Here is a 53,058-nt window from a genome sequence, read left to right as displayed (position 1 = left end):
AATTCTCTCTGAATAGTAAACTGATAGTTATGGCTTAGACCCAAGCCTCCCCCTTGACCCACTGAAAGTTGTTTTTTTCCCTCAATTCTTATTCAAAATAACTGTCTTAATCTTGGAAACAGACTGAGATTGGTATCAGTGCTAATCTGTAAGTGTAAGCCCTGTCCTAATGTTTTTGCATGAATGCAAGATATTGAATGTCTTCTAGGGTGCTTTGCACGTGGTGGTGGAAGGTTATTTTAGACAGAAAAGTCTAGACAGTTCTAGGATCTATTGCACATCTCTACACCTGCCAAAATTTGGGAGTTCTGTTCAAGTTACACTGCAGTTCCTCAGAAGGGTTTTTGTGATATGAATAACACTAGACTAGTCTGTCTCCCTCCCTAAGAAAATGACTGCTACTATTGTTGTAAAACTTGAGTAACATTCTGCAATTGGTATTTCTATTTCCATCTTCCTTCATTCTCTTAACAGTTATGTAAGTAGGGAGGATGACATCTTTTGTGCATGATTTTGTTGTATATGCAAGGAATAATACAAAGATTTCTCACATGCGATCGAGACAAATGCTTCTTAAACAGGATTTGAGCATCAAATGAATAGATTAGACTTTGGAAGCACTCTTCAGTGGGTAAAGGAGGTAAATATGGGTAGCTTTTCCAATGTCAGAGTCTTAATTGTATTTTTTTTTTTTGAAGTACAGAAAACTGTTTTCTTGCCTGAACCTGCTAATGCACTGTTGAACATGACCTGACATGTAAGAAATAATCTTTTCGAGTAATGTAGACTGCTTTTTATAGTATTTAATTAATTTAAGTTTCTAAAAAATATCCAGACTTAATGGGCAGTATCAAGTCTACAAGAGGCTCTAAATTTCACAGAGAAAATACATGGAAAGAACTGAGATGTTTGGAAGAAGGAAAAAAAGAGCAGTTCGTTTAGATTACCGGTGGCATTTGAATGCTCACTTGTGAAACTTTACTTAAATATTATTTAGTTTATTTTATTTAACTGATTTGAGTCCTTTTTTCCTCCCTTCTGCTTTCCCTCTTGGAGAAATAGGATTTTTTTTTTTTTGTTTGTTTGCATATGATGTTTAAACATTTCATTCATACGATGGAAAATTAAACACTGGGCTATAAATGTGGTTGCAGTCTGAATTAAAATGTTTAAGACTTTTCCATATGTTTCTTAGTAAAAACAATAACAACATGAATGTTAGTAAGCTCATCTTAAACCATTAGTGAATGCTTGCCATGAGTGTGGGGGTCTGTCTTCGCTTCCTGCTTTGCATAGTTTTGGTCGCTTAATCTTGAATACGTTTCTGGCTGAGCGGCTGTGCCTCTGTGTTAACTGTTTTGAATTAACATTTGTGTGATTTTGGTAAGATTTTAATTTACAAAATATAGACTTATCATATGATCATAGAAGCATTGTTTTTAAGGACTCCTACTAAAAAATATTTTAGAGGTAGCTGTTCAAGTTGTAATAGACCTTCAAGAATAGAGAAGCATGAATTAAAAACAAACAAACAAAACCACAGGCAAGCTGAAAGCTATAGCTGCATTTCTTGCCGGGGGGGAGGAGGGATGGGGATGACGAGATATATATGTATACAATCTATATATATATGTATACAATCTATATATATATGTATACAATCTATATATATATAATCTATATATATCTATATAATCTCTATATATAGATTATAATCTGTATCTATATATAATCTATTTAGATAGATATATAGATATATTTGTGAGTCTCATGTTTTAGGACAGAACGAGGATCTAGAAAATTGAGTCAACACACAGAAAGGCCAGCAGGCAAAAGCAATACTGTATCCAAAAAACTTAAAAAAAATAAAAACTTTGTTGCATGCTGAATAAAGTATTTTGTTTTAGATGTTTGTGCAATTTGTAATTGAAACTCTGGGCTTACAATGGCAAATGTTGGGAAACGGTGGTCTACAAGACAGCATTAAAAATTGGGAATGCCAAATACGTGCACTGTATGTCAACCTTGGTCGAGAATTGGTTTTAAAAAAATAAATTGCTAAACAATGAAGACTAGATCTTTTTTTAGTATTTTCCCTGGGAAAAAGAGTTTGTATAGCCTAAGGGACAGTTTGGTGCCTGTGGGAAAGAGAACACTGGGCTCAATTTTCAAAATTTATGTGGCCTTGCCAAGACAGATGGGAAGAAACAAGAGTGCACCCCAAACAACTGTAGCCCTGGGAAACTCTGCTCATCTTGCATGCGGGCTTTCCCATTCATAATTACGCTTAAAAATCAAGCTGTGCACGGTAGTAGCTCTGCACGTGGAGGAGTCAAGCTTGTTCAGCCAGACATTGTACTGCAATAATTAAGCTTGCCTGAGTCATGTAAAGGGGTGACTGTGAAGTGCCAGGGTGTCTGTCTTTATTAATTCCTGAGTGAGCATTACAAAAGCAAGGGATGTGTGTTAAGTAAGTCTGTGCCTTTGAGAGTCCATCGTCTACCAGTCTGCTGTGAGGAGACATTGCAAGGCAGCAGTGACTGCTCATGCTGCTGTTATGAAATGAATGTTTCATGTGACTCCTAGAGCCCCTCTTGTGATTTGTCTGAAATGTTTTCTTGGCAGTAGCATGTGCTGGGAGTGCTTGTTTTCCAGGCTGCTACTGTGGCTCCATGAGTGGAACTGGGTGCTGGTCTTCTGTGTAGTTCAGGATGCTGTTCGTGTTTCTCATCTGCAGCATTCAACATCCTGTCCATCTCAATGGCTTCCTTTTGAGCCAGTGTAGTGCATAAACATCCTTTATACAGCTAAAGGTTCATTTTTTTTTAAACTGAGTGGTCAAACAATGTAGCTATTGTGGATGCTACAAAGTAGATGTCAGATTTGTAATCTGAATTTTTTCTCATGTCAGCTATTTTCCGTGAACATGATGTATTTCTACAAAACAGATCTAATTGGATCTGTTCCTTTTGCTCTAGCTAATATGTTGAATTGGAACAGGGCATCAATAGCACTGCATCATCTTTAAAATAACACATCCATCCAAGTGTTTTCCCCAGACTGTTGCTGCACACAGGATCTTTAAGAAGTGAAGAAATGAACAGAATACACAAGAAAACAGGATTAACATGTGACGTTTAGTTAAATAAAACAAAATGAAAACCAGAAATCCTCTCTGTAATCGCTAGGGAAAAAATACTGTAGAGAACAGTGTCACAGAATCACAATGTAAAGTGAGGATTTTGGATATATTTCTGGGACAAAATACTCTAAGCTGTTTTAAAAATACTTAATAGATACAGAAGTGAATTAGATGTCTTGTTGGTGTATGCTGTTAATCCTTAGCAAGAGGAAGGAATGGCTGATTCAGGAAGCTTCAGGGTCTCATAAATCAAGGGGATAATGAGACTTGAGCCAAACATCATTTTGATTGCTTTGCCTTTGATTGTTCCATTTTCCTCTCATCATTCATTCAGCCCTTTTATATATAAGTGAATGGGGAGCTGTGGTTTTTTGTGCTTTTGTGTGTTTACTTGTTTAACTAGGCTTTGGGGAAGATCTTTTTTTCTTGCCTTGCCTTGTTGTATTATCTTTTTTTTTTTTTTGGTCAGTTATTATTCTTTGTTGTTGCTTTGATTGCCCTTCAGGGTTTTAAGTTACCCTGATAGCTGAGTCTATGCATGTTCCCTGCTTTGCCTATGTGGACACCAAAGGGACATTCTTACCTGCTGAGCTTGATCCACAAGGAGCAGGTGGTTTGTTCACTGACTTAAGTGACCTAAAGATCCACAAAACCTGTGTGCTCTGTTTCTGTGTCCCTACAACTCCCAATCTTCAACTGTGTTACTACAAGGTTGTTGGTTTGTGTGGGTTTTTTTTTTGATTGATTTTTTCTTTTTTTTTTTTAAATTTGGCTCCATGTATTATATGAATTTGCCTTTTGTGCCTTTTTCAGAGTTTCTGGTTGTGGTTTGTTTTTTTGTTTTGTTTTGTTTGGTTGGTTTTTTTAATTGGAGGGAAGAGGAAGAGAAGACAGAAATTTGTAATCACTTCCCCTTTTCTCTCTCTCTCTCTTGTGCTTTGATAGGCCTGGATGATTGCCTGCAGCAGTATGTCCATAAATTTGAACGAGAGAAGATAAATGGTGAACAGCTGTTACAGATTTCTCACCAGGACCTTGAAGATTTGGGTATCTCACGGATTGGACACCAAGAACTGGTTCTAGAGGCTGTGGATCTCCTGTGTGCACTGGTTAGTTAAGCGGTGAACAGACGTGCAGAGCATTTCTGAAAGTGCTCTTTTGGGTGAATAACTAAGACAAGTTTGATAAAACCAGAACACCTGTGTCTCTTGCTTTCTGTTACACATCATGGTAAAAGAAAAAAATAAGAATTTGTTTAATTCTTGCAAGCTTTTTGTTCATAGCTCTTTAACTTTTTCCTAATAAGAGGCAATGCTAATTCATTTGGTTGCATTTCTAAAGAAAGAAGTTTTCTGAATGGCATGGTTGGATCTTGTGGCTCCTGCTAGTGAACAGTGTGATTAAAATTGCTACTGAGTAGAATGAATTTGTCATAGAAGACAGAAGACATACCATTGAAATTACAGCTGCTAATGGTTCCTCACATCAGTTGATATGGGGTTAGGGCAATTCTGTAGTCTACATAGAAAGTAAAGAAAATATTCTTGAAATGAGGGATGTTTTGCTAACTGAAGTTACAGCCACATTCAGCTCTCATTGGATTCAGAACTTAAGCTGTTCCTCTGTTTTACTCCTGATATATAACTGCATCGGTACTTTTAAAACAAAATCACTCTGAAAAGAATATAAATATTTCAGATTGTTTTGCTAGTGCAGGATTTATTTAAAAGCTGTAGTTTGGACACAGTCTTGAAGATGTGTTTGATGTAACGCAGTGAATGAGCACCTATATATATGCATGGTTACATCAAGGAGAAGGGGCTTGATGATTCCTTGGCCGGCAGTGGCCCGCCTTCCCTTCCTTAGGCAAGGCTTGCAGCACTGAGCATACTCTTCTTAAAATGGAAAGTCTTTATTGCCTGCATGTTACGTGCTTTATTTGCTTCAGAGAGGTGCTACAGGGAACATTTGTGCTCCATAACCAGGAACAAATTGGATAGTTTGTACTGAAAGAAGTGTATTTAATGAAATCATTTCATACAATCTGAAATGTTTCCCAAAGAGTTGTCCTTATGTTTGAAAAACACTTTATTTCCTCTTCAGTATTTGATCTATCAAAAATTTTTAACATTTAACTTGAAAATCTAGCAGAAGAATTGAATTAGCCTGAAATGCAGTTCATGTTGTGGGAAGGGATGATGTGTCGGGTGAGTGAAGAGGTCTGGTGAGTTAGTAAACATACTGTGTACTGTATACAGCCCTGACTGAAGTAATGGATGTGGCAGCCCCCAAAGGCACTTTTTTCTTCTTACTTTTTAAAATATTAGAATAAAATGAACAAAGCTGGACAACTGCCAGAACCTAAAGCTGTGTTTTATCTCCTACAATTTCCTTCTAATTTCCTTTGTAGACAAAAGTTTTGACCTCAGACTCATTTCTGGAAATCCTTTTTGAAATGCAGCTCAAATTAATGCATTAGACAGAGCTCACATGTTGCAGCTGAAATGTCCTTGTTCCCTTTTAAGAGGTGGTGGGAGAATTCCTGTGTTTTAGGTATGCCCTTTGTCACCTTTTTGGTGCCCCTTCGCTTGAGTTTTTGGGATTGTTGTGTAAGATCACTGTTGATTTTGTTCCCAAGTGGATGATGGTGTGTTTTAAGGCCTGGTGACAACCAATTTTTTGTTTTGGTGTCTCTTTGTGTAAGAGAACAAAGGTTTCCCTATTCCACCTGCATTAGTTCTTTGAAAGTGGGTCTGTGTATTGATATAATTTTGTGGATTTTTTTGTGTGTCTGTGTGCATATATGGTGACATTTCCCTAACTTTTAGGGCCTCGAATTAAAAAGCGAAGGAACTATTTTGTGGATTTTTTTTCCCCTTCTTCCCCCCACCCTTCCCCACTTTGCTTTTACCTCACACTGTGGAAATGTGGCATTGGCTGGACCAGCCTGAGGTCAGGCTTTGAAATTTGTCATTCCTGGGGGAGGAGGGAAGGGCTGAGAGAAGGTTTTGGTGGTTCCTCAGTTTTGGAGTCCTCAAGAAGAATTTCCCTTTTTTTGTCTAGTTTTGCCTTGCAAGTTTTCCAGCTGAGCAGCAGATCGGTGCTTTGGTTCCCTCGCACCAGAAGAACACAAGTGGCTCTAAAGACAGTGAAGCAGCTGTCTTTGGAGCATCTTTCTCTTGCAGTAACTATTTTCAAGCATTGACCATACAGATATTTTTTCCAGCCCTAGTAGATCAGTCATACAGTGTGAAGGTAGGCTTTTCCTTGAGAAAGGACACCAAATATGCTTCCCCTCCACCTCAATTTTGTAGGGGTAGAGCCCTCTTTGGCAGCTACACTGCCAAGCTGAAAATATAGGCAACAAAGCTGCAATTGAAGAGGCAGCAAGAGAAAGCGTGGACAGGGATAAAAGTGAAGATTTCTTGTGAGCGCACATTTCTCTTGCCCTCGAGCTGATCTAACAGGCTTTGCTGAACAGGTGTTGAAGACTTATTTAAGGAATTTAGAGGACATATCAAAGAAACTGAATTCCCCAAAAAGGGGAAAAAAACCACATTAACTTGTGTTCCTTCATCTTTTTGTCAATGACAATAGTTGTTTTGGGGCGAGAAAAGGAATGGGAGGAAGACATTTCTTAGTTGACTGAAGTATTTGGGGGAGGGGGGAACAAACATATAAATATGCTTTTTAAACTCATACAAAACCACAAAGCAGGGGCCAGGATCCAGAAAGTAAGCTTTCTCAGCCAAATAATTGGGACAAAAAGCATCTAGAGTGCTGGTGAAAACTGAGTGTTTGCTCATCATTCCCTGGTGAGTAGACTTGCTTGTTTGGGCTTAATAAATATATTACATAAAAAATTACCAATATTAGCAGGAAACTGTATGCAAATATTTTCACTTTTACTGTGTTCTTTGGATTAAGGTTCTGAATCTTCACCTACACTGTATGATGGGAGCGTTTGGAAGCAAAAAAGCAGCTGATTTTTCTTGAGGTTAGAAGGAAGAGATACTAGTTTTAAGCAATCTAAAAAACAAAAACAAAAACACCCCCCAAAAACCCCCAACCAAAATCAAACCAACCACAGAACAAAAAGAACAGAGTTTTTGCATGGTGCCTTTGATAATTTCACTGATAGTAATGTTCTGCCAGCGTATTTGCAGTGCAACAAAATAAAACATCATAACATAAAATAGAACATGCGATTTATCCTTTGCAGCTAATCTTTGTCAAAAGGACCACATCTGTGCACCACCTCATAAGATTTCAGTTTTCTAGAGGTGTCAACTTAAATTTAGTGCTGTTTATTAGGAAATTTGGAACTCCAAAGGATTCTTTAGGATGCATTTTTGTTAAAAGGGAGAGAGCGAGAATGGGTGACTGTGACAGTGCCGTGTGTTAACTCTGGTGTTTATATAGGCATGCGGTGAGTTGGGTCAGCTTTTGAGCAGGGGTTCAATCTGTTTTTATTTTTTTCCCCAGAACTAGTTTTCATTTGGATCAGCCAACAGGTCCAGTTTATCACCCCGCAGCATGTGAACATGGCTGTGAAGGGGAAGGCAGGGCTGCCCCTGCACAGTGGCAAAGCTCTGGATCAGCCCTAATCAGCTCTGACACAACTGCTGTGCTCTTTTGACTTCAGTTCACCACACTTTTCTTTTATATTGGCTGCCTGACCTTGAGCAATTATTTGGTCGGTGTACTTTTTCTCATTAAATGTAATTGAGTTTGTAAAGAGTGTGCTCTTGTGTGCATGTGCTCTCTCGTGTGCCTGCTGTCTCCTGCTCCAGCCCTGCATGTGGTTCCCAAGGTTAATGAGTGACAACCTGGGAATGTTTGACACAGGGTGCTCTTGACCGCTGGCTTCAGCCTGTGTTTTGATGAAAGCAACTTTGATGTTTTAAATTGGGAGTGATAGGAAAATGTTAAAAAAAAAAAAAAAGAGGAAAATGTTCTGTGGTTCATGAGCAACATCTAAAACTTTTTGGTTGCTTAAATAATAATCTATTAAACATTGTAGCCTCAGTCATGTAGAAATATTTCAAAAAAAAGCCTGATAAGCTTTGCACTTCAACTGTGTATCACTGTGAAGGCTGTTTGGTGTGCTGCCATGCTATCAACATTCCTATCTATCCTGAATTGGGGCTACAGCTCCATGACAAGTTAAATTAATCCAAGTCAGCTGCTGCCTCCACCCCCTCCTGTCCTCTGATTAGTGATCTTTTGTGCTTGCACTCACCTGGCCCTGAGGTGAGCTACTTCAGGGAGCTAAACCAGCTAAGAGTACACTACAGTAAAAAAGGGAGTAGACTTTTTAAAAATGGTTTAGTTCCCTAAATCAGTCCTCCCAACAAACTTGGATGCTGCAAGTGAAGGAACAGAAAAATAGCAGAAGTAAGTGTTTATGTGTGAGGTGATCATGTAGTGTCAGCTTGGATAGAAGCATTGCTACGTCTGGTGAAGAGGCATAATGTTTTCTGTGTATTACAGCAAATAGGTCAGAGTTGGAGAATTTAGTTGCCTGTATTGATGAGCTGCATGCTCCCTGTTGTGCTAGGTAGGCCAAGTGCAAGGTCCTGCACCTGGGTTGGGGCAATCCTTGGTGTCAGTGCAGGCTGAGGGATGAAGGCATTGTCAGCAGCACTGCTGAGAAGGATTTCAGGTTACTGGTGGATGAAAAGCTGGACATGGAGCCAGCAATGTGCACTTGCAGCCCAGAAGGCCAACTGTATCCTGGGCCGCATCAAAAGAAGTGCAGCCAGCAGGTCAAGGGAGGTGTTGCTGAAGTCCACCTCAAAACTGAGAACTACTTGACAGAATTATTTAAAAACTGTCTGAACTGGAAAAGTCCTACCAGATTGACCTGCTGTATAAGTAAGGTGAAAGAGGTCTGATAAGGAATATGTGAATATTTTAGGGCCAAACCCAAAATCTGACCTGGTATATCAATATGTGTCCTCTTGAGTGCTGGGGTTGTTTCTAATCAGACACCCACAAGTGGTGAGCACAATTTCTGCACCTGAATGACAGAAGGACCTGGAGATACTTAAATATATTACTCTAGCAAGTTCTGACCAGGGTGATATTACTGCACAGAAAAAAGTATTTTGTATTTTCTGTCCCTGTATGGAAGGAGTTGGGGTCAGCATCCTCCAATTCCTCTGTTAAAAAGGGAGATTTCTGGCACGTGGCTACTTCAGATTCTTGTGATCACAGGACCTTATCCCACAGCCAGACCTGTTGCTGAAAAAGTGTTCCTCTGAAAATACACTAATGTGTAATGTCCTGTGAGGAGGAGAAAACTGCCAGAAATACATCTGAATGATGCTCTTGTTTTTTGGTAGGGTTTTTTTTTTGTTTGTTTGTTTTGTTAAAATTAAAAGGTGATAAGTTCACACGTGATGTGCAGGTACATTAACATTGTTTAGTAATCTAAACTTTTCCTTCTCTGTGATCCTGGAAAATTTAAGGATATCCTTTGCTCTTGCAACAGTGGCATTTTTTTAACTGGGCATATCCTCTTGACCCCTACTCCTGGCTTCACTTTAAGGGTACTTCCTTGCCAAGAGCCCTCAGGGGGATGAGGAAGGCACTTGTATAACTTGTCCCACTGGGATCTTATCCATAGGAAGTGGTAGGTATTTTAAAGGTAGCTGAGTAGCTGAAACTTCTCCTTACACTGGTGAGTTTTTTTGAGGGGGCAAAGGTTCTGTTACAAAAGATGAAACTTAATATAAGATATTCCAGCCTGTGTTATGGACACTTGACTGTGGAGGGAATGGAGCCATGAGCCAGCAATGTGCCCTGGCAGTAAAGAAGTCAGCAGCATCCTGGACTGTCTTAATGGGAGCATGGCCAGGAGAGGGAAGGAAGTGATTATCACCCTTTACTCATTAGTTTACATGTGCTCCCTCACCCCCAAGTACAGGAAGGACATGGACAAACCCAAGCAAGCTCAGCAGAGGGCCATCAGGTTGGTCAGGGCTGGAGTACTCACCTGTGAGGAGAGGCTGAGATACTGGGACTTCTTCAGCCTGGGGAAGAAAGCACTCTGGGGAGACCTAATAGCAGCCACCAGCACCTACTGTGGGTGGACGTGGCCTGAATGAAGAGAGCTGGCTTGGGGTGCTTATGCTGGTACATGGTGGGAGGATGAGAGATTTTGCAACAGGAGGTTCAGGCTGGACTTAAGGAAACACTTTCTCACCCTGAGGACAGTCAAGGGTGGATTATGTCACCCAGAGAAGCTGTTCAGTGTCTGTCCTTGGAGATTTTCAAGACCTGACTAGATAAAGCCCTGAGTGAGCTGGTCTGAGCTGAACCTACTGTGAGTAGGAAGTTGGACTGAGACCTCCTGAGTTTCCCTCCAGCCTGGGTGATCTTAAGTGGAGGTGTTGGGAACCCCTGGAAACTTGTAATTGCATGGAATTAAGATTTGCTTTAATTTTTTTGAGAAGGGAAGGAGAAAGAATAGATAGTATAGCTGACAAAACTGTGGAAATTAGAGATTGGTTGAAAGAATCTGCAGCAGCAAAATAATAGAGAGAGGCAGGGTTTATGATGTTTTTGGGTGGTTTAGTTTTCTGTGGGGTTCTTTTGTTTAATTTTCAGTCTAAAAGAACTAAGTGTTGCCTGGGTCTTAACCTTTGGAAGATGCTCACACAGGTTTTGCAAGGTGGGAGAGCTCAAAACCAAAGCTACTCAGCAACACATTGCTACATAACTCTCACATCTGCACACTGGCAGTAAAAAGAAGAAAATCCTGACTACAAAACTGAGTTGCCTTCAGAACAGATATATCATTTCTGATGTGTTTGGAATGAGATGATCAATGTGTTGCTTAAAACACTTGGATTTTAATCTTACAGAATGTGGTTTGGTGGTATAAAGTTGAAGTTACAGGCAGGACTTACAGATACTTTAGTTTTGAAAATTTTTTACAGAGATACTGGTGAATGAAAAATATGATGTCTAAGAATGGTTTTAATTAAGTCTAGTGTTAACGCAGTCCTCAAACTTGCAAATAATTGCAAGTGATCAAGGAGTACAGTTACTGAAAACTTGTGATCCAAATATTTATTCCAACTTTTGACTGTGAAATTGCATTTGCTTCCTGTAGATGTTTTTATCTCTTGCCAGATTAAATTTATCTTTAGTTGTGAATGAAATGTTACTTCACTGTTTATGTACCACAGTATAGAAAACATTTTAAGAAATTTCCTTAACAAAAAGAAAAATAACCCAATCCTGTTACTTCAACTACACTTTAAAGGTAAATGACAACTGATAGGACTCTGGGACTTCATTCTGATTGAAAAGTGTCCTCAAATCTCATTAATGTCAGAAACTGAGGGGGTTTGGCACCCACAAAAATATTCTTTAGTGGCTGTAGTGTAGAAAAAATCTTAGAAGGCATTTTTGCCAAAAAACCAAACCAAAACAGGAAAAATTGGGCAAATCCTCAGACCTTTCATCCCAGATGAGTTTGTAACTTGTGGTATAATAAATAGGACGACTCAATAGGGAGATTTATCAAACTTAATACTATTACTTGCAGAACTATGGCCTTGAAACAGACAACATGAAGAACCTGGTTCTCAAGCTGCGAGCATCATCCAACAATCTGCAAAATTACATCAGCAGCCGCAGGAAGAGTTCAAATTATGATGGAAATACCTCTCGCAAGCCCCCCAATGAATTCCTTACTTCTGTGGTAGAGCTTATTGGTGCTGCTAAAGCTTTACTTGCATGGTTGGACAGGTAAGAATAAAATCTTTATACTTTACTGCTGCAATGAATTGTTTCTTCTTGCAGGGCAATTTCTAGATGCTTGGGTGTAAGGATCTTCTTGATGTTGCTTACCCCTTTTTTTGGTATTGCCAGAAGGCCTGTAGTGGACAAATTTAATTTAGGATATCTACTCTTGTGCTTCCACTCTTGCCAAAATCAGTGAAACTGTTAGCATTGCATCCAAACTTGTATTTATAAAAGTAGGAGTCTTCCTGTTCAGGCCAGTTTCTCATACATGCAACTTCCCCCTCTCACCTTCTCACCTTCTAAATTACTTGTCATTGGCATGTTTTGCTGAAATTGTGGCTTTAGCTCTATGATGTGAAAACCAAGCAGTGGGAGAGCCTGTCCCTCTGCGTCTGCCTTTATTTATTACTTTTTTTTTGGCCTGGCAAGAGCCAGGGTTGTTTTGTGACAGCTGCAGCGGAAGCAAGCAGGCAACAGAGCCGGTCTGGTGCTGGTTGGGATGCTGGTCAGGGTAACAGATGAATGTAAATTCTCAAACCCCTTGCCAGCTTTCCTGAGGAGGAAGGTTAGGAGGAGAGCTGCATGGGGACCGGCAGCAAGGAGAGCTTTTATCCTTCAATACCTCTGCTCTCCAGTGATGAGATGGTTCTGTGTCCAGGCTTGTGCCTCTCACCTGGTCCTCCTCTCTCACCCTGTTGCTGGCAGCTTGCCCTAAATTTCTTCTGCAACTTGTCATCAGCAAGATGACTGGATTGTCCATTTCCAAATTGGAGATAGATCTAAACCTCCCTTCTAGCCTTTTCAGCTGTCTGGATGGTTTGAAGTGAGACTCTACAGGTTTTAAAGGCCATCCTACCTGTAACGATTATTTTCTAAGATTGAGCCTCACTGCACCTCTGTGTGTAAAATGTGAAAATCCATTTTTCTTCTTTTAGAGACTTTTTTTTTCTCTCCAGGCTGAGTTTAGTAATCAGAGTTGGAAGGTAGAAATCTACTCACTGGCAAACCCAAGGGTGTGATTTTTACAATGCAGTCAGTGTGATATGACTTGAGCATACAGCTGGGAGAACTGTAGTTTAGAAAATTGACCATTTCTTCTGGTTTTGCTCTCTGAACTTGCTCACCACAGGACTAGACATTCATCAGTTTTGGTGCAAGGGTGGAGCAGGACTATGCAGTCAGGAATAATTATGTTGTAGAACTGTGTCCTCACGCTTGTATGGATGTCAGAGTTACAGCTCTTGCTCTCACGTGCTGTTCCTCACTGATAAGGCAGGATGGGAGAAGACTGGTCCCTTTGATCTAAGGGGAATTTTCTTCTCTCTGAACTTGCTCACCACAGGACTAGACAAGGGGATTTTTCTCTTGTTGCAGGACTCCGTTTACAGGTATTGCTGACTTTTCATCAATGAAGAACAGAATCATTCAACTCTGCTTGGATCTCACTACTACTGTTCAGAAGGTCAGCTGATTTTTCCCCTTTGTTTTCCTAAGGGGAAGGAATGGGGATGTTTGGGGAAGTAACGTGCTTGCTGTGTGCAGAGTGCTAATGGGAAGGCAGATCTGGAAATAAGAGCTTACTTCGAACTTTGAAGGTTTATGAAGGTCAGTTTCAGTTGTCCATTTTTCTGAGTTGTTTGGGATTTCCCCCACACACACTTAATTTCCAATTTTGCTATTGCTTAAGTGACTGTGGTTTAAAGGCTACTCATATTTTCTTGAGCTTTAATGGAAAGAGGGTTAGTTTTTGAAATAGTTGGTCTGCACTTGAAGATTTTAAAGTTCCAAACAACATATTGAAAATCAGTTATCAGTGCTAACTCTAAACAAAAATATTACTCCATTGGTTATTATACCCACACTTGCACACTCCTTAGGTCTTGTCCCATATAGAGTGTTTGAGCCATCAGATGAGAAATGCTGCATGTAACAGAAGGAGCTGCCACCTTTATGATATAAATCCTGCTAGCCAGGCTTCTTCTGCTCAGGGTGTGTGTGAACACAGTGTTTTGTTTCAAAACTTTCCATTATCAGTTGTGTGATGAGCACTCATAACAGCTAAAAGAGCACATAAAAACTGTGACAGTCTTGGCAAGTAATGTAATTTTGCTCTCTCAATAACAGTGGCTGTCTTCAAAACTGTTCTAATAGTGTGCCACTGCTTTGGCTGTGAAACTTGATGTGTAGGCTTCAGCTCCTGCCAAACCTGCTTGTAGCCACTAATCTGTGGCCATATGTTGTTTGAACTCTGAAGAGCCATGTCCTGTGACATGGGTGATTCTCCTCTCCCTGTTTTGTAGGGGATGATGTCAAAGGACAGAAAGATCCTGTGAATTGTCAAACTATTATGGTACTCAATTATATCAGCTGGATTGTTGTGAAAGGATAGTGTCTGGGTATTAGAAGTTCAAAGACGCACAAGTTTGGCTTGCTGCTGAATGCCCTTCTTGTTTGGGAGCTACATGTGCAATTGCAGAAAGTCAGTGATTTACAGCTACAGATCTGCAGATTGGGAAGTAGAACAGTAACTGTTTCTAGCAGCAGATGGTGTTCACCCAAGAGTGCTACAGGAACTGAGATATGAGATTGCTGAACTGTATTAATAAAACTACTAAAAAGGGTGTCTAATCTGTCAGTTAAATCAGCCTTTGAAGGCAGGGGAATGGAAACTGGCAAACCAACCCTAGCCTTTTAAAAAGTTTTAGAGTACTTCTCTGACAATTTGATGTGAGCTATAATAAAGAATGGGATTGGTGTATAAGGGAAAAAGCATTAATGGGGGAAGAATCAACACTATTTTGTCCTGGGACACTGCAAATATGTTAGAATGATCTGATGGAGTCCACTGACATGTAGAAAAGAGAAATACAGTTGAAAAATCTTTAGGTGAGTTTTTAGACTTCAAAGGTATTTCTTATTAGGGAATAGAATGTAGGAATAAGTGGTCACTTCTCATAATGGAGAAGAGACTGATGTGGCTCTTGTGGAACCAATGCTGCTCTGTATAACCATAAATTATGTGTAAAAGTGGATAGATAATAAGGCAGGACTGGAATGCAGTAAGATTCCAATTCACTTTAGTGACAGCTGTTTAGATATAAGGAACAGAGTTTGCTCCATTGTTTTTTAATGTTTTTTGGCAAACTTTAGGGTTAGAATAATAATCCACATAAATATAAAATGAAGAGCAGCAGAAGTACTTTGTGATACTGAGCAACTGGGCTGCACGATGGTAGGTGACATTCACTATTGATTCATGCAGATGTTTTTGTCAGAGAAATGATGCTGATGCATGATGATGGAATCTAAATTTGGTAGTAGCATTCAGGACAGATCTTGAAGCTTTTCGTGACGGGCTGAAAAAAGTGTGAGCCGAGTCCTCAGTGGTCATCACAACAGTGAACAAGAGGTTAAGACTTACTATTAAAATGTAAAAGAGAACATAGCTGAGATATTTTATATATCCCTGGTGTATCCATATCTGGAGGACTGTATGCTTTTTTGGACTTCTATCTTTAAAAACACAGAATAGAGCTCGGAAGGAACAGAAGTACTGCTGAGAATGATCAGAAATATAGAACAGCTTCAATTCACAGCTCCTGGATAGATCTCTTAGGCATTGTGTGATAGTTTTGCAGATTGAGATGTCAGCAGCAAGTATCTTTGAATTTAAGCTTGTTTAAATGCTTGGGGTTTGGGAGCATTCTCCTTATAGATATTGTAAATCTTGTTGCATTACTTACTTGCTGTTATAACTTTTTAATCTGAGAGTCCAAAACCATTCTCTAGTTCAGCTGTTCTTGCAGAAAACAATGATGATTTCTGTAGCCTGTTACATTAACTTATTTTGGTTGAAACACTTTTGTACCTGGGCTGTGTAAATAATGCTTTGTGTGCAGTCCTCTGGCCCTCAGGAATGTCATCGACGGCATATTAAAAAAAAAAAAAAATCACTTTTCATTCTATTTTTAACAATATGTTTTAGATCCATTTTGATGCCTGAGACAGAAGAGCACCTGAGTCGGGGTTTATCAGTGTGAGGCAAGCTTGTGTGCCTGACCTTCTGACAGTCTAGTTTTATTGTGCAGGGTTCTGCTTTTCTGGAATAGTCTGCTGCTGTAATTGAATCCCATGTTCTTTTAGTTTCCAGGGTTTATTATTGCTTTGTACCAGGGCCAGAAAATAGTTGTTTAACAGTACATTTGAGCCCTTCTGGGTGAAACTAATCTGATTAATCCCTGCAGCAAGAATAATTATTTCAGTTAGAGGTTAAAGTGGCAGTTTTGCAGAATTTTCAGAGATGATGTGTTTACATGTTTATTGATTAATGTAGGGCTTTTGTTCTTGTTTTGTTTTTAGGACTGCACTGTGGCTGACATGGAAGATAAAGTTCAGACTGTAGTAAGTACATGTTTCTGTTGAAGCTCAGCTTGCCTGCGTTCACATTTGTTTCAGTGACTTCTATGCCAGCTGTACTGACTACAGCTTTCCAATCCCACACATACAAGCTTATCATGCAAATAAACAGTGTTATGGACCATTTTGTGAATATTCTTTACTGTAGAGGAAATCAATGAAATTTGAACAGAGGAGCAGTGTATGTAATAGCACAGACTCAAGTATTCCTTGGTTTCATTGCACAATGATTTTTTCAAGAGAACTTAGATCTCTAATTTTGCAGGGAGGGGTACTGTAGAATGATCATAGACTAAATAAACCATTTATGCCTGTGATGTGTATTTAGTGCCTTAATAAGCAGATGCTGCCTTATTAAACTTCTTCGTGTAGAAGAACTGCCCTGCCACAGAACTGAAGTTCTGTCTCTAATTGTACTTGAGCTTGAAAGATCTGAGTTTTCAGTGTTGTCTGAAGCAGCCTTGTGACCAAATGAGGAGCGTAATGGAATGCTTTTTATATTTTTAAACAGTTAATCATCGCTTCCTGCTTTTGACATGAACCAGGCTGTGCTCTTTGATAAGGCCTTCCGCTAGCTCATAGATGCTTAGGAATTTAGTAGCACAATAACTAAAAATAATTTTGTCTGTAAATAATAAGACCACGTAAAAGGGAGTGTTTTTTCTTCTTTCTTTTTCCATTTGCGCACACCCACTATGGAAGTAGGTATTGTTGTTTGGAGTTCCCTTGTTTGAGCAGTTCCTCACATTCACACTTAAGCATTGTTTTGATTTATTTTATTGCTGCTCTATAAATCTGATGTAAAATGAAACAAAAAACCTTGGAACTATTGTTTCCAGGGCCCATTGTAATCCAAACCAAAGTCTTCCTACAAGAAAACTCCCCCCACTCCCTGTAATTGCATGTGTCTACTTTGACTGAAGGATTCAAACCTGTTGTGAAAGGTGACTTACACAATTTGGGAACCAACAAGGTATAACTGACTACTGTACTGTGTACTAATCCTCCCTCCCCTCTTTTTTAAGCTTTTGTAACCTACTTTGAATTTCAGCATTGCTTCAGTTAATGTCAAGACTGCGAACACGCTGTGGGGCATTAGTGAAATTTGTGAGTGTACAGGGATGGCACAGATTTTTTTACATTTTTTTTTCTTCTGATTACTTACTTCTACTAGGTAAAAGTTATACAAGACAAAGCCATTCTGCCTCTGACTTTACTGACACACACACAAGGTCAGAATTCGCCTTTAGTTATAATGTTGGCTTAGGATCAGTTATGCTTTGGTCAAAAGGAAATATGAACCTTGCCTGCGTAAGCATTCCAGAAGAGGTCAGCTCAGAGACACAGCGGAGAGAAGTAATGCTGAAACGCTTACATGCTGGATGTCCTCCTACCTTATACTGTAAAGTTTTGTGCAGATAAGTCAGTGGCTAGCACCACTGGTCAGCACCACTGGTCAATTTTATTCTAATAGCAGAAATAAAGAACAATATGAGAAACTGTTAATTGTTCCTACAGGGAATCATCAAAATGTTTCAGTATTTTAATGGATTGTGTTTTAGTTAAAGCAAACAAACTCCAAACCATTTTTTTTTTTCTGTGTTTTGTGTGTTTATTTTTTTTAAACAGAGGATGTGTTGACATCTATTAGAGATGATGAGGTAGCACTAATGGAAACAGATTGTACTAGGTTTCAGTAAGAAGATAAACATGCTGTAGAACAGATCTGTACAAATGAATCTTCTATCTCGGCAATTCTTAGCTATGCTTTATTAGTGGACCAAGTTTTAGAACTAATTGCCTTTCCATTTTTAAAAACCAAAAGAGGAAGAAGCCAGGAGAGAAATTTTGTAACTGATTTTCATATGTTCTCATTGTAGGCCAAGACTTTAAATGGCATTTGTGATAGAGCTATCCGGTCAACTACAGATCCATTGATGAGCCAGTGTGCGTGTCTGGAGGAGGTTCATTTAACCAACATTAAACCTGGGGAAGGCCTGGTAAGAGCTGATTCTGGAGTGTCCTGATGTCCCCAGTGTTTAATAAGTAGTCTTGTGAGCCCCTGCATGCGTGTGTATAGTAAGATATTTCAAAAACATTAATATCCTGTGGAGAACAGAAAGAGGCATGGAGAGAAACTCTGAAGGTTCACTGGAGTGATGGGTATGCATGTTAATAGGTTTGATCCCAAATATAGTTTTTGCTGGTAAAGTGTTGCAGGTTTGTGTCTTAGAGCAGGATGTTTGGGAATATACAGATGCCTATGAAAACAGTGATTTTATTTTTGTAAGTTACCTTAACCAGCTGTTTTTCTGTGGGGCCTGGGGTAGGGAGAAGATGATGAGAAATGCTGTTTGTGTTTTGAAAGACACATTTTTATGTGTGTTTATAGCAAGATTATGAAGAATATGAAGATGTTTGAGGCTTGCTGTTAGCAGGAACACAATAAATCCTTTTAAATGTTCAGTGGCTGTGTAACATTACTGAATCTAGTTTGTTCAGTGGATGCTGCTTAGCTGAGTGCTGGTTATGAGAAACTGAGTTTGAAATCTTGGTGGATTTCCTGACTGGGGAACAGACATGTTAGAATGAGTTGGAGGGAGTTTAAATTCTTAAGTGCATTTGTATTCCCCCTGACCCCGGAGGCAGAGGAGATGAACACTGTTAGGGGAAGCTTTACAGTCTTACTGTGCTCTGTAGTTTTACCTAGGCCATTGGATTTGACTGAATCAGTCATGCATTCTTGAAATTATGGGGACCTCTCTGTTAATTCATAAGCTACAACAAAGGAGTCAGCCTAGCTTGGACTAAGTAAGAAATGAGGATGTAGGTGTATCTGATTGGATACTGACAGGCAAGCAGGGAAGGGAACTGGCTGGAAAGGAAGGGCCAAAAAAATCTTGTGGTTTTCTTTTTTTTCCCTTGCATTTCTAAGCAAGCTTGGTAACTTTGGGCACATAAGCTGCATGTGACTCCTTAATAACATCCAATTCTGTACAGTTCAGTGTGAATACTGCTAAAAACAGATGTAGGTAGGAACAATAAAGAGATGTGGTATTTATTCATGAATAATGAAACTAATATTCTGGTCTCCTCTTGTGGGGAAATCTATGTAATTATTAGTTAATAGCCTGTCAGTGATTTTTAATTTGGTGTTCATATGGTCAACACCCACTTCATCTGAGTTTGTCCTTGCACTCACACTCAGCATTAACATACACAGCCACAAATACTTCTGCCAGAGCTTTTATTGCTTATGTCAGCACTGGTTACAAGGCAGTCTGTATATTGACTTGCCAAGAGAAATTGTAGAAGAACATGTAGAATATTTGTAGCCCATCTGTGTAAGTGTGCTTTGTGTGAATAGAGCTGGTGGCCATCTAGTAAAACCTGTAATTCTCTAGTGCAGACTGAGCAGTAAGGAATTTAAGTTTTGTTTGAGGTGAAAGACCGACAAGGCAGCAAAATCAGCAGTGTTTGGTATTGCCAACCAGATAGTGTTTCTAAATTGCATTCCATATATTTGGGTTTTAGAGTCATTATAAATATTATAATTAATTACAGTAAAAGTGATCTGTGAAGAGGTTTGAAATGTTGTAATATTAGACCACACACTTTTCTAGGGAAAATGTGTGAACTGGTAAGTGTTTCTAATAATGTTTTGAGTCTGTTGCCAACAGCTGTTTAATCAGATAAGTTACGTGGGTTTTTTTGCTTTCAAACTTGTTCTTAATTTTCTATTTACATTTAGGGAATGTACATCAAATCAACTTATGATGGATTGCATGTAATTACTGGAACTACAGAAAACGTAAGTGAAATAAATGTAGATTAACTCAGGCTGTCTGACAGTAGCTTTGATTGAGTTTGACTTTTTTACTACTTTTCCCTGGTTTGCATATGACTTTCATAATATTACTGCTTTAAATGCTGTGTGATGCATGATTTGTTTATCCACAATTTGTAAATATTTGTCTCTGCATGTTTCACTGTTAGTCTAATTAAACCAGTTTCTGCAAGTACATGAGTTAGTTCAAATGCTTGGCATTAAAATAATTGCTTTAATAAGTTACTGTATCTGCTGTTCTGAGTGCTTATGGTATCTTGTTTAACAGTCTTGAATGCATTTGCTCTCTGCTGGCAAAGGCAATCTCTCCTAATGGGAATGTTTAGGTGATAGTGTGCTAAATTCAGTAATGAGTAATGAAATCAATGAGCTGTCCAGTGACAAAATTACCTTGTGGAGTAAAAAGACTATGAAAAAGTTAGGCTTAAAGAGCAGTCTGCTGGAAGGAAATGGTTGGAATGATAGGCAACTGTATTTTTTGCTTGTTTTATTCTTATGTTGAGAGTTCTCTAGCTGAGACTTTGTTAGAGGCTTCTGGGCAGTCAGCACAGTGGACCTCTTGCCAGCAGCTGAGGCTGGCGGATGATGCTGTGGTGTTGTCAGACGTGCTGCTCTACAGGAGCAGTGGCTGAAAGAAAAAGGAGTGGAGGAATTTGGCTTTTGCAGTGATGTATTTTTTTTTCTTTTTTTTGTGAATAAGAGAGAACCAGTGGTTCTAGTTGTAGTCCTGCCAAGTCCAAGGGCCAGGGAGGAGTGGGTGGAAATCTGTGCTTGCAGTTCAGAGTGAAAACTGAAAGCTCTTATAGTTTTTATGCTATATTGCCCTGGCAGAAGTCTGCATAGGATCTGCAACGGAGGCCAAGTCTACTTTGACAGCAATTTCAACATCTGATAGATGTGAAAGAATGTAATGTTGACTGCTGCCAAGCTCCCTGTGCATATAGATCTTATTTTGGAGGCCAGGAGTGGGGCTGTATTGCTTCAATAGCTTTGAGTGTTGACCTAAACATCTACTTTTTTTATGAACACTAGTTCTTCCTTTGGGGAAGCTCTTTCCTTTGGAGCAACAACACTTGACAAGTGACAGAGAGATCTATAAACAACTTGAGTCTTTCTGTTGGTGTGGGATCATTTAGATGATCCTTTCTTCCTAGATTTGGAATGATATTTTAATAGCTATCCACAGAATGTGGACGCATTTGATACCAGACAACCAAGAGGATTCCTGAGTTGCGCCATCTTACTTGTGACTTTCCACTTCACGTTGGCGTAGATCTAAACTTTGCTCTCTCTCCCACTCTCACAATCCGATTGCAGTCTCTGCTGTGCTAGCGGGCACTTGTTGCAAGAGTCTTCTGTGTAAGGGTCCCCCACCCTTCTCCAGACAGGCTGTTGATCACCCAAAGGACAGCTTGAGAAGAGCTTTGTTTTTCACAAACTTGACTTTGGCCCAGCATTTTTTCATTATCTTGGTTGACTCATATGTGTGTGGCCTTCCACAGAGGCATTTCCTCTCATAGGAAGCGAGAAGACAATGAAGAAATGGGGTTACTCATGACAGCTGGAGCCTTCCACAAATTTCCCCATGTTGTCTTTCCTTGTTGCACTGTTTATTCCTACAGTTCCTTCTAATAAAAAAAGTACTTGAGCTCTGAAGATGTGGTGAAGAGAAGGGAGTCCTTAATCCAAGTCCTCAGTTCTGGAGTCACTAAGAAGAGCTGGCCTGCTGCCAGGTCGTTACTCATGAGATGGGGGAATGGGAGGACAAGTTGTCCCATGACCAAGGTGCAATATACCAAGGCAATATGCCTGTGCGCTTTGGGTGTTGTCAAGGCTGGTCACAGTTGGTGTGTTACGGCAGTGTGGCAGTTATTTAAAAACTGCAGTGATAGGTGGTGTGTGGCACCAGCCATAGATAAATCTAAATAAATATTGACACATTTAGCTGTTCCTCACTAATGGCTCCCCAGAGCTTGGTTTTTGTTCCAAGAAAAACGTGTTCTAAGGTGTGTTGTTATTAGATAAGTATTTGAAAATACCTATCTAAGCACACTTGATGTGTGCAAACATATATTTTATTTGTTGACCATCATGATGCAGAGAGATAATTTCACATTAAAGTTGGTAGCTCTTATTTACATTAGGAGACAAAAAGAGAAAGTGAGATGGATCTGTTTTGTGGGTTGAAGGGTTTTTGGTCCTCGATTCTGTACATTCAAAATCTTTTTTTTTTTTTTTTTTAAATCAATATATGTTCATTTGAAAGTTAAGTTTAAGATAGTTGCTGTGTTAGGATAGAATTCTTCTCTTCAGTCCTCTCCCGCTGCTGCCTGGGACTACAGTATAAACTGGAAGCAAAAGTACAGTGGAGATTGTCTCATCACTTAAGTATGGTTGGCCTGTGGCAGATGTAGGCTGTGCCTTCTCCCTTTCTCTCTAGTTCCCTCAGTGTAAAAAATAAATTGTAAGTTGAATTAGTTTGTGTTTCTCAAGTCATCAGCAGATGCAACGTCCAGCACATCTAACTGTGTGAAAATTTTCAGCAATGCTCTTCATTATAGGTACAACCTTTGACTTAGCTTGGTGGGGGTTGTTATGGGGTGGAAGAAAACCAGCTGAAGCATGTGTCTCTTGTTTTCCTCCTTGTAGTCCCCTGCTGACCGATCTCAGAAGATTCATGCTGGGGATGAAGTGATCCAGGTTAATCGGCAAACTGTGGTTAGTAACAAGCAGCCTTACTAATCTGCCCTTACGCTTGCTCTGCAAAACTCACTCCCCAAAGGTTCTGAATGGATGGGGTCGGGAGATGGTTCTGGTCTTTCCCTGTTGAAATCTTTGAGACTTTTTAATGTTTTGCTTTCAAGAAAAATTTTACTTGGACTTACAATTAATTCTTTGCAATATTTCAATAAAATAAATCTGCAGTATTTCGTGTTCAAACCCCGTATGCATCATATTAAAATATTTAATGTTGTATTTAAGGCCTGCTTTAAAATGCAGTTACAATCTACTGGAATGCAGATAAGAATGGCTTTAAAAAAACACCAAATAGTTGTTAAATCATTTGCATCTAGGAACTTAAAAAGATTACGCTTTTGCTTAGCAGAGGTAAGCGATGCCTTCAATGTGAGAAAGCTAAATGACAAAGTAGTTCACTGTGAATCCCTGTGTTACTCAATTTGAGCACATTCATGCATCCTTCTAGGACTGGAGCTGAGATGTAAAGAACAGTGCTTGATATCTCAAGGTTTAATTTACAGCTTAAGTAGAGATCATTCTTTGAAACAAAACAAAGAAGCTCCTTCCAAAAAAGGAGCTTTCCATTTTTTTTCTTCATTCTGGCTTTTGGATCTCTTTTCTGTCTTAGGTTCATGTTAAAACAGACAGTGAAAACAGAGCATTTTATTGGAGGAATGGGTTATTGAAGAGGTCTGACAGTTCTGAGCTCAGTGTACTGACCAACAAAAGGCAGATGCTTGTGCAGGGGTGGCATTAACTGAGTGGCCAGACTGAAAGCCTGGGCAGGCCCTTGATTTATTTGTGTGGTTTTTTTTTGTTTTTTTTTTTTTTTTTCTTGTTTGTTCACTTTCAGAAAAGCAATGCTAAAAAAAAGATGTCTTTATTCTCTTCCAGGTTGGATGGCAACTAAAAAATCTGGTGGCAAAGTTGCGAGAGAATCCTGCTGGAGTTAGGCTGCTGCTTAAGAAACGTCCTACTGGCTCTTTCCATTTCACTCCTGCTCCACTAAAGAACCTGCGCTGGAAACCACCCTTGGTGCAGGTGAGAGGCTGCTGGCTCAACTGTAGTGTTGGGATGGGAGTGCCTTGGTTACAACTTGAAAAAGAGAAATACCAAAAATGCTCCCAGGTATTCATGTTTTAAGTATAGATCAGGAAAGGTTAGGTGGAACAGCTGTCCTCCTCTTCTGGGTACTAGAGAAAAGGGAAAATGTTCTTGGCTTTTTTTTTTTTTTTTTTTTTTTTTTTTTTAAACCCAGATAATCCCCTCTTGATACACAAAGGGACTAGGTGTGTTGAGCATTTTAATCAGTCAGCACGCTGCTGGGAGAACTCACTGGAGTCAAAATTGCTGAAACTGCTGATATGTATGGAATTCATCAGCATGGAGTATTAAATGCTTCCTCTAATTAACAGAGTAATAAGTTTTTGCTGAAATAACTTAGAATATTCTATGTATTTGTCCTCTTTTTAGTCTGGTAAAGGGTGAGAAAAAGCGAGTGTTTTCAAGGTTATTTAAACTACTTGTTTAAATAAGATTTGATGGGCAATTCACAGATTGGGTAATGAGTAGACAAAGAGTGAGGCTAATAACTTAAATAACCATGTTGAGGAATGACATGTTATATTAGGAAGCTTAGAGCTTAATGCTTACAGAAGGAAATAACCTCATTGAATCTAAATTGATTACCTGAAATAAAGAAAACCAGGGAGAGTTCCCATTCCTACTCCTGTTCTGAGATAAGTCTTCCAGCAGCTGTGAGGGTAGATTATTAACCTGTGAAATGCCAGTGGCTATTGCAAGTCTCGAGGCAGGCAGACTTCTCTCAAACTGGGTAGGGGATGCATGCTTGACTCCTATCTTATCCTTCCTTTCACCAATGCCTGTGTCTTGTTTTTGTGGCGTCGTGCCTGCCACTTAATCAGAGCCACAGAATAGAAAACACCATCCTGTGAGTTTTCCAAAGCAAGGACTGTGTTGCTGGTGTGAAGATCTGAGGTGGGCTGAGATATAGGCTGTTCCAAGCAGCATTTTCTTGGAGGAATGATTCATTGGAGAGGTGTGTTGACAGTTCTGAGCTCAGTGTACTGACCAACAAAAGGCAGATGCTTGTGCAGGGGTGGTATTAACTGAGTGGCCAGACTGAAAGCCTGGGCAGGCCCTTGACAAAAAGGGGAGAGTTCAATCCTCTTGCCTGACAAAGGTGAAAGGGTCCTTCAAGCCTTTGCTCTCCTAGAGGCAAACAGGAGACTGGCAAGATGCTGGGGACAAAGAAGTGAGATACAAAGAGTAAGATGACAAACTTGCTTAGATGAACAATACTAACTATATTTTTCATTTGCTTCCTTTACCCTAGTTATATCACTTTATGCAATTTATGGTTCACTTGGCCATATTCCTGCCTGAGTCCATGCCCCAGGCATTGGACTGTATAGAAAAGGGTTAGTGTGAACAGGCTTTGTAAGTGTTACAGATCGTATCTGTATTCAACAATTTACATTCTTTTAATGGATCTAAAAATAGAAGAAGGATTTTTGTCTTTGCTTTTTCTCTCTATGGAATTTGCAGGAAAAATAGAACTGGAAAGAGCAAGATACTCTTGAGCAATGCATTACCTGTGGTGGGATTTCTGTAGGAGGGACTGAAAAGCTAGCCAAAACTAGGGGTGGAGGAAAATATAAATGCTAAGAGTTTTTAACATGATTATTAAGCATAAAAATAGGGGATGAAATGGTACTATTGATTATTGAATTCTCTTTTTGTGAATGATAAATCAGTGCTCAGATATTTGATAGCTGTCTAACATTTCAGACCAGTCCTCTGCCAGCTTCAACCCAGTCACCAGAAAGCACCACGGATACCTCACTGAAAAAAGAGAAGCCAGCCATTTTGGATCTGTATATACCACCTCCACCAGCTGTTCCGTATTCTCCTCGGTATGCAGATAAACATACACTACTGAACAAAAAACTCCTTTATTACACTTGTTTCTGAGATGACTTGCTGTTAGAGCTCTGTGCAAATTAACCTGAGGAATTTGCAGATCTCAGACTTTCTTCTAGTTACTGAAATGCATAGGATTGCTTAGATAATATTTAAATGCATAAACTACCAGGATTGAAATAGATGTTATTATTAAAAAATTTTTGTGTGCCACATAGATCATAATTGTTCTCAAAACACGAATGGATGTCATCCCTGGTTTTGTTGTGGGGTTATGTTTTTGATTTTACTTAAATCCGTCTGCACATAGCAAGAAGACATTTTTGTCTGTAACTTTTTCCACTGTTTTATGTTGAGGTTTTTTTTTTTTTAGCAAGTTCAGTAACTGTTGTGAGTTAGGATAGAAAAGAAGTTGTTTTAAATTGCTAAACTTGCAAGTTGTATTAAACAAGAATACTGAAGGGAAGGGAGAGTCAATTCATTCGACTTTATTTTTTTTTCCTTGCGGTGTAAGCTATAAAAATGCAGACCTGTGTACACAAAAGAGGTGGTGAGGGAATGGTATGGCTAGCTTATGTTTGTTCTTAAGTCCATGTTGACTTAGGGCAGAACCCTGCCAGCTGACCTGGGAAGATGGTGGACAAAAGAGTTTTCAGGCTGGGTATGCTTCCTGGCCTGCCCTGACACTTTAGGTTACATGTAGATAGCCCAGTGCAGAAACTCTGACCTTCTGATATGGGACTCATATGGGAGGAGAGCTTGTCTCCTGTCATGTAAGGCCTGATACAGAGACAGAGGTTGTATTACTGCAGTCTTCAGGGCAGTACTGGGGTGGGGGGAGAGGGTTTCTCCAATGTGGGGTCTCTTTACTGAACTTGGACCCACTTTGACCTGCTGTCTCCCTGTTTTTCATGTTTATGTGTGCTAAGTTCTTAAAAAAAATATTTAAAATAATCAAAATTCTTGGCATAAAACCAAGTATGTATATTCAACAGCTGAGTTTAGCATGCCTTGGTCTTTTCTTTAAATCGTTACGTTTCAAGTACTTTTGTGAATTCTGTGCATGTGTTCAGTTTATTTATCTCTTTCTTAAAGAGTCACAAAGTTATACCTGGCTTCAGATGCCTTTAGACCCGAATCCCTCTTAACAAGGAAGGAAGTACCAATGCAAACTGTAAAACTTGTCCTGGATGATGTGTGGAAAGGGGAATGCTTCATGACTTTGACTTTTAAAGAAAGCAAACATGGGAAGCTGTAGCAGTCAGGAAGAGGAGCAAGGGCAGTTCTTTCACCTTGTTTGTCTCTTTAATTTCACCTCTGCTTGTTATGATCTCCTCTTGAAACTGGTGCACTTGTATGGTCATTTCTTTTTTCCCCCCTCATCATCCTCTTCCCTTCCTGGCACGGGCTTTGTCTGGTCCACGCTGGGGAGGCAGAGAGCAGTGGCTGGTTTCCCTCCCCACTGCACAGTCTCCACATGGTGGTGTTGTAGGAGAGCTCTCCATGTACATATGGTTGGGGTGTAACACTTCTGAGCAGTTTTTTGTCCCTGAATCTCCATAAATAGCTCCCTCCCATTCACTAAGCTCTAGCATTGTTCTTGATGGAGAGATGGAAAAAGTGGTATGCGCTGGCCAGGGAGCTGTTGTAAATACTGGGGTATGCATGTGCTTAGGCAGTCAGCTGTGTATTTTTATGCCTGACTTGGCTGATGGTTGCTTCAAGCAGTAAGACTGTAGCATGTACAGGAAAGGGGAAAAAAAAAAAACCAAACAAATCTCAGGCAAATCTTAACTTGGAGGGTAGCTTTTCTTCCAAAAGTACTCATAAGGGGTGGTTCTAAAAATGACTGTTTCTGACCTTTGGAATGAAGAATTGCTCTGAGAAGGGAGTTCCTGCACGAAGTGCTCAAAATTGCATGTATAGACACTATTAATTTATTACTGAAACTCTCAAGGGGGTCTCACTTTTGGGTGAAGGGAGAAGGTGATGAATATCCATCCAGTGGCAGTTATTGGGCTCTTAAAATGACTGAAAAGCATAGCAATGGAGGCAATAGGTGTTGCCATTACACAGAGATGGATAAATCTATGTATGCAGTCTTCTGTCACAACTGTGTACTGAGGAGGCAGTGAATTGGGAGCTTTGATACCCACAGGGCAGGAAGGTCTCATTTCTTAAAAACATTTTCAGGGGTGATACCTCTAAACTTCTCTGTATGTTAAATTGCTGTCTCATTAAAAGTGAATTAGCGTAAGGGGGTAGCCTTCTTTTCTCTTTGGTAAATGTGTTTATAATGAAGTCTTCCATCACCTGACTTGTTTTTTCTTCAACTTGTTTGCAGCACAATGCCAGTTGTCAGGAGCATGTCTAGGGGCTTAGAAGCCTCTTTCAAACCTACTCGTGTCTCTAGTATGAAACTCTCTTAAGCCACTAACTGAAGTGAAATGTCCTTTCAGAGATGAAAAGGGGAGTTTTGTATATGGAGGAGGCAACAAACCCAGCCAGCCACTACTGGGATCCAAGGGTGCTGAATCTCCCAATTCTTTTCTGGATCAGGAGAGTCGAAGGCGAAGGTTTACTATTACTGATTCAGATCAGTTGCCTGGATATTGCTTGGAAGCAAATATCCTACCAGCCAAGATGAGGGAAAAAACACAGTCTTATGGTAAGTTCATTACTCTTTCATTATTGCTGTTGTGATAAACACTTTGGTCAGTTTGGAATAACTTATGTTTGAAAGCTACTCATTAGACTTGATGGATATTAAGGGCAGTCTGTGCAAACTGTGAAAGTGAGTGAAATTCCACATCTGAAATAATTTCACTTAAATGCTGTTATTTCTTTAATGAATTTCATTTAGCTGGGCTCAGCTGCCATGACTGGCCATTTCCAGGTGCATTTTGGTTAGAACTTTTGGTTATTATGTCCACTGCTGCCGTAAATGAGTAAGAGTGTGGCTGTTCAATCTCAGCACATTGTTTTCTTATATTTCACCAGCGGAAGTATCTTTAGTTTTTTTGTGTGTGTGTGTTTTTTGTTTTTTTTTTTTTTTTTTTTTTTTCTCTGCAGTTTTAACTGCGTATTACTGTATCTCTCCCTTTGCTTAATTGTGAAATTTTTTTTTTTTTTTTGTTTTTGTTTTTTCTTCTCTGCAGTTTTAACTGCGTATTGCTGTATCTCTCCCTTTGCTTAATTGTGAGAAGTATCAATTTATAAATTGTTTTTGTGAACTTAATGTAATTCCTCATAACCTTCTCTTTTGCTTGTAGGAAAACCTCGTCCTTTGTCAATGCCAGCTGATGGGAGCTGGGTAGGAGCTGCAGAACCCTTCTCTAGGCCACGAGCACCAGGGAGAAAAGGCAAGTATGGAAGTGCCTGAATTAAGAAGGAAGGATTAGAGCTGGCGTATTCCTGAACTGATCCAAGATGGTAGTTGTTGGTTTTAGCATGAATGCTGGATGGTAGTTGTGAAATCTGTGAGGTTATTAATTGCTGGGACTCAAACTTTTATTGTTCCATCTTAGAATTCTTGTAAGCTTTAAATGTAGGCTAGAATGACTAGGACAGATCTGTACTTGTCTCTTTATAGCACAAATTTTCCATTTTGCTTTTGCACAGCCCCCTTCCCTTTCTTCTGCAGTTAATATTGATCATAAAAGGGGTTTTTTTAGCAAGTCTTTCTGTTTGTTTAGTTCACTGTGGAGGCTGTTGTAGAAGTAAGCTTGTTCTCGAAAGTAAAATGTAGGGCCTTTTTAGGAGTTGCTTTTTGCTATGACTGCTGTAGGAAAACAACATATTCTGCAGATGCCACAGAATGGGAGACAGACAGAAGCTGATAATACTGGGGATTAGGTTGGGTGGCTTTTTTCCTTCCCCCACTGCCTTTCTTTCCCTCCCCTCTTTTGCATCTGAAAGGGTATGAGTCCTGTTAGTGGAAATAAGAAAGGATGACTATTTAGTTTATTCTTGAAATCAGTTATGAAAGCTGATGTATAATTCTTGGGAAAATAAAAGCTGAATTCTATTGTTTTAATGCAAAAATAGAAGCTGATAACAAGAAGTAGCAACCTGGAGGGATATTAGAAACAGGCTAAGTGACAAGCCTAACAGGATAGTCACCGGGTGGCAGGTCTGTTTTTTGTGTGTATGTTGGTTGGCTTTTTTTTGTCGGTTTTGATTTTGGTTTTGTGTTGGCTTTTTTTGACACTTGAAATGTACTTAAGTGCTGCAGGCTTGTACGTAAGCTGTTTTGGGTCAGAAAAAAGGCCGGTTTAACCCAGTAGGAGGTCTCTAGCAGCAGCCATTGTCAGGTATCTAGGGAAGAGCAAAACCAGCAAAAGCATCACAAATCGATGATCAAAACCAGGGAAGTGGTTATATACTTATCTGCAAAATATTTCTGCTGTCCAGAGTAATATTTGTAGCTTTTAAGTTAGTTATGAGTTACATGCAGATAAATGTGGATTCAGCTCTGGTCCATCAGCATCTTGAATGACACATGTTAGAAGGTTTGTCAGGTCTCACTCATGATAATGATTTGCATGAAGGTAGTCTATACTAGCAGTTTTGGTGTGCGAACCTGGAATTTAACAGTCAAACGGTATCCTCTCTGTGTGTGAATTTCTTTTGTTGTTCTGTGTGTTGTTTAAAAAAAAAAAATCAAAGATGCAAAAATCCATAAATCTATTGACAGCTTCTTATGTCCAGGTGTGTTATGCAGGTAACCAAAATCTGGGTAATTTGAAATGTAACCAGAATCTTTTTATAAAATTAGAGAATGTTACTGTAGGATTTTGAAGGCAGCAATAATGGCTTTACTTCTTCCTGTTCTCGCAGGTGAAGATGTCCTCTGCAGGTACTTCAGTAATGAAAGGATACCCCCAATAATTGAAGAAAGTCCCTCCATGCAACACCCCCTCTCAAGGCCAATGTCTGACAAGCATTTAGTGAGGGGAACGGATTATATTCGAGGCAGCAGGTGTTTTATGAATACAGACCTCCACAACAGTGCAACAATTCCTTTTCAAGAGGACGGTGCTAAAAAATCCTCTGTTACATCATCCACAAAATCTTCCTCTGCAGAGCCCTCACTGCTGGTCAGTTGGATCACGAGACTGAAATTGTTGACTCATTGACTATTGTTCACAGGACTGTTACCAAGTGCCTTTGTTCATCGGTCAGACTTCTCTACTTTTCAGCTTAACTGATGCATAGTGACTAATACGGTGTTCTTTTCTTGCAGAATCTTACATTTTTGCCTTTTTGTTTGTGACTTTTGATGGATCAGAGGGTTTCACAGTGCAAGGAGGGAAGAAAGATAAAGATCAACTTCCTCTTCCTGGCCAAAAGCTGTGGGCATTTATTCCCCTGGAAATGAGTAAAGTTTCAGTGATATAAAGGCTACATGTGACCTGAAATACGTATAACGACTCAGAGGAAATCATTGCATTACCGTGAAGTCCAGTGGCACTTCAGTTGTCTGAACATTCAGAGTCTGGTGCGATTGGCTGGGTGTCAGAGTATGTAGTGCTGAGCAAAAGTTGTGTTAATCTCCTGACCTGGAAAGATAAGTAGGGAAATGGCAGTTTCATGCAAGTTAGTGATGCCATTGCAAGTAGTGCACGAGACCAACCTTGTGAGGAAGAAGTACTAGTGTTGCTGTTTTTCTCTGATATCCAGAGAACTTAGGAAGTCTTAGGAAGACAGTTCTCTTATTCAGAGATCTTAAGAAGTTGGACTAATTTAATTATAAATCAATCCAACCTGATATATAATCCATTTGATTGAAATCACAATACAAACACAGTGCTGAACAGCTGCAGTGCTCTTCCATAAAGATATATGGATTGCTACAACATGCCAAGGAAATGCATCTGTAGAGGTGGTAAAAGAATATATATATTTTTCCTTAATTGTTTAAGAATGATTTGCTGTTAACCAAAGTAAGCTTTTAAAGACAGTCCTGTTGGACTTATGGGAACTTTTACAATGGTTCGGTTTTTGAATGATGTGTTGTTTTTATGAACAATATGTGCTATAATACATTACAATTGTAAGACATCTTGCTATTTTCTATATAGCTCAAATTTTCCCCCTTCCAGAATTTTAAAGTAGCATTGGGTATTTTGGGAGGAAAATAAAATTTTTTAACCAAAAGAAGAGTATATTAAAGAGGTATTGTTTAAAACTGAATGTACATAAGATTGTTAGTATGGAAACAGCTCTGTTTAAAGTAATTTAAATGTTAAATATAGTTGTATATATTTTTTACACTTAAACAGATACAGTTTGTACCTTCCTGTCTGTGGTACTGGGCATAGATTAGTCAAATGGGGGGGAAAAAAAAAATGTATTTTCTATTCCTCACTAATTATAAGACTAACTATTTTTGTAGATGATGCATTGGCAACAGCCTTTACTCCTTTGGTCATGCTGAAGAAGAGAAGAATTTGTATTTAATAGTTGGTGAGGAAAACGGGAGGTTAAACACTAGTTTGCACTTTGACCTGGGGCAGGAATCGTGTATGATAACATGAGTGTTAAAAACATTCCATAATTCTGGCTGTGAAGATGTGACCATTCTGCTGCAACAAGTTATTGAAGTTGTGCTATAGCCCTGCAGAGACACAGCGTGGTAAATTTGGTTCTCAGTTAATTATGTTTGATTCTGACTCATTGGTGATTTAGGTGGGGGCTGGTTTGGACCTTTTTGATCAAAGCAGATTATAATATGGCTGTATCGTGCCACTCTTCTCCACCTCCCAGAGATGGCAGTCCATTCTAGAGATGTGGCTAAACACAGCTGCAGTACAGTTGAATCCTAGACCAGTTTGGTCCTGCCTGAGGAGACAGCTGAAACCATCATGTTGTAGTATGGTCCAGCCCCAAATTGACCAAACTGTTTTAATTTAATCCATTTGAATAACTTCGATTTAAAGTCAGAGATGTTGTCTAGACAAGGTTTTAAAATAGAATTTTTGCTTGTCTTTAATGTCCTCTTTTCCATGGCTTAAAAATGACTGGGGAAGGATACACTTCAGTGTATGCATTCATACATATCGGTGTGGAAGAATCTATGGATGCACTCAGTTTCTTTGGATTGTACTGGGCATGTTTTTAAGACACTGAAAAGTTTCCTGCCTTTGTTCGGTTGGATTCTCTTAAAGTTTGATCTAAGAGGTAGTGAAATAAGCTTGCCCTAATTTAACAAGTAGATTTAAATCACTGCAGCTATGAGGAAAGAGGAATTTGTAAGCATTTAGGCAGAGCGACACTTTCAAAATCTGTCTTGTTGCCTAAACACAAGCTAATTTCACCCCTGCTGTGCACCCCCAAAAAAACCTAAACAAGCAACCTAACAAACCCAACCAACCAACATCCTGTCCGTGTTCATCCCCTCCATGCTCCAGCATCCTAACTGTGCTGAGTTAAGGTACTGAATTTAACCATTTGTCAGTCATGAGGATATCCAATAGTTGATTGTCCAGGGAAAGATTTTTTCCTGACTCTTATGAACAGGAGACACAGAGGTACTTTTCTGGAAATAACCAGAAGTGATATTGCAGTTTCACAGAATCACAGAATGGTTGATGTTGGAAGGAACCTCTGGAGGTCATCTGATCCAAACTCCTGCTCAGGCAGAGCCACCTAGAGTTGGTTGCCCAGGACTATGTCCAGACAGCTTTTGAATATGTCCAAGGATGAAAACTCTACAACCTCCCTGGGCAACCTGTGCCAGTGCTCGGTCACCCTCACAGTAAAGAAGTGGGTTTTGATGTTCAGAGTGAACCTCCTGTGTTTCAGTTTGTTTGTCTCCAGTCCTGTCACTGTGTGCCATTAAAGAGAGGCTGACTCCACCTTCTATGGACTCTCCTTTCAGGTATTGTTACACATTGATAAGGTCTCCCTCAGCTTTTTCTTTTCCAGGCTGAAGGCTCAGCCTTTCCTCACAGGAGAGGTGCTGCAGTGCCTTCATCATCTTCATGTTGCTTTGTTGGGCTCTCTCCAGTACATCCATGTCTCACGTGTACTGGGGAGCCCAGAACTGGACACAGTACCCCAGGTATGGCCCCACCAGTGCTGAGGAGAGGGAAAGGATCACCTCTCTCAATGTCCCAGCAAAACTTTAATGCAGCTGAGTTTCCATTGTAAATTAGCCAAGATCATTGAAAACACTCACACATGGTTTCTTAATCAAAAAAGCAAATAATATTAGGGGGTTTTTGTCCCTCGAGCTTTATCCATCATTGCTGATGGACTTTTGGCCATTGGAGTGTATGTATGCAGAATAAATTTAGCATGATATACCTGTTTTTGTTGCAAAAGCCACATCCTTACTACTGTGAACTTACTATGTGCTCTAATAAGCTACCTTGACTTCCTGATACTCTTGTCTGCAAGTATGGCTTGCTGTATGCTGCAGGTTTTTTATGTAACATATGGTATGTAGGAGTCTTTCTCTGGAAAGCTGGTGTTTTATTGGCCTTGGCAGAGTTTGTTTGGGTTTTTTTTACCTCTTTAATTATTAGATGGAAAAGCTCCAATATTTGTTCTCAGGAGTAATAGATAGGCTATTTTGGGTTGCAATATGAGTTGTAGATATTGGATGCATGCACTCTCCCCCTGTCCCTTTACTTCTCACAACTTTTTAATGGCTTCAGTGACTTCACTCGTGGGAATAAGCAGTTTAACACTGTGACCTAAAATGTGGCTGTATCTCTGTTTTTTGAAATGTGAGGAGGTAAGTGCAGTTGAAAGACTTACGGGAGCAAACTTGACGCTTTCTAATATATATAAACTAGAGCTTTTTGCTTCCTATGCTGATGACATTGATTACCAAAAGGCAAATGCAACAAGAAAAATTAAAAGAATAAAAAAAAAATAGCTGTAACTTAAAGTACTTGATAGCTGAATTAAACACTAGACTCCTTTTTCCTTTGCCTGTAAGCTCTCTAACATATGTAACTTGACCTTCCATATGTCTGCATCTGCTTAAAGATCTGATCTGATCTTGTGTAGCTGTTAAGGTATAGGCTGCAAGATTCTGCTCATCATTCACTCTAAAAATCTTGATTGAAAGTGAAAATGAGTTTTAATTGACCCATTTTGTCCCTTTTCCTGAGAGAGGAAGGAAAAATAGGTAATATCTATTGGAGACACATATTCATAAATTATGTCAAGTTCAAGGAGAAGTAGCAGTCCCTTCTCTCCCTGCATGGAGAAGGGAGAAGGTCTGTAGAACTCAGGAAAAGCTCTAAGTCTATAGTCACCTGCAGCTCAGGTATTTTGAGGGAGGGCAACTGCTCCATAGCCCTTCTCTGATCAAGATTATTCTTGACCAATATGGCCAACCCTAGTAGAAGGAACCTCACTTATCTCTTCAAGGACTTTCTGGTAACTGCTTTATGTATGCATATGTCACACCAAAGCTTCTCTCCTCTGTCCTGTGGAACCTTTTGCTATGTGGAGTGGTTGTATGTGATTCTGAAAGGTGACCACTAAGCAAGGGTATTTCTTTGCTCAGATGTGCACAAATAATGTCCAAGTGATTTCTCTACCGGGGAAGGAAGCATGTAGCTCTTATTTCCTTTTCTTTATATTGTTACAAAATGTTAATGATACTAGAAGGATCTTTCCAAGAGAATGGATGGAGTAGATGGGGGAATCGGGCTCTGATCTAGAGATGGTGTGTAGTGAACAAGTGTGCTGTTGCCCCTGGGTGACAATGCAATCGGTTGAATAAGCTGCTGCAGATGTGTAACGGCAGCTAATAACATCCTATGTTTTCTTGCAAAGAAGCACTGAATTTCCTCGCTGCGTGAACACCAAAGTAGGGGGAAAACAGAAGTACCGATGTAGGAAGAAAAGTGAAGTTGCAAGGAACTGGTAGAAAGCAGGTGTTACACTGTTCTATGAAAAGCACTCGGACTTCAGATTGGTTGCTTCCCTACATGACTTCTCTTCCCTAGCAAAGAATAGAGATTAAAAACCCAGGTTTCCCTATGTCTGGGCACAAAGTGCCATATTAACCAGCTGATGTTTAGCAAATAACAGCATGGTACAGATCATTTACCACTACTGTTACCATTTGGGAGAAATGCTGCTGTTGGTTTGGGAGAATGGTTTAAAATGCAGGAAAGACCCATATTAGTGCATGTTGCAATATTCCTAAGTGTGGTTATTTTTCTTCATAGTAACAGCTCCCATTAGAAATTCTAGTGTATGAAGAAGTGTTAAAAAAAAACCCCAAAAAACAACCAACTTTTGCAGATCACTTCTTTTATATTTGAATCTCATCTGGAGGGCGTGAAATCTGTTCTGTGTTTGTGGAATAATTTCTCCTACTCATCTCTTCTGTTCTTTCTCTTTGTACCATACTAATGGTAAAGCAAGGGGAAACATCTGAAAATTTTGAACTCTCAAAGACTGGTGCACTTTCTTTGTCCAAGAGGTTAAGTTTGAAAGATGTTTATTGTTTAACTTCTTACTGTGTATAGTTAATATAGAGGGTGCTCTATAGTTTGCAGGGGAGAGGAGGGGAAGACACACAGAGCTAGGAATAAATCAGGCAATTTCTTTCTGACTTGATCTGAGATATGTAGGTAAGAAGTTAGAAAATGCTGTTTTGCAGAAACTTGGGTCGTCTCTTAGTATTGAAGGTACATGTATCTGTTAAAACTAGGCCTATGTTGACTTCCTTAATGAGTACAGCATATGTATCCAGATATCCTGCTGTGGTACAGTGCCCCACAATACTCTTACTCTGTCATGGTGGCAAAGCAACACAATTGGAAAAGATTTTAAAACCTACAAAAATGAAAATGAAAATCTGGTACTTTTGCATATATATATAGTGAGGTTTCAGGAATGTGCACTTCAGAAATCCTGAGCAGGCTTCTGTTTTAGTCTGTAGAGTATCTGCAAGCCAATATCCTGGGTGTTCCGTTACATAACCATTGCAAGAAAATATTCTAGATAGTAATGTGCAAGAGGAAATAAGATATAAAAACAAATACTAATGGCTTGTAGAGACAGAGTTCAAGGCAATGTGTTTCCTCTAATATTATGGATAATAAAGTTAATCAGTGTTTGAATTAGCCATCAGAGCTGGACAGAGTACTGTATTATCCTAATTTTATACTAATCAGTGAACTGGTAACCTTTTCTTCCTCCTAAGCAGGACTTGTTTTAAAAACCACATACTCTATAAACTGGGTGCTTATCGAAAAGAAAGAGGGCAAAAAAACCCCCAAACCTTCTAAAACTTAGCCAAACCAGGAAATAGGTGGTGTAGTTGACTAGCTTTATAGTTGGAGAGGATAAAGAATTTATTTTTATGAAAATTTTTTTTGTCCAAATCTTATGTCCTGTTTTATCACGTTACCAACAGGCAGTCTTCACAAATGGTTCTATACCTGCAGCCATGTCCTGAATAGACCAAGTTAAACCCCTCATCAGGCTTTAACTTGAGCCTTGATGATAAATTCAGCTCAAACCTTTTTAACAGATTTTACTTCGTTAGGAAGTAACGAAGTAAAATACATTTCTACATTCATCAGTCAATTTTTGGAGTCTCTTATATGTGATCTGGGCAGCAAGACTTGTGTGCAGGTATTCTCAGAACTGCCTTTGCCAGCAGAATTGGTATCTTGGAGGAGGGTGAGTGCTGGCTTGTGCTTGTGGTTTCTGCACTTCTTCCCCCGGCTTCCACTATACATCCCAGTGTGCCATCTCAGAGCGTGCGTTAGAAATGCTTGTGCCCAACTGGAAAGATGTGTTGAGTCTTTTGCAGTAACTGACTTTGTCCTGCTCTACAACTGTGGCTTCTTTCTTCTCTTTAGTCTGAGTTTTCCTTTGCACATGCTGTGCTTATGGAGCATGTGCTTTTTGTGGTCATCACATAGAAATGCTCTTGTCATCTTGCAGACTGTAAGGTTTTATAAAAGACAAGAGCTCTTGAGAAAGCCAATGACTTGCTAAATTGTAGAAAGTCTTAGTTTGGAGAATGAAGAAAGAGAGGCTGGGCTAAGCAGAATGTATGGGTCTGTGTTGTGTGGAACCCCCTTTCAGCAGTATAGCAATAACTGCAGAGAAAACAACCCACACAAGTGCTACATGCCCATTTGTTTCTCCTGCTACATTTGTGTGGTGCTGGAATATGAAACAGCAGTCACTCAAGTAGTTATATATAGTTCCACAGCACTTGAGCTGTAAGATGCCTGACAAAAGCAGTCAAGAGCTGCTGTCAATATATAATTTCACCAAATTCTACTGCCTATGCTGCTGCTGCATCAGTTTGAAATAATAACTCCTCTTCATCCTGTTGCCTGCGCAATGCGAACCCAGCTCTCTGACAAGTACATAACCATCAGTTTTGCCTTCTTTTGTGATAGTTGGTAACTGCTGGTGAGATGGTGTCATTCCCATGGAGCCTCACACAGGGGTCCAAAAGCTTAGTTAGTTTGGGTTACTCTGGACTCAGTAAAATTTAAAAACAACACTGCTGGGCTATTTAAAAACAACACTATCGCTTAGAGTCGGGATTTTTTTGTACATACTAAATATGAAACAGGCAGTAGTTGTCTGTTGTACATACTTTGCCTGTAGGAAATAAAATGAGGATTATATATTTGGTGGAGGAAAAAACCAGCCCAGACCTTTGGGTGTCCTCCAGTTCCTGCCAGTGGGAGAAATGTGTTTGTTCTAGCATGACATAGAATAGATGTAAACATTTCTTTTTAAACCTCCCTGTGTGGCCACCTCAGTTGTTCAGAAAGATGTAAGCCACTAACTTTCTCCCCTAAGTGATTATGGAATTAACCTAATACATATTTTTGGAAGAGGGCAAAGTTATCTTTTCTTAGGTGATTACATGATTTGTTAGTAGGGTATGGTGACAGAGGAATTAACCATAAAACAAATGCTGGACAGTACTGATTTGCAGGGAGAATCCTTGGGGTCAGTTTGTGATTGCAATTCCCGTTTGTTCCCTGGGCTCTGTTGAGGATGAATGTTCACCACACAGGGTGGCAGTTTGGTAGCAGCCAAACAATCAGAGGACGACCAAGTCCAATTTACAGTGCCACTTACAGCAAAGTAGGTTAGTTGCTGCCCTTTTTCTCTCTTTTTTTTTTTTTTTTTGTTTTTTTTTTTGTTTTGGGGGTTTTTTGTCTTCTATGAGTGGAGCTTCTCTTCAGTACGGATGGGCCAGAGTAAGACCTGTTGGAGCAGGCACATGGAGCAAACCCAATGAAGCAGTGGGCTGTGCTTACTGCTGGTTCTTAACTGCTGTGCGTTTGGGTGTGCTCGGGGAATGCCTTTGAAGGCAGTGAGCCTCAGACCCTCATGACCTTCACTTAGAGGCTTTTTTTGTTTGGAAAATATTTACTGAGAGCCATAGAGAACGTCACAGTCTAAACTAATATGTGTATTTAATGGCTTTCCCAAGTAACTGCATGCTTCTCTGTACTACTTATTTTACATGTTTCCCTCTTCCATCCTCCCGTAGTTGTTTGCAGTGCAAATGCTTCTAATGTAATCCTAACATATTTCCAGTGAAAATGTTAACAGTGCCAAGTAGTCACAAATGGGCCATAAATTTTTATCTGTAAAGTGTAAAAAACAAAAAAAACCCCAAACCCCCTCCCCCCAAAAAACTCCAACAACCCAAACAAACAAAAAACCCTCCAAAGCAAAAACCAAAGCAAGGAAAGAAGTGCTTTTTTAAAATACTTTATGAATAATAACTTCATGAATGATAATAATGAAACTAAGGATAAGCAACCTGGTGAAATGATTAGCCAAACTTTATTGGCTGCATTTTGGATTATTTATTTGGTTTTATTACGTGGTACTGGGAAGTGAGGGCAGTAGCTCAGGTGTTGTAAGTTCTTGTAGAGCAACTGCGGTGTTTAAATTTCTCTCCGTAGAACTTAAACAAAGATTTTCTGAAGAATAATGCAACTCTGTCTGAGACTTTTGCCCAAGCCCACTGAATGTCCCACTGAACACACAGATGTCTTAATATCTTCTGGCACAGCTCCTGACCGTTTGTTTCTGGTGGAAAGTTGGTCTAAGTTGATGTAAGTGAATAGAATGAGAACAAAATAACTGATCTCCAAAATTAATTATTTCCCTTTCCTTACTTCCTACTTCCTGACCTTCTCCCTACATTAAGGCAAAAGGACTTTCCAGGAATTTCTTGCACAAACAAACAGCTATAAAGCTTTTAATATTTATAGCATAATTTCATTTGTTTTGTTGTCTGAGATAGCTTTGGCCAGAGTTTTCCAGTAAAAATAGTGCTGCTGGCAAGACAGTGTTTCCAAGCTCTTTATTCATAAGAATTCTTCTCTGTTTAGTAAGCTGTCAGCTTGGACTCTGCTTTGAAGCTTTGAAGCTGCTTCGACCACCCCAAGCAGACCTTGGCTCTTTAGCTCCAAACATGTTGGCTTCTTATCACTGGAGAGGAAGATCTGCTTTTTCTCCCAGCTCTGAGCAGGGGAGCCCAGCAGCTAAAATAACCATCCCTCTCTCCTCTTCCTCCTGCTCGGGAGGTGAGAGACGGGCCTCTGGTTCAGCTCTCAAAATTCAAATTCAGGAAGTTTCTGATTGCAGAAGAGACAAGTAATTGTTCAGGTATTTTTTTAGAAGTATTAAAGACAGGAAGTAGAAACATTTAGGAATTTAGGATCTAGTGCAACTAACTGTTTTCTAGTCAGAAGGCTTGCCACTGATGTGGCTGGATGTTAATCCTTGAAGCAGCAGGCTGCTGAGAAGCTCCGTGGCCCCCTCTCCTGCTGTCAGGCAGGGGTTGCTCTGTGGCTTTTTTCAGGAATGGGTTGGATTTTAACAAACGACATCCACACTGGCAGCTTCCTCCTGCCCTGTGGTCAAGCGGAGGATTTCCTTTCCCTGCCCAGTGTGGCTTTTGCATGAGCTGGGAGCCAGGTGAGGCTCACTGTCTGTGAGATGGGAGGGAGGGGAGCAGCTGGCGTGGTGTGCTGGTTTGCTGGGACATACACCTGGTCCACGTGGGTGGTGTGGTGTCCTGCAATGAGTAACCTGCACTCGATTGCTGTGACTGTGGTCCCAATGAGCTGTAGGCCAGAACTAGCTGGTGAGTATGCTTGAATAGCAAATGAAACTAGGACTAGAAAACTAAAACCGAGACTGAAAGGCTAATGTGGTAAGATACAAGAGTTGTTTATTGTTCTTTGATTTGCAAAGTTTGTTTTCCTGTGTAAGTGTGGGGACAGTTTGGAGGGATAATGTGTCTCACAGCGTGGTTTTAGCACATAGGTAATGCGAGGGAGCCATTTTAAAATAAATAAAAAAAAAAAAAAAAAATGTCAGTGTATGAGTTCCTCAGATGGCAAGGGCATGATTCTCCTAGTGCTGCACTGAAAGGCCTTTATTAAAGCAAGTACGCTGGGGTAGCCCAAGAGAGACTGCGGAGCGAGGCGCCGAGGCAGACACCCGGGGGGTGTTCACGCGTGGGTGAGCTGGCCACAAAAACCACATTTGACTTGCTACTGACTGGAGTTTGCTGTTGTGCTCTGGATGGATATGGACTGTGTGGGGAATGAGTGCTCTAGCAGGATGTGGAAGAGGCTCAATTTTCAGTATTGTGACTCATTTTCCTACTGGTTGACCAAAGAAGGTGGAGTGTGATGGGAAGCTGTGATGAGAAGTACTCCTGTTGCTATCAAGAAATGGCAGGGAATTAAAAAATCGTAATCAAAAATTAGGAGTTCAGAAAACCTGAACAAACCCTGGTAACTGAAGCACATGGCATCTCCTACAGCTCACTCTTGTGAACGTGGATTTTTTGCCTAGTTTCCAATGAAGTATTTGTCATATTTTCAAAATGCAGATGATTTTGGGCACCCTCTGGTCTCACGGAGTGCTTGCTGCTTACATAGCTGGGTGTGATCGCAGACATCTTGATGAAGGTGAGTGAGTCTGGCAGTATTAACTTGGGACAGGAGCTGCAATGAGACAGTTATACCAACCTGACTGGTTTGATCCAAACTCTTTGGGTTGGATGTATGTAACATGTCTACATCTTAAAATGAAGTGAAAGTCAGTTATAAAGCACCAAAACCAAACAAAAGCCATTAGTGGAAGAAGAGATGTTGCCAAAGCATGATTCTCTGGTTGCTTTCCGATGCTCTCAGCTACTTTGCACCCCTAAGACAAAATCCCATGTGGTACCCTAATGGAAAGGGGCACACTAGGTGACCCCAAAGGCTTCCTTCTGTTGGTCAAAGCACCAGGCCAAGCAATGTTTTTTGTTATTTTTCTCTAGGTCTTGAGTGACTTCCAGTAATGACCAGTCAATTCAATCTGTTACTACCTTCTTCTTGTGCTCAAGTGAGGTGGCCTGTGGTGGCATGAGTGCTGCACATGCACTTGGGCCAAAGTTGTGTGTTCCTCTGGATGGCTCCAGTTTGGCTGCCCTTGCTGAGCACCTTGGGCAGTTTCTGCATTGCCAGGCTTGTGCACCTACAGAAGGCAGTGTTGTGTTCCACGTGCTTGTGTTGCTTCTGTTTTCTAGGAGAAATGTGCATTTCTCCTGATAAGTAAACGGGGCTTATCTGGAAAGAGGTTCTTTCCAAGGCAACACTAGGTCAGATTCTTCTTTTTACTACTTGTGTCAAATCTGTGTGGTTTGTTAGAGCTGTTCCTGATTTATGGCTGCAGGGGTGAAATGAAAATAAGATCTTGTTGATGAAGTGGATTCAAGTGAACATTTGAAAAAATGGAAAACATGGCCAAGAAAACTACAGAAGTAAAAACAGGCATTGTTTCTTCATCTTTGAGCAGTGCTAAAACAGAAATACATCAAATAAACATGTATGTGTTTTGCATTTTTGTGTTTTTTGCTCTCAGCCTACTGTCTGGAAACTTTTAATATTATTCTTTTGCAAATTTCTAGAAAATAAGACTATCTTGAACCTTCAAAATGTAGCTGTAGATAAGTTTGGAGATTTATGATCAAGCTGCTGCTTACTGTGCTGTTATATTTGGGACAGCAGACTGCTTGCATCATCTGGCTTTTCTGTTCCTTCCCAGCCCTCCCACTCTAAAACCAATGCACATCACATCAGGTGGCTTTCAAAATTATGAGCTTGTCACTAGATCCTTTTTTCACTGCCTTGTTTGGTGCAACTTTTGAAAACAATATAAAATAGATTTTTAAAGGCTGGAGATACTGCAGTATATAAGCATAGGTAGATGAAATTAATAGGTTTGTGAACTGGAGCTGTTGTAAGGTAGTGGATATACTGCTGCATTTTAGATGAAAAGTTGTTCTTCAAATAGAAATTGTGTTGATATGTACTTGGATTATTAATTACGCATTTGGTTCAGAAATGCACAAAGCAGCATTTGTGTGCAACTTCAGTAAAGTTCACATGGAAAAGCTGATTCATCCAAGCCATCTGAATGATGCACACTATTCAGTGGTTGTTTTCTCCAGCAGGCAGCTGGTGATCTCTCTTCCTGTATTCAGGGCTGGGGGGAGGAAGAAAAGGAAGACAGGAAGGAGTCTCCCTGGGAGGGGAGCCCTCTTGGTTCACATGTGTGAATTTTATTATTTTCCTGAGAGATGTCTAGATTTGTGGTAAGTTAAAACTATATTCAGAGGATTGAAGAGGCAATATATCTTACAACTAGGTTATAAAGTGTTTTTATTTTAAAGTAATAATACTTTATACATTTTTTCAGGCATGATTTTGCTTAGTGTAAGTTATTTCCAGCAGCGCTTCATGGAGAGGACATGGGAGTTGTGCTAGGCCTGGGGATCCTTCAGACTGCCTGGCTTCTGTGTCTCCTGCTCTTCTTTCAAAATCAGGAGGTGCACTGTGAGATTTGGTGCCTCTCCAGCCAAAAACTGGTAACTTATCTTACTTCTTGCGCTGCCTATGTTGTAAACTTAGTACTTTACATGTGTACCTACGTAAGCTCAATGGTAGTGAAGAGCTGTTTAATGTTGGAAAAACTCCCAGCTAAGAAGTGGGACACACAGGTGATAGGGTTGAGAGGGGGAGCAGTAGTTTTGCAGACACCCCCTCACACACTCCCTGCAGCTACATCATCTTTAGTTTTCCACGTATAGGATGTATTTAGTTTTCTGTGGAATATTTTGTTTACATTGACCTTGACAAACAAGTTAACTGATTTTTGTGCTCTATCCCTTTATTACAGTCTGTCTTATCTGTTTAGATCATGATTTTTTTTTTTTTGTGACAAGCCTTATCTTACAGTTGCAATTTCCTGAGCATAGTGGGTCAGTGATTTAATTGGCTTCTAGGCACTTTCATACTAAATAGTGATAATACAATTCACAAGGTCTAAAGAGCAGCAGCAAGAGCCTTGGTTTGGAATGGAAAAAGCAACACAGAGGATCTTTGCTTGGAGGTCTTCTTGTTGGCTCGATTTTTCTTTTCTTTTTTTCCCCCAAAGCTGAAGGGGGAAGCAACCAGCAGGCGTTCAAACCTTCTTTTGAGTCTATACCAACCTCCGTGACTATGTCAGTATGAACAATGGTCTGCTTGGTTGGTAAATGATGGTAAATTGATTGTATTTCTAGCCAACATAGAACAGAAAAAAAGATTGACAATCTTATTTTAGGCAGGTTCTTCGAGAGTCTCTCACTGACTAAGCTAGGGGGGCACTTCCATTCCTTTTGGTGACTCTCATGTTAGGGCTGGCAGTGCCAGTCACATAACCTGAAGTACTTGCCGCAGCAAATATTTCTAACGAGAGGGCAACAGCCCCCTTAGAACTCTTTGTTTAGAAAACATTGGCCTTTGAGGAAATATTAAATTTATCTTGCATAAGAAGAGGTGACTGAATTGTCATAAGAACAAGCATGATAAAAAAATTGTATGACAGATTTTTATAGGACAAGAGACAGTAGGCTTAAATTACAGCATGGAGCTTGAAGTTGGTAGAAAAATCTAAAGTCAAGGAGAATTAAGCACTGGTTTAGGCTGCTAAATGAAGCTGTGGAACCTCCATTATTTGATGTCTTTAAGAACAGGTTAGGCAGCCTCTGTAAGGAACAAGTATAATTGATCCTGCTGGGAGGGACAGACTTAATGATGTCTCTTGATGTCTCTTTCCAACCTTATGAATCTGCAGAGATGTGAGTAGGCTCTATATAATTGTATCTTGGTAGAGTTCATCAAGTGCTTTCAGGTTGTTCTGGATAAAAACCACCATATGCACTTCAAATAACTATAACCACAGTGAAGTTTTAAGACTTGAAGGAGCCTGGGGCAATGGAGTGAATGCATGAGAAGTTCAGTGGAAAAATTATAATCAGTACAGTGGAAATCAATACATTTGCAAATTTGCAGCTGTCTAGAATAAAATAATCATCTACTGCAATTACTATTGTCATTCCTTCAGTTGAGGCACCTGCAGAACATCAGAAAAACAGCTATTTGATTTGAGGAACCAAATTTTTTCCCCCTTAACTAAAGGAAAGTATTCAGTCTTCAAGAGAAAGCACATTGCTAGCTCTAACAGATACTTTAGTCTTTGAAAACCAAAACAACAGATCTACAAAATCTACTCTTTTATATCACTTCCTTTGATAGGATAGAGTTGAAAGACCTCCCCCCTCACCCCTCTTCCAATTCCTGTTATAATCCTTAATTTTTAAAAAGGAAAATAACTTGCAGACAAGCAGAGTAGCTCAGTCCTTATGGAAGTACTTTGTTTCTGTATCCAAGTTCCTTGTTAAAACAAGCTGTGAAGCAAAAAATTAACCACCTTCATCTTCTTTAAACCAATGGGTGGCCCAGGGATGAGAGCTTTGTGGGGAGACACAGTGATGCAATTATGCTAAGAAATTAATTTCTTACACAGTGCAAGCAGCACCAGATGCCATGAATATTTTGGTACGCAAGTCTGTAGAAAGCTCCAAAGAGAAGGAAGTGAAAGAACAGTGGCAACTCTCTTGCAAGCAATTTTAGAGATGTGGGACTTCATTTCACATGAGTACGGCAGCTCTCTTCAGCAAAAAGCATGGCGGGAAGTGGGATAGACTGTGTCTTTTCTTCCACTCAAAGGACTGAGACATCTGATTTTCCATGTCATCACTAAATGCTGTCTGATTGACTGTCTTTACCTCTTCTCTGGACTCTATTCATTCTTTCCATAAGTAACACATATGCTTCGTGCCTGTCACTGTTACCCTCACTGCGATTCAATGCACATGTGAAGGCAATAGTGATTTTAGGAAGCAATAGCAGAGTCTGTGCATCAAATCCCAAGATATGTTCTTGGCCAAGTTTTCAGATAATCCATTTATATGCAGTTGAAGTGCTTTGAAGATGTAAAATGCCGTGTTACTGATAAATACTGATTAGTCATGCAAATAAATTGAAATATTTTAATTAGAGCAATTTCAACATGACTCCTACTGTGGAAAAGAGCCTATATAAATATATTAAATAGATAAATTATTAGTGGGAATACCTGTGTTTAAAGGCTTTGTGTTTGATTTTTCTTTTTTTTTGGGGGGGGGAGAGTTTGAATAACATACATACATATATATAGAATACGTAGCAATGCAAGAAAATAATAATTTGATAAACTAAAAACCAATAGCTAATAACTTTTTTTTCCCCCCTCAAAGTATGCAGAACATTACAAATAAGATACTTCTGTCTCTTCATCTCTGCTTGAGCCACTGTACAACTTGGAATAGGTTGGGGATGCTCGGATAAGTACTGCCTGACATGCAGCAGCTTTGCTAGCTGATGACTGTTTGAGTCTACCTACGTGTCCTATGGTGCTATAATAGTTTTGTTCTAGGATTTACCACCACATTTCTGCCAGGACCCTTCTTTCTTTCAAAGTTGTGTGTGTGGTTTTTTTGTTTGTTTGGATGGTTGGTTGGTTTTATTTTTGGTGATCTGCCAGCATCCTGACTGGGAGTAACAGCACATGGCTGGACCATTTGCCACGAGGACTTCTTGTGTTACACAGGAGATGCGTCAAGTGTTGCAAGCTCATTTTATATCTGCTTCATAATCACTTTTGCATGTGTGTGCAATTATGTGTAAGGTGAATAGAAGTAGAGGGTCGGGATCAAGGTATTGTGTTACACTATAAATGTTCATGAAGGCTTCAGAGAGTTAGAGCCAGATCTTTCACATTCTTGCATGTGGTTGCACCCTGCGCTTTTGATTCCTTTGGAAAACAGGATCCTGTGATGGGGAATGGAGCAGGATATCAGATTATTATTATTGATATGTGTCTGTGTATCACTTTTGATGGTATATCTGAGCAATGTAAGTGATGAATGTTTGGTGGACTATGGGAATACATTAAAGAAATTATGCTTTTTGGTTTTAGTGCCAGGACTTGTTTATAGTGGAGTGTGCCAGAGTTGAATTAACCTCCAATTAAAAATCAGGAGAAGCAACACTTTACCTAATGGTAAACACAATGTTGTGCCTCAATTTACTCTCTGACAGTGAGTCACAACACTCACAGTCTATTTAATTTATGAATAAAATGCAAAGGCTTAGTGTAATGTGAATCTTCCAGTCTGGCTTCCTAGTTTCAGTGGAATTTTTCCTGAGCTTTATATGAGTGCATTTATATGTGTGTATGTCTGTCGGTATAGGTATATGTACCCATGTATTTTTGAATCCTGTCTGAATGTAAACTACCCATTTATAATATTTATCAGAGATGGAATTTCAGGACTTGTCAGCTCTTTCAGAGTCACATTCATCTTTGCTGCAGTCCTCCCCAAAGAGATTAGACCTATAAACTATAGTCAAGGCACATGGGTCTGCCACTTGCCACATTTCCCTGCCCCACAGCAAGTGCCCTGGCCTAGAAAGGGGGTAAAGCCAGGCTCAAGTAAAAGCTTTAGAGATGCAGTTTGTTTGTAACTTGCAACTTTATGCCTGTACAAGAGATATACTCTTTGCCTTTTTTTTTCCCTTTAAACTGAGAATATACAACAGTAAATTTTCACAATAATTGAGGTTGTTATGCCTATTGAGTAGGTATTTACATTTTTTATGGTTGTCTACACAAAGTTCAGTGCAAAACATCTTGTTAATCATTGCTATTCTCTTTGTAGCATAAGGGTTACACTCCAAGTGCAGCTGTGTCTGTCTCTGCCTTTAAAAGGAGGTCAAATCGACATTTAGAGTTGTGCTTTGAAAAGACTACTGTGACTTCATGACCTTTCTGAAACTGGTATTCTCTTCTTTTTAAATAGGGACTTTCACTTGAAGGAATTTACAACAGATTTTTCTCTCAGTTCTTCACACTTAGATCCTGGCTTCGTTCCAGATTGTTGAAACTAGATTTGTAATTGCCTTATTTACAAGGTAGGGTTTCCCCCCACCTTGTTTGCTTAACTTGACAGGTTGTAGACTATCAGGCGCCACTTAACCTTTTTTAAAAAAAAAGTTTTATTTAAATTCCTTTTGTCTTAAAGATCCATTTATTCTCTTGAGAAACCCTCATCAGAATGAACAGAAAAAATGGATTCATCTGGATTAAATTTGTAATACCAGAGACTGTGTCAAATTGTGTGTTTACTAGAATGGGAGAAACTAGATTAAAGTTCTCAGTTTTACTAGCAGAGGATTTAACTTAAAATTTGTTTAATTTTTTGACATGAATTTGCAGTTTTGGATAAAATTTGCATAACACACTTCTCTGAATTTTCATTCCAAGCTTAAAACAAGCCTCAAGCATGGTAAACATTCCAAGAAACAAAACCCTCACCCCAAATGGCTTCTGGCTGAAGACTGTGGATTGATTGATTGAATGATTATTTATTTATTTATTTATTTATTCTTACCTTCAGTCTCTGCCTCTTTGATATCTGAATGGCACTAGGAGTCTGAAGCACAGCTGGGAAGGAGACACAGTCAGCACAAGGACGCTCATCAAGGAGACTTGTGCAGTAGGGATATTCTTAAGCCCTTCTCTACCAAACATTCCATCATGTACCCTTCTTCTTCCTTGCTGCCCAAAACAGCTCCTCATCAGTACCACCTTCTTCCTAATGACTCTACCAGCAGGTTCTGGACTCAGCATTTTCTTTAGGAAGAGAGTTGATGGGTGAGAGAGGGTGTAGCCCAAAGTTTGTTTTGGGACCAACGAGCTATAAGAAAGCTCCTGAGTGAGCTGGTTGTCCTCCTGGTGTCTGTGGTTTTCCACTGGACTCCTCCCACTGCAGGAAAGGGCTGCAGCAGCACCAGGTCCTACTCACAAGGGTGGAGGTGGAGGAGGAATGGTGCCTCCTCTTTACTGTGGCAGGGATTTGACCATGGCTGGAGAAGCTGGGATGTCTGTCTGATTATCTTCTTTTGCCCGGAGCACTGGGTGTTGCTGAAGATCCCTGAGGAGGATGGCAGATTAGAGCAAGGAGGAGGATACCCTGCACCAAAACATATTTGACAACCACAGAGTCCATCCACACAGCAGTGTCGTTATGCAAGGTAAAACCAGGTGTGGTGGTACCACCACTGAACCTCATGCCTCCTCACTCCACTGAGATTGGCACTAAGTGACTTCCCAGCATTGATGCCCTGTGGCATTTGTGCTTGCAGTGCTGGTCACAAGGTCTATGTCTGAGAAAGGTCTTTCTCTTGGATGCAATACTCTTTGCTGCTTGCTTGCTGGAGTCTCCACAGCCTACCTCCTTCACAGAGCATGTGAGGACATCAGAGATACAGCTGGAGAGATCTGGTGCTTTTCTGCAAACTACAGCATCTTGTGTTGGTAACCCTGGCAGACCCTACATCAGTCCCTGCTGGTTTTGGCCCAGATGGGAACTTCTGTGTGAGTGTGCAGGCAGTGACTGCCAAAAGGATTTATGCAGCATATTTTTATATGTGTATTATTTATACAGCATATTTTTATATCACTTTCTATAGATTTATTTCAAAAGGATCCATGCAAAAGGCGAGCCCTCATCTGGAATTTCTAACAATGTTTTGTTGCTGTATTATTTAACAGTTTTTCAAATATCACAGTGTGAGCAGATGGCGATTGCAGCCTGACTGGTTGGGCAGTCAGGCTTTTATCAGCATGACTCTGCTGTAGGACAGCACAACAGTAACTATTCAGCAAGCTTGGGCTATGGAGGAGTTGTCAGTGGTGACTAGTTCTGGTTGGATTTTCTGGTCCATTCAGTCCTCTCTTTTGTTTTATCTCAAATAAGTTGCGAAAAGATTCTGAATAATACTAATTAACTGTTGTCTGTAACAGCGTGACAAGCAGCTCGTGTATAACAGCCTGGTGTAAAAGTCCTTCAGAAACTGCTTCCGTGGTTTCCTGTTTGTTATTTTTGGTGTTTGACTGCCTGGCTGAGCTGAGCTGTGTTGGGGGTATCTCTGCTCCCTGACAAATTTTTGCAGTGGGAGAAAGATGATTTATTGTTCTCCATGGATGAATACAAGTATTTATACAAAGCACAAACTGTCCAGTAATGCACATAAATAAAAATCCATTCAAGGTAATGATGATGAAAAAAAGGAACATACATAAGTTGAATAGATTATCTTTTGTAAATCCAGATCATAGTGATGTCTGGAGAATATACTGTATTTAGGCACTGGTTTTGCAGGCATTTTTCAGCATATGAATACATTTATGTAGCACTGTTGACTTTTAGAGGACTGCTGGAGTTTATAAAATTAGTCCAAAGGCTATGGAGTATGCAGAGTAATTTTCTTAAACCTCATCTATTTTAACGTGTCAATGTCTTCAGACTGTGGTCATATGTACATTGCATTTCACTGTCAGGGGAAGGTGATCCCAGAGGTGAATAGCTTCTAACTGGGAACTCACAAGTTGTGAGCGCAGGTCCCAGGGCTGCTGCAGCCTGCCTGCCGTCTTGTGCCTCGGCAGTAGGAAAAGGAAGGTCATGGGAGAGAAAGTAAAGTTTAACTCTCATATTACAAAGTCTTATAAGAGTGAATACTTTCAAAGCTCTGAGGCAATGAAGAACTAGCCATGGCTCTTTATATTTCCTATTTGGGGTAAACAGGGTGACTGACATTTGATGGTGTATGTAGCTTATTGCAAGGTTCAGATGTGAAACTTCTTATAAAGAAGTACCTTCAGGTTTGCCATCAGGAATAAAACTTAGAATGACTTGTTTGGCCTCATCCACAAGCTAAGACAATCACAGAAAAAGGGCTTTGGAGCTAAATGACTGTTTAAAACCACTGTGCTAGACAAGATTGAATTTGTTTGTTGTGGGGGTTTTTTTTGTTTTTTTTTTTTTTAAGAAAAAAGATTTAAAGCATGTACATATTAAATATGGTGGCAATAAATGTTGATAGTCATTTATAACTATTATACTTTTTGATACATTGAAGTCCTGTCAGCTGTGGTCTCTCAGTAGACACTGAACAGGGGAGTGGTGATTTTTCATGTACAATCATTGCTGTGGAACTGAGTGAAATGTGAAAGTCCAGGTTCTCTTTAGGGGACAGTCTCATACTTTATCATGTACATGTGTATTATCAGAATTCATGTTTGAATTGATTCCATGCCAGTGAAAAATAATGTATAGCTGAGTCATAGTGGAAACCTGGAGAAAATGAATAACAAGAGAAGAACTTGAAGGGAAAGAATGAGAACAGGAAGGCTAATCTTCAGCTTTCCTATATATAGAAAACACCTCCAGGGTAAGCACATACTGTTTTGTATAAATACATTTAAAATGTGTTTTGTAGGCACATATTTTCAGTGTGTTGTCATGATCGGAAACACATGTAGACTCTGAAAAATTGTGAAGCATGCAGAGCCCTTGCCCATCCACATCAGTAAAAGCTATGCATGGTGTATACGTGTGTAAATATTTAGCTGGAGGAACGGCCACATGAGAACTACTTCAGAACAATCCCCAAGTCAGGAAGCCACAAATTATAGGTCTTAAAATTACCACACTGGCATGTCTACATAAATAAAACCAACTGGAAAGATAGGAGGGAGGAAAAATGCATTTACAAATAGTATTAGATTAGAGAAGAGGGAAACTGCTAAACCCTTTTCTTGGCTCTAATCAGAAGGCAGGAAGATTATTATAGGCAGGAGCTTGCAGACTATAGCTAAACAACTTCCTAGCTCTGAGTCTGAGTCTTGACTTTTATTTATGTGTATGCATACAATCAGGGCTTTACACATAATCATTATTTTGACAGAGGCTGAGAGGAGGTATGGTTGGATTTGTTTTTCCCCTTTTCCAGGAACATTGCCATCATCTTACTCCCTATTTATCTTTGCCAGGTCTTTGGGACAGGATGATGTCATCTTCTTTATCTACCTAGTATCTACCATGATGAGGCCTTGATCCTGATCAAGGGTGTTGGCTGTTTCATGCATGTTGAATTGGGAAGCAGCCATAGGCAACCTGATTTTCTTTTGCAGATGGCAACACTTCAGTTAGAGTAAATACAACTGATACTTGTAAAACCACTGAGACAACTGCTATTTGTCACAGGCATTGGTACGTCAGTCCTCTTCCAGTCCTCCCACCCTTAGCCTACGCCAGAGCAAGCTCCTAGAACTTCAGTTGTTCAAGTTTCAGTTGCAGCTTGAACTTGGCTGTTGCTGGGCTGCTGGATGCTTGAAGAAAGTAGCTGCCTGGAATGATTGGTTTCTTCTCAGATCCAGATGTTCCTGGAGCTGCAGGAAGGACAGCAGGTAAAATACAAACCTTTGAACTGAAGAGTAGTAGAAGGGGATGTCACTAGGTCTGAAGAGAGAAAGCAAAGTAACCATGTATGATTGTCTGGAGTTGTCTTTTCCTTCTGTCTTGCTGAAGAGAGGTGTAGTTGTCTCTAATGTGGAGTATCCCCACATGGCAGAGAAAGTCACCTCATCTCCTGGTTGGATCTGGGAGGTCTGTAGCATGACTGGTGAGAATGTAGCAAGGATCACTGCTCTTCCTCATGCAGACTTCTTGGGGCTTTGTCCACGTCCTTTGCTTCACCAGCTTGGAGGATGTGAAAGAAGAGGAAGAGAAGGGAAAGCATTATTTAAGTTGGGGAAATTCCCTTATTATCTAGCAATGTCTGAAACTTTTAAAGGCAGGGTAAGGGAAGCAAGCATTTTCTTGAGACAATGTGTTGTGAAACTAGAATTGAGCACGCAGGTTCAGCTCACTGTCCTGTCTTCTCTGCAAAGGAAATATGAGTTTATT

General features: G+C 39.8%; 1 protein-coding gene across 1 annotated transcript; it reads left to right on the top strand.

Moving 5' to 3' along the window:
• Positions 1 to 4,091: 4,091 nt before the first annotated feature.
• CNKSR3 (CNKSR family member 3) lies at positions 4,092 to 30,985 on the top strand. The gene is made up of 12 exons (XM_029086370.1): positions 4,092 to 4,251; positions 11,703 to 11,905; positions 13,277 to 13,364; positions 16,262 to 16,303; positions 18,199 to 18,318; positions 20,070 to 20,129; positions 22,815 to 22,883; positions 23,799 to 23,945; positions 25,716 to 25,840; positions 28,307 to 28,515; positions 29,120 to 29,221; positions 30,687 to 30,985. The coding sequence occupies exons 2-12, from the start codon at positions 11,727 to 11,729 to the stop codon at positions 30,983 to 30,985; spliced, it is 1,440 nt and encodes a 479-aa protein (XP_028942203.1). The 5' UTR covers positions 4,092 to 4,251; positions 11,703 to 11,726.
• Positions 30,986 to 53,058: the final 22,073 nt, after the last annotated feature.

The sequence above is a fragment of the Antrostomus carolinensis genome, unplaced genomic scaffold (genome assembly GCF_000700745.2).
Source record: "Antrostomus carolinensis isolate BGI_N321 unplaced genomic scaffold, ASM70074v2 scaffold15958, whole genome shotgun sequence".
In the NCBI taxonomy this organism is placed as follows: domain Eukaryota; kingdom Metazoa; phylum Chordata; class Aves; order Caprimulgiformes; family Caprimulgidae; genus Antrostomus; species Antrostomus carolinensis.
Note: the sequence above shows the minus strand (reverse complement) of the source record. Positions and strands in the feature narration are given on the sequence as shown.

Excerpts from the sequence above, each read along its gene's own strand:
- CNKSR3 (XM_029086370.1), top strand. The coding sequence starts at position 11,727 with ATGAAGAACCTGGTTCTCAAGCTGCGAGCATCATCCAACAATCTGCAA. Across the intron at positions 20,130-22,814 it reads TTACTGGAACTACAGAAAAC|TCCCCTGCTGACCGATCTCA; the intron begins GTAAGTGAAATA and ends TCCTCCTTGTAG. Across the intron at positions 28,516-29,119 it reads GGAAAAAACACAGTCTTATG|GAAAACCTCGTCCTTTGTCA; the intron begins GTAAGTTCATTA and ends TTTTGCTTGTAG.